Source organism: Silene latifolia, chromosome 8, assembly GCF_048544455.1.
Source record: "Silene latifolia isolate original U9 population chromosome 8, ASM4854445v1, whole genome shotgun sequence".
In the NCBI taxonomy this organism is placed as follows: Eukaryota; Viridiplantae; Streptophyta; class Magnoliopsida; order Caryophyllales; family Caryophyllaceae; genus Silene; species Silene latifolia.
Window position 1 is genome coordinate 3,361,593 of NC_133533.1, and position 70,123 is coordinate 3,431,715.

Here is a 70,123-nt window from a genome sequence, read left to right on the forward strand (position 1 = left end):
TTGATTTACGTCACGTATTAACTTAGTAATAGCAAACATTGCGATTTTTCTGCGTAAATCTGAAATTTGTACCCCCAAGGTTGAACCATGGACCAAACTTTGAGATCTAACGTTTAGCCATGGACCAAACGTTGGAAACCAACGTTTGCCATGACCTTTAATATATGATTGAAGCGAATTAAGAAGAAAATTGTTTAGGAACTCTCTTGGGTAAATCGTGGGGTTACTATTGCCCTAATATACTGGTACTCTGGTAGTCTAGGCAATTGGTTAAAACCATAATTCAACATCGGTTGTATGGTGTAGAATCCGAGTATTAAAGTTTTCGAGTTTTGTTTTAAAGAATCTGAACCATACTATAAAGTATCTGAATTCATCCACTTAAACGTTTTAAAAAAAAATTTAAAGAGCTGAGGAAAATTACACATAAGCTCGCTCGATAAATAATTCTTATTATACGATTGGAATTTGGAGGTATAATAGTATTTGTGGTCTAGGCAATGGGTCTGGACCTATGTATATGTTTTACCTTCAAGTACGGAGTAATGAGAAACACCGTGACAATCAATTCTTTTAAGTAAAGATTATGTAAAATAAAAAATAAATCACTTATAGAACAATCCCATTCGGTCATTGTAGAGTTAAGATCTCAAAAAACGTACAATGATTTGACAATTACGTGTATTGTTAAAACAATATATGGGTATGAGTCGCATACATAAAGAAACGAGATAGTCTTACACTCACATGCGATATTTATCATGGATTGAACTTTTCTCTGTTCTCTAGTCCGTAAATGTAGCATGTTGGTAGGTGACAAGCAGGGGTGTCTAAGGTCACGGGCAACCACGGGCGTGGGAACCGGGCCTTCGCTTTTGGTCACCGTATTATAAGCTTTTATTAATGAAATTCAATACAAATCTCGAAGTATAATATACTTGTGCATTCATTTTGGGGCCTCATTTTTCCGTGTCGCACTGGACCTCTACTTGTTTTAAGACGCCCCTGGTGACAAGCATTTGGATCGCGTAGTTAATCATTTTTGGAAGATGCAGATGGCGCAACTCCACGTCATCGAGCTAGCCACATCACTTGAACCCGCTTATTGCATTCAGGTTATTAAAGCCATGCTGGCTAGCTACCCCAAGGTTGCTGAGGTCCATGACGAGGAGTCTGGCCAGACCAACTTGCACCGCCCCACAAACCATCGGGTGGCAAGCTATGAGCAAGGCCTATAGTTGCTACACGTTCCCCAAGTATATGGTCTTAGAAATACTTTTGGAATGTGTAGCAACTCTAGGCCTTGCTGCTAGGAATCGCGACAGTAACATGGTTCAAGCGGTGTCTCAACATGCTTGTTGAACTCTATCTTACTATCACTTTACTTATGGATCCTTCAGATGATAGCCACTATTGATTCATTTGTGGAATGTTGTTGAGGATTAGAGAAGAGTATTCCACTATATAAGAGCATCCGCAATGGTGGGGAGGTGCCTCCCCATATGTCCTCTCTCTCCTCAAATGGGGAGCCTTATTATTGCACACACTTCCCCTTAATTAGAGGCTCTGCCATTTATAGAGGAGGTCCCCAAAAAAATAAGAAGGATAATTTGTGTTCTTTTGGGGAGGTTCCCATATATTTGGGTGTGTGTTGGGGAACCCATTGTTGCATAAATGTAGATATGAATTGGGGAGGGTAAATGGAAAAGTTAGTGAAAAATGAGGTGGACGAATAAGAAAATGAAAGAGAAAATATGGGGAGCCTCACCTTTGCGGATGCTCTAAGGCTACTCCCTTTATTACCAATTGGTTTTAAAGTGAAATCCTTTTGGGCTTATATTGTGAACTCTTTCTCCTCCGTTTGAGTGTGGCTTAGGCCCTTTGGATGTGGCTTAGGCCCGTTGTTGAATTTAATAGTTTTTGTCTTTGTGACCATTTAAGTAATTAATGTGAGTTTTGAAGCTGATAGTTGTTTATTCTCACAAATTTTCTGGTTCCCAAATTTTTATTTTTTGTCAGTGGTATACTAAATTAGTGTGACAGCCTTCACATTCGGTTATTGTAAGAGTATAACCATCTATGTCTACCATGTTTACATGGTCCGTCTCGCACTATTTTGTGTAAGACAGTCTTTGAGAAAACTTCAGATCAGCCGCAAATTATTTATAGACGTTACACTTAATAGCCAGTAAAACCGAAAATGCAACCCTTGGGCAAAAGATGGCTAAGGCCTAAGTACACAAAGAAGCATATTCTAAGAGCATTAGAATAAGAACACGAATTATTAGGAAAATGTGGTAATAATTATGGGGCAAAGATGATTTTATTCACCTTCAAAAAAAAAAAAAAAAAAAAAAACTCTTGCATGACGTGAACATCTTGGACAACTTATCCATAATCATCTACATCATTTAAAATGATTTCACAATTTAACAATTAGTATTGTGAGTGAAACAAAATCTGCAATTCTTGAAGAAATAACAAGACTAAGAAAAACAAGGGAACATGGCCTAAGCCGTTACTGCCTCTTTCCCAGTTGTTAGTTATTTATGTTCGAGATTTCCCTCATAAAATAAAACACAGATTAGCTAATAAATTAGCAATTGGGATAAAGGGAGTATTCCGAACATCATGTGTGAAATTCCAAGAGTAAAACTCTAGCATGACGCGAACATCTTGGACAACTTAGCAAATTCTGCATTACTTGAAACAAACTTGAATGTCGTAAATCTGACGACCGAGATTGTCGGTAAGTACCTTCACCTGCCTTTAACACCAATTTCTCCAAGACCTTAGCATGGTGGAGCACATAGTCTGCTAATTCCGTCATGTACTTCGTCTCCATTATGTCGAATAACCTTATGAACTCTACAACCTTGAGGCGCTGCCATGGATTCTTGAAAGCCTTCCTTTCCGATGACTTCCAATAGTTTTCACCATTAAAGTCTTTGAGCACGCTTGGGTTCTCGACCTGATCAAAACAACATGAGCATTGATTTAGTAAATTTGAGGCCGACTAACGTAAATTGCTCATGGTGCACATCAATTTAGTAAATTTGAGGTCGACTAACGTAAATTGCCCATTTTCTCTATTCTTTCCATTTGTTTTTACATGGTCTTCGAAACACTACTTTGACGATATTATTCAAAATGCATATATACTTTTTTTTTTATTATTGAAAATACTTTTTGATAACAAACATTGACCAAAAAATAGAAATGTGAAAACAAAAGGAATGAGTGGGAGTATAACAATTATGTAATACGATTATACGAGTAATAGATTACCTCATGATAATCGAGGTGAGGTTGGAATGGTTCCGTATCAATGGTTAATCTCTCTAAATAGTGTGCGCTCCGCAACAATCTGGCAATGCATGGTATGCTTCTTTCATTTAATGAAACAATTTCCAAAGTCTTGCATTGTAATGGTATTGTAGGCTCACCTTACAACTCACAAATAGATAGAACCTACAAACATTGTATTATTTAGAATACAGATGACAAAATATAAAAAAAGCAAACAAATGACTGTGACGAGGTGAGTATTCAACAACAAAAGGCCCAACACACAACTAAAGCTGGTTGGTATGAGTGGTAAGGGTTATCATCTCTTAAACAAGTGGTCAGAAATTCCATTCCTGACTCTTGCGAATGAAAAAACTAAACTAGGAAGGGTTAATTTGCTCGCGTAGTTAATCATTCTAAGGAGACTCTGCTACATCTTGCTATCCAATACCATGTTTTTTCATTTGGATCGCGTAGTTAATCATTTTTGGAAGATGCAGATGGCGCAACTCGCAACTCCACTTCATCGAGCTAGCCACATCACTTGAACCCACTTATTGCATTCAGGTTATTAAAGCCATGCTGGCTAGCTGCCTCGAGGCTGCTGAGGTCTATGACGAGGAGTCTGGGCAGACCATCTTGCACCGCCTCACAAACCATAAGGTGGCAAGCTACGAGCAAGGCCTATAGTTGCTACACGTTCCACAAGTATTATATGCTCTTAGAAAATACTTTTGGAATGTGTAGCAACTCAAGGCCTTGCTGCTAGGAATCGCGACAGTAACATGATTCAAGTCCTTTTAGGATCTTCCGCGAAACTTGGTATAAAGAATAAGAGCGGTGTCTTATTCATTTCAGACCAGTTCACTCGAGATCATTTCAGTCCAGTTCTATTAATTTCATTGCAGTTCAGTTCAATTCACGTTGTAGAATTCAACAATTTAATTTTGTATCATTGGTGAAAGTAGTCTCCTTTGGCACGAATTACTTGGTTTCGCACATCCAACAGATAAGATCATCTACGAGAATAAAATGGGATGATTTGAAATTTGAATCCGTTTCAAATGAGATCTATATGCGTTTTTAGTTGAGAATTTGTATACCGATTCTTGTTTAGTTGTTGCTGTTTCATGCTTCATTTGCCTTGAGCAATTTTGGGTTGCCAAAGGCCCAAAGTAATTGTTTACGTAATTCCATATCCATTTATCGCTCTATTTCCGTCTTATTGCTTTCAGTTGCGTAAGAATGTAATGGTAATGTACTATTAGCCTAGTAGACGGAGCAGTAGGGTACCAATAGTGAGTTCGAATATGTGTTTTTGATTAGTGGATCGTACGAGTTTTTAAAAACTTAGTTAAAGACGGACTTTTTACTTCGATAAGTTTGGTTTCAGCCTCAGTTATCATCCCTATTTCGAATAAAGACAAACTGATTTCAAATATAACTATAGATTTGAATCATTTAATCATATACTTGTACATATTCTAATGATAAAACGAATTCAATTTACTTCATCTGTCTCAACGAGCTTTACATTTTTTTTATAGAAGTACATATTATTCTCATTCATTTGTTTACCTTTTATATTTGTTGTAAGGGGTGTTTTAATTAAAGAAGAACAAATAATTAATACGAAAGAAGTAATAAAATACTCGAGATGAACTGGATAACAGGTTGGATACATGCATTTTCTTCTGTCATTAGAAAGTCAACTACTACATTTGATACGAAGACGGACGATATCCGTCACAAGTTTGTGACGGATACCGTTTCCTCTCACAAAATACCTATGGAGAGGTGAGTGGGAAGCACATGGGGGGTGCCCCACCTTGTCCCCTCTCCCTTTTTGTGAGAGGTCTTTAACTTGTGACGGGATTAGCCCGTCACAAGCAAGACGCGTTGTACTTATTTTTGGGTGATTTTCGAGACGGTATTTTAACCGTATTTATCTTTTGTACAAAAAATAAATTGTTTGAGAGATTTTTTCATACCGAATATCATAATTTTAAGATATTCTTGGTCAAAGTTTTTGATTTTTGACCACCAAAAAATGAAATTTACCTTTAGTGTGAATCGGAGAGGGTATATACGGATTATATTGGTATGTAAATGAATGATTTTGACAGGAAGAGTATAGTAATGAAAAACACCAAGGTAATCCAAGTAAGAAATATGTAAAATTGAACAATTACATTCGGTCATTGTAGAGTTAAGATCTCAAATAATGATTTGACAATTATGCATATTTTTAAAAACATATATGGATCTGGACAACACCCATAGAAGAAATAATCTAATGCCATATTTTATCATTGATTGAGCTTTTCGTTACGTTATCTTCACTTTGTCAACGAAGCATGTAGGTACATGACAAGCAGTTCACAATTATGTGATTATGTCACATCTCTATTACTCTATTTCAGGAATAAAGTATGAAGTCGTATTGACTCAATATTAAATCAAATTTCATATATACAAATACAATACCTAATGGAATTTCTTATTTGAGATGGTTATGAGTCGGAACAACCCGTATATCCAGTTAACAATGAGTTATCTTATGTTAAGTAATGATAAACACCATGGCAATCGATTATCTTCAAGTAAATAATATGTAAAATCGAAAATAAATCTAACAAAAGTAGAAGAAGCGCGTTCAGTTATAAGTTTATTGTAGAATTAAGATCTCAAATAATGATTTGACAATTACTCATATTGTTAATATATGAGTTTGAGTCACGCTAGTACATAAAAGAGATAGTCTTACACTAAAATAATACGAGTGCGGATTCTCTCCAGTTTAATTTCCTCTTACAAGATAATAGAATACTATGTGTTTTTACTTTATTTTTCGGTGTAAAACGTGGACCGTTAGATTTTCTTTAGAGGAAATCTTAAACGTTAATAGAAAACGGATCGAAATGTAAAGGATCCTAATTGGTCAAATGCGATATTTTATCATTGATTGAACTTTTCATTAAGTTATCTTCACTTTGTCAACGAAGCATGTAGGTAGGTGACAAGCAATTTTCATTGATCGCACATCTATTATTATTCTATAGCATGAATAAAGTATGAAGTCCTATTGACTTAATATTTAAATTCATAATATACAAATACAATAATGCAAACTCATATTTGAGATGGTCATCATAAATGTGAAACGGGTCTGAAACAACTCATATAATATCCGGTTAGTAATGAGTATATTAGTACTATAAATATGTTTTTAGATCCATCTTACGCCTACAACGAATGAAAATACTCCATATAAAGTAAGTAATCATAGACTTGGATTTCTCTACAAGCCTCCCGTAACCTCTAAAAACAAGAAGGCGAAGAAGACGGTCAATGTCGGAATTAATGGAAGACGAAGTCTACTACGCAGCAATGGTAGGCGACGTTAACGTTTTTAGCAACAAAAATGAAGTGCAATTACTAAGAAAAACTTCCCAAAACAACAATATAATTCACATAGCAGCCCAACACCACCAAATCCATTTTATACAAGAAGCCCTCAAAAGCCTCCGGAAGGCGTCAACCTGCGAGTCGCTAATATGTGACCAGAACTGCTACGGGAACACTCCGCTCCACATTGCGGCCGAGGTTGGGGACGAGGCTGTCGTCCAACAACTTTACGAGTATTTTACTACGCAATGTGGCAGTGAAAGGGTATTCCCGTGGAGGGTGGTGAATAAGGATGACAACACGCCGGCTCACGTTGCGCTTCTGAATGGCAACGTTTCGTTAGCCGTGTATTTGGTTGAGAAGGATGGTAGTCTTGCTCGCGTATTGAATCATTCTAAGGAAACTCTTCTTCATCTTGCTATCCAATACCATATTTTTGGTAATTTAATTTCTGCTTTTAACTTTCATTTATCTTGTTACTTTTGATTTCAATCCATCTTATAAATCAGTCACGTCTATTTTTCTATTCTCTTATTACTAGAAAGTTTTATATCGGTTAAAATAGGGGTGAGCAAAACCGAATATCAAATAAGGTTTTGAAAAACATATCAGATATTCAATTTTAATTTTAGTATTTGTATATCTCATATGATTTCTGGTATAAATTTTGTAATTTTTTTTCTTTGTTTTAATAACTTGAAAGAGAATTAAAAAGTAGAAAAGTAAATAACTTAAAAAGTATACAAACGATTGTGGTTTATGTTTTTTTTTTTTAAAACATTTTCTTAAAAAAAAATCATATATCCAGTTTCAATTTGTCGATACGTATCGAATGATAGAAATCATCTTAAAAAAGCTTCCACATTAGAACTGAGGGGAGGTGAGATTTGAACCCGTAACCATTTAGTTATATGACTCTGATATCATGTCAAGAAACCATCTCAACCTTGGTTTAAGCGGATTGTAGGAATGCCAAGCTCAATTTTATACTCTAATATCCAATACTGTGTTTATATAGAACTATGGAAATATGGAATATAAGGAAATTTGTATCGGGTATATGAAAATTTGTATCTGTATTATATATGCATAAGAAAAAAGTATCGTATATTTTTATCCACCCCTAAGTTAAACTCGAAACATCGCACCATTAATATATCAAATGTGGCGATAAAGCTAATACGGTGAACCAAATAACTTTGTCCTTAGTTTTTAGTCTAATCATGAGTTTCAGCCCTTTAAGTTTACAGAAAGCTGAAATGATTAAACCCCTTAACTTTTGTAAAAAGTGAAATTAAGCTTTATATCAATATCTCAATTCTCATGAGAAATTCATTTCTAATACCGTAAAAAAACGAAATTGGTTATGTTTTATTTTTAAAAATAGATCGGATTTTTTATATATAAACAAAAATAATGTTTTCAAATTCTGAAAGAATGAAAATTTATTTTATATTTTTTGAGAAAGTCGTTATTTATTAAAGTATTTTTAGAAGAAAAAACTTAAAAATTAAAATTTTTGATTTTTTATAAAATAATTTCAAATCTTCTCTGACTATGTTAATTCATTTTATTTTATTTTAGACTATGATTTAGTTATTTTATTTTATTTTGACTGTTATATTTTGTAAAAAGTATAGTCAATTTCAATTTTTATGTATGATATATTGAATTTCTCATGAGATTTGGGTAAAGATGTTTAATTTACTTTTTGTTTAACTTGTGGGGGCTAATCACTACCCCAATCTAAACTTAAGGTTTAATGTCACAATTATGCTAAGTAAGGGGTCAATTACCACTTTCGCGAAGTTATATGTGAATTGAAATTTTATATGGAGTATGAATTTTTGTTTAATGTATCAATCGAACAACTATTAATTATGAATCTTAAATACCAGAAACGTATGGACCTGGATCGGATATCTGGCCTATTATGGAACTGCTGTTACAAATAGATAGTTCAGTTACATGCTGGGAAGATGCAGATGGTGCAACTCCACTTCATCGAGCCACATCTCTCAAACCCGCTTATTGCATTCCAGTTATTAAAGCCATGTTGGCTAGCTGTCCCAAGGCTGCAGAGGTCCATGACAAGGGGTCTGGCCAAACCATCTTGCATCGCCTCACAAACCATCAGGTCGCAAGTTACGAGCAAAGCCTAGAGTTGCTACGTATTCCACAAGTATATGCTCTTAGAAATATTAAGAACCATCAAGGAGATACACCTTTACACCTCGCTGCTAGGAATCGCGACAGGAACATGGTTGAAGTCCTTTTAAGATATTCCGCAAAAATTGGAATAAAGAATCAAAGTGGTGTCTCAGCATGGACTTTGGTACGACAACTTGAAGAGGTAATTGAGTTGATTCATTGCAGTTCAGTTCAGTTCAGTTCAGTTTACTTTGTACATTTGAACAATTTATATTACGTATCATTGGTGAATATAGATGAGATTTATAGAGAGGCCGATAGAAGATAGGAGAAAATTGACGAAAACAGAACGTGAAGCTGCAAAAGAAGGAAATGTCGCATTCCTTAACGAAAAACTGGTCTCCTTAGGAACACATTTCTTGGTTTCGCGAACACCCAAGGGAGGCAACATCCTTCATATATTAATGCAATACAGGGAGCACATAATTGACGAAGCTGGAGACATCATCATACCAGCAATACAAAAAGCTGAATACTTCATCAGACAAGCAATACAAAAATTACCCTTACTCATCAGTCAAAAGGACTATAACGGTGATACCCCTATTCATATACTTGTGGAAAATAATTATAATTCAGAAAGATTACTGGAGTTTAGCTGTAATTATTTCGACAAGGTGCGAGAAGAGGCAGGGGTTGATGCCAGAGCCGGGGTCTACTACCCACCATGGAAACTGAAGAATCTCAAAGGCGATACACCACTTCATATTGCGGTCAGATTCAGAAATTTCGATGCTGCTATGAAGTTGCTAGAAATTGATGACGAGGTGGCTGGCTATGTCAACAATCGTCTTCAGACGCCTCTTCATATTCTGGCCTCTTGTGATGGTAATCTCTACTCTTTATTCTTTACAGTGAAACGAACGAGAATCAAATGGGTTGATTTGTCAGACAACCTTGCTAACTTCCCAAAATTATTACTTCCAGACGGGAATGGTCAATTTCGATATATTAACGAGTTGACAAGCTGCCTGATCAACGCAAATGCCGATCTGCCTTATATGCAAGACGGGGATGGTCTCACCCCCTTACTTATCGCGGCTCAAGATTTTCGTACTGACACATTTAAAGAACTCTATTTACAGTTCCCTCGGTGCTTGGGAATTGCTGATTATAAAGGGAGGACAATGTGGCATTTTTTAGTAAACCAACGTCTCGACAATGAAGTCTCTTTATCATTTATCATTAAGGACTTATTTGATTATATGGAGGCAATTAATGATAGTCATCGTATTACAAGAATAATTACAAGGAAGGACAATGATGGAAATACAGCTCTTCATCTTGCTATTGCGAATCAACACTTTAGTCTTGCACAAATTTTTATTCAATTCGGGGATGAGGATATGTGGAGCAATGTTTTGGAAGTGAAAAACAATGACGGTTTTTCGTGTTATGATTTGATTGGATCAGTTGAGCACCTTCCTTACGAGGTAACTACTCACTATATATAATTATGCTAATAAATTCAAAACTTTTGCTATTAAAATTCGTCTCTTAGCCTCAGTTACATAAAACAAAACAAAGGTAACACTTACTTTACTTTTTAGCACTATTCATGGTCGTAAAGGATCTTTAATGTTACTCTTAATTTATAAGACAAAATATAGTCATATGAGATCTTATTTGATTTATTGTCATGAATGCTACAAGAATATTAAATTTTTATAATTTTTAATAATGTGTAACTAAAGATATTTACGTTGTAAAACGTGACTCGACAAGTGTGATAAAATAACTGTTACCTTTGATTTAGATGAGATGGACTCGGAGCAAGTACTAATTATAGAGTACCATTTGTAATGTTTTGATGTAATTTGAGCTTGAATGTTAATTTTGGATTTTTGTTTTCAAATAGTTTGAGAAATACCTATCTGAGAAAAATCATCTATTTGGGCATCGAAGTTTGTACGGAGTCCCAACAACAAAGATAGGAGAGTATGCAAATACAATTGGTGTAATAGCAGCTTTATTAGCAACCATAACATTCACTGCAGCATTCACCGTACCGGGAGGGTTAGATGCGAAAAACGGAGCCCCACTCCTACTACAAAAGGCAATATTTAAGGTGTTCATGGTGGCCGACATGGTGGCACTGTACTCGTCCGTGATGGTTCTCTTTTGTCTCTTGTGGATCATGACAACTACTTGCAAAAAAGACACAATATTACTCCTAGACGTAAGTGTGTTTTTACTCCAAACATCGTTTCTTGCAACACTTGTGACATTTATGACAGGTCTCTATGTCACAACTATATCAACTTCACCTTCCATTGCTATCTCCAGTTGTGTTACCTGCACTTTGCTTATCATTCTTATGCGCAAGAAACTAGTCATGTTGACCGTCGTGCCCACCTGTACAACCTTGATCATCTGGGACAAGGTGCTTGGACGATCCTTGAGTAATCTGTGGTCCTCGATCAAAAAAAAATTACAAGATTGGCTATATAAATTGTTTAGTTGTATAGGGTATATTTGACAAATCGAACTTGGATAGCTTGAAGATCACGTAATGTATCGCTTTTTTTAGAAATTATTTCTACCCTATTACGCCTTTAGGTTACAAAAAATCTTCCGTAGGATAATACACCAAAGTTCCCTCTTGTTCTAAGGCAAGAAACAAGAGAAAACTTTATGAAATTTTTATTTGTTTGTAATCCAAAAATCTGAATAATAAAGTTTGTTTTATTATTTTTTCTAACCTTTTCTCATGCATATCTTATATATATATATATATATATATATATATATATATATATATATATATAGATTTAGGATCCGGTGAGAACGAACACTCGGTGAGAACGGTGAGAACGGTCTTAATATACCCTTATATTAACGCATATCATTGACTGATTAATTCCAAAAATAAATAAAAAACAATCTCGTTGACCCATTATCATCATTTCTCTCGTCTGGGTCCCTCGCACAAACTCACCCCACACAATTTACATCTCTCATCACCGTTTGACACAATAACTCAGTAACTCCCTGACACACCCATCACCAACCCCGTCATCGTCGCCACCGTGAGTCTCGCACTGTGTCGGCGCCACCCAAAGTTTCATTCCGGCCACCACCCATCACCAACCCCAAACGACAATGCCATCGCCGGCAACTGATGCCTACCAGCCACCATCCAAGCACGACCACCTTCCACCGACAACCACCGTGGCCACAGAAATTGTCGCATTTCCTGTCTACCTCTCTCGTTTTTTTCTTCCTCACTTGCTTCCATCGAACATTTCCAATTTTACGCACCGGCAAACCTTCTCATTGCCGTTCACCACCACTGGCGACACTCATCATCGGCTCTTAAAAACATGTATCTACACCATTTTGTTATGTATCTACAAACTTTTTTGATGTACCTACCATTAATACACCAAAATTGTTCCTAGATACATTGAAAATGCTTTGAGATACATCGTTTGTAGGAGTAGATACACTATATTACTACTGTTTATTCAAAGTGCTTGCATCAGATGTTGGACACTTTGATTGTAACCACCATTGTCATAAACACAATATACCAACAGTTGTCGCACGACTACCCTGAAACCACCGCGCCGAGCACCTTCCTCTCTGCACCACAACCCAAAAATCGGTCAAATATCAAATCGTACTATGCCAACGATCCTCCATTACCACAATAGATCTCATTTATAAAAAAAATTGTGATTTAAATCACATATTTGTACAAAAACGAAGAAGAAATTGAAACAAATTACCACACGAAAGACATTGTTGCAAAATTTCGAGTCAAATAGGTCGAAGATGACTCTAATTGTGATGGTGCTGGTACGATTAGCACGCCGGCGATGAGATTAATTAAGGTGCGAAAAAGGAGAAGGTAAGAAAAAGGAGCGAAGGTGAACCTGGCAATCGAACGCCGATGAGATTCATGGCGGAGCTCCGGCGTCAGTATGTTGGTGGTTGCCGGAGTTGTTGTGTCGGCGTCAGGTAGGTCGGGGTAAGAGTGAAGTTATGAATTATGAGTGAGTTCGGTTGATTGTTGTTTTATGATGCTAAGTCCCTGATCTATAATTATATACAGTATGAGTGTAATTGAGTGGTTGTTAGTGTCCGTTCTCACCGTTCTCACTGAATGATCGTTCTCACCGGATCTTGCCTCTCTCTCTCTCTATATATATATATATATATATATATATATATAGAAATGAGATCTAATGAGTCCATGTTAATTCATTGAGTCCAAAAGTCCCATTTAGAGCTCTTAGATTATGAGAGTGGATGGTTAAGATTACACCAAAAAGCAACTTATAAGATTATAATAATGTGTAGAGTATTTACCTCTCTCCTTAGGGGGTTAGACTTACTGTACATTTCTGCATGTATGTTCCTCCATCAGTCAATGCACGTTATTCAACTTCCCTCCACTCTCTCATACAACTCTTCCTCTAATAATTTCAAAAAAACCGTCCCAATTCTACACATTTCCACATTTCTTCATCTTTCTTTTCCACATTTCACTACCAAACACAACAATTCCATTTCTGCTCTATTTTTATTCCCATTCAAACCGTCCTATATCTGTAACTTTTTTCTTTACCTCATTCATTCCCATTTCCAGTTTGAAGGTAATTTTTTGATCAGCCTTTATTCCTTTCTTTGTTGTAATTTTTTAATATGTAGATTTTCCTTAAGTCTTAATGATATACGGGTTTCATTCCTTTTTTATCATTTCATTGTTCTATTTTGGTATTTCTGAGATTATGATTGTATTAACATGCATAAATTTAATTGATTTTTATTCTATTTGATTATCCATAAACATCTTAATTCATTAGCATGCTAGAATTTAATTCTAAGTGGGTTAGATGTATTTTAAAAAGTATCAATTACTAATTAAATTGATAGTGTAAATCTGAACTGATGTGTTGTGTGAATGTAATTGTTAGGGTTTTAATCGAGCTGTTTACGAGGAGTCTAAATGTGATCGATCACAAAGTGTAAATGTGATGGATCACAAAGTGTAAATGTGGCAATATGGAAAGTGTAAATGTAATAAATTGACAAGTGTAAATGTGAACAAATGGGGAGTGTAAACGTGATGTAATTGAGAGTGTAAATGTAAATGTAATGGAAAACAAAGTGTAAATGTGACGATAGGGGAAGTGTAAATGTAAACAAATGTGATGCAATTGAGATTGTAAATGTAAATGTGATGGACAACAAAGTGTAAATGTGACAATAGGGGAAGTGTAAATGTAAACAAATGTGATGCAATTGAGACTGTAAATGTATATGTGATGGAAAACAAAGTGTAAATGTGACGATAGGGGAAGTGCAATGTAAATAAATGTGATGCAATTGAGACTGTAAATGTATATGTGATGGAAAACAAAGTGTAAATGTGACGATAGGGGAAGTGTAAATATAAACAAGTGTGTTGACGGAAATGAAGAGTAGTTGTGTAAATTGGAAGTGTAAATCTTAAATGTAAACAAATAAATTAGAAGTGTAAATGTGAAGCATCTGAAAGTGTAAATGTGAATATAGGGGAAGTGTAAATCTGAATAAACTGGAAGTGTAATTTTTGAGGAAGCTGTAAGTGTAAATGTGAAGAAGCTGTAAGTGTAAATGTGAAGCATCTGAAAGTGTAAATGTAAATGTGTAGAAACTGAAAGTGTAAACCTGAATATAGTTGGAGTGTTAGTGTGTTAAGTCTATAACTGTTATAGGGGGACCGATATTGTGCATAAATTTTGTAATTTTTTACCTGATTCAGATGGCATCCGATGAAGAACAACCCGTAAACGAAGAACAACCACAAACTACCCCTACTGTTTCCGTTAAGTGTGGCCCCAACAGGCTTCTCAAGCTTATTAGTAAGCTTAACAATGCTCAACGAGCCGCTGTACAGAGGATTGGATTTTGGGGGCTGCTTCATCTTAAACTTAGAACTTTCCCGCTTTCACATGTTCCTGAATTTCTCGACGCTTTCAGTGATGGTTCTTAAGTTTTCAGGGCGTCGGAGTTGAAGGAGTTTATGGTTACGAAGTACGATGTCTATGACTGTTTCATGTTACTTATTGGTGAGAGGGAGATGGAAATAGTACCTACTGGACATATGCCTGGTGCCAAAGACGAAAAATATAAGCGCATAAAAAATCTGTGGCGGCAAAAGTTCAACGTGAAATCAAATTCTGGTTCTATTCCTTTAGGAGACGTCTTCAACCATATTGAGGTGAATAACTTCCACTTGATATTACAAAAATGGTATGGATACAAGCCGCTAAGATTCTTATCGGCTTCACATAAAAATTCGAAAATAAAATAAAAGTGATGACGTGGACACCATGGGGGCAAAATAGTTTAAAACGGACGCTAATTCCCCAATTATTTTGCTAATTTACGCTAATTAACCAAAAAATTCATTTAATACTAGGACCCGAAATCTTTAACAATTCATTGTGTTTATCCTTTCCATTATTGTCTTGGTTTTCGCCACCATATTTGATCACAAGATCTCTTAACTTACTACCAGAAGAAACGATAATCCGACTAAACCCCTCACAATGTGACAAAATAAACGAATCCAATTCCGGACTACCCTCAATAATCTTATGAATCTTTTCATTAAACAAGTTCTTTACAAATGTTAAGCTCAATTTCTTCAATAATTTCTGTTAGGAAATATTTGTTGATGATGACATGCCCAATTTAATCGTGTTTCTAAGTTTACCATTTCAGGAATAATACAACCTCCTCAAGCAAGAATTAATCAATGTCAAAGTCAAGAATGGTTGATAATTTGTTACCCAAGATTTAGAGTCCTTTTGTCAACCTATGTAAAGATGAAAGGGTAGAATACATGTAATGGTAACAGTCAAGCATACCGTTACTCTTCACGAGTAACAGTGTGCCTGACTGTCACGTTTGACCCGTTACACTTGAAACAAATCTTTCATCGTGAATATTTCACTCTTATTAAAATGAGCTTTTATTCATCAGATTTAAAATAGAGTTTTAAGTTTGAAATATATGAAGGGTGGTCTTTGAAAAGAATATGCCATTTGAATATCCTAAAAGGCTTTCTCCGAAATAGTAAAAAGACTTTCCCTTACTTTATGAAAGCAAAACTTATTTCTTTCCAAAATGGTCTTTTAAGGGTTGTCCTCTTTTGCTTGGTTCACATGTTAATATTCTGAAAACAAACCTTCTTTGGGTGCCTTACAAACCTTCTTTTCTTATTTCACCTTTTAAAGGATTACCCATTTGGTGCAAACATGGGAAAGTTAAAGTCTTTGTTTCTTTTCAAATGCTTTGACTCACAAACCCTAGCTTGCCTCCTCTTATGTGCTTCCTCTACAAAAGGAACCCTTCTCTTCACTTTGAAAGCAAGACTTTTCCAGAGAAATCAAAGTGTTTTTGCAAAATCAGTTTTTAAGAACTCGAAATTTTCTTTGCAAAAAATCTTCTAAGTCTTCAAGTGTGTCAGTCGAAATCACTGTTACTTCAAAGTATTGTACTCTCTCATCTAGAAATCGTTTGTACCAATAAGTTGTCCTTCTCAATTCTTTTTAAAGAATCAGTCTAAGGAAACTTGGTTTGTAAACATTCTAGTTAGAGTGTAGAGTTCATAGACGGAGTAGTCTTAGAACTCGTGTCACAACCGGAGTAGGTTGTTGGTCCTTTTGTTGTTAGTGTTTTAAAGTGGTCGGAGTAGATTACTTCACTTATCAATAAAAGAAGATTGGACGTAGGCCTTTAGAGTGTCGGCCGAACCAATTCAAAATCGTTGTGTTGTGTTTCTTTTCGCTTTTAATTCCGCAGCAATTTATTTTATTTGTTCTTCATTCACGTTTTAGCTAGCGACAGTCCTGAATACTGTTACTTCTGGTCTGTAGCTTTTACTTCACTTGCTAAGACAAACAAGTAACAGTCAGAACAAATGTCGCTTCCTGATTTTAACAACTTACTTTGGCAATCGTGATACACTCTTAATCATTCAATTTATTTGATGTAACCATTTAACATTCATATTGTCAATCAACTTACTTTAAAACAATAAAGATTAAGTTTAAATTTTCAGTTAAACTCATTTATTGTTCTTGAGCAGAACAGTCTGCGATACTGGCGGTTTGGTCTGTTGCTTACAACATTTGCAAAGCCAACTAGTAACAGTCTGTCAATGTTGCTCTAGTCAGTTCAACAATACGCCTTTTAACTTTCATTTAAAAGGGGTGTTTGTTAGATACTTGAGATATCATTTCATTTGACTAACTTAAATCAATTAAGTTTAGTTAAAATTTTTAAAACAGTACCTAATTCACCCCCTTTCCCTCTTAGGTACTAAGAATCCATAAACTCTTCAATTTCCAAAAAAAGCGAAGAACTCAAATCGAATTTCCAAGCACTAAGGCTAAATTCCCTCAAACTATCACAAGCAAAAAAACAATGAGGCAAAGAATACGATTTTCCATGAACTTCGAGAACAAGCACTTCAATTCGCTTATTAAGCGCACATTGTACCCAGAAATCGGTCGGCGGTTCAAGCCCGTTGTAACCTTCAATTCTGAGCAATGAAAGACTCTTAAGTTGCCCTTGATACCGCGTTAGAACTTTGGTAATGAATTCATTATTACTCGTATTATAATTAGCATGAAACAAAGTTCGGGGATTGAAGTCCAAGCATAACGCCATTGTTTCGACAAGAGTTGAGTTTTAAGGGCGTCGTCGGTGGACAATCGAGGTAATATTTGTGTGATCAATGCATCAGGTAAGGTGCCAGGTTCGATTCGTTATGGGATTCGAGCCTTAGACCTCAAGGTAGTAGATTAACTTATTAACCATTGAGCCACTTGTGTTTATTGTTTATATTTGTATTAGAAAGTAATATAACTTATAATACAAGATCTTATTTATCATTAACTATAACTACATTTATTTTAAATTCAAAATAATATATTATTTATCAGATTACAAAATAACCCCGATCAATTATTTTTCACTTTTACTTTATACAACATTAGTTTAAGGGGAAAAAATCGAAAATATTTATTTATCAGATTAATTTTTTTTTGGGTGCCCCCTACTAAAATCTCCTGCGTCCGCCCCATATCAGAATTACGAGAATCATCGGAACTATAGTCCATGATCGATGTGAATCAAGAAGAAAATTGTTTTCGATCTCGATCACTTTGGTATATTGTAGGGTTGCTAGTGCCCTAATATAAGGTAATTAAAACCCTAGTTTATTTTTGGGAGGAGGGGATTATAAAGGAGGCCAAAGTCAGTTACATAGCTATGGATCGAGGAACATGAAGTATTCCGTGCATCATATTTGTGATTAAAAATCAGAATGTTATTATTTTTAGTCGGTTTGTCCACTCTAAAATTAAATTGGAAAATGAGTGTTACGGTAACAGTTAATAGATCCTACAACCAGGTGTAACCAATTATATGGTGTTGAATTCGAGCACTATAATAATAAAGATTTCGAGTTTTGTTTTAAAGAATCCTAACTATACCATAAGATTTCTAAACTCACCGCTAAAACATAAAAATTTAACTTTAAAGCTCAGCAAAATAATTTCACTTTAAGAAAGATCAGCAAATAATTTCACTTTAAGAAAGCTCAGAAAAATTACACGTAAACTCAGTTAGATATAAGTTGGTTGTACGATGATATTGTACCACTTGAGGTATAATGTTATTTGTGCGATAAATATGTCAAATTGAAGCATGTATTGCTTACGCTCTGTTTGGTAAAACTAACTGAAAATGTAGCTGAAATCTGAAAAGGTAGCTGAAGACTGAAAATGTACTTGGACCTGAAAAGGTAACTAATAAGGTAGCTAAAATTTAGGAACCGATAAGATAGCTGATTATAGAAAAAAATGTTTGACAAACTAACTGAAAAGCTAATTGATTTTGATGAAATGACGTAAAATGATATGATAATTATTTAATAGTATAAATTTAATGTTCAAAAAAGTAAAAGAAAAGCAAATCAATACCTGAAATTTCAAATGCTACTCTAGGTAGCATTTCATGTCAGATAGCTTATTTTGTTAAATAAGCTACTTGTCAAACGTTTGTCTTGCCAAACAAAGCCTTACCCTCGTACTCCTGATGGTAGGAAAGTATACTATAGCTAGAATTAGGAAATTAGTTATTCGGTAATAATACAATTACTCCTAATTTAGGTAAAAGTATGATCATGAGTCTCTATAAATATACATCTCTTATATTCTTATTATTATTAACAACAATGTCGGCACTACCACAAAAACACGTAGTAGCAGGACCATACGAATACTTAGCCATAACAGGATGGAAAATCCCCGGCATTAAATTCGCTAAAAAAGCCGTAATCCTCCCTGGCCAACGCTACACAAGCTACATCGTCTGCCCCGTAAACTACAGATTGGAAGTACACGCAATGACCGCGGATAAACACCCCTTCCTAATTCCTGTAGTCTTCAGTGTTGGACTGAATGTCAACGACGAGGATTCGCTTGTGCGGTACACAAATCTCGTTAACTCGTACCGCATGAATTGTTTCGTAGAAGGGATTATTAAGATGGAAATCCGTGAACTCGCGGGTTGGATGACGATGGAGGAGATAGTATTTAAAGGGAGTAAGGATTTTGAGAAGAAGGTTTTTGATAAGGTGGAGTTAGCGTTGAATAAGTTTGGTTTGATTATTTATAATGCTGATTTTAAGCAGCTTGTTGATGTTTCGGGTCAAGGATATTTTTCGACAAAGATGGCGGCCGCTAATCAGGCTAAGATGGACGTGCCGGAGGCAACAATAAAAGGAGAGACTGAGACGACTAAGATTATGCGCGACAACAACTTGTCGATGTTGATGGAATCGTCGTTGGATTTTGTTGATTAACTTTGTCACTAAGCACATATCAATTGTACTTGGTTCCTTTCTCTATTTTAATTGCTCGCGTTTATCTATTTTAATTGCTTATGGAGCGAGTTCAGATCACCTGTCCCAGTTTTATGTTAGTGAAATCGTTGAATAGTAGAATTGAGGGAAATTGATCACCTGTGCCATCCAAATTTATTTTCAACATCATTTAAAATCGTTTCGCAATCAACAATTTAAAATGTAATGAAATCGTTCCGTCACAGGAAAAAAAAAATAAACACGACAGATAATTAGCTATTGGGACATAGGGAGTATTCTGTATTCCGTACATGAGTGAGATTACAAGAGTAAAACTCTGGCATGACGCGAACATCTTGGATAACTTAACAATTTCTGCATTACTTGAAACAAACTTGAGTGTCGTAAATCTGGCGATCGTTCGTAAACACTTTCTCCGGGATTTAACACCAATTTCTCCAAGACCTTAGCATGGTCGAGCACATACTCAGCTAACTCCACAATTGTTTCGTATAACCCTATGAATTGTACAACCTTGAGGTGCTGCCATGGATTCTTGAAGGCTGCCCTTTCCGGTGACTTCCAATAGTTTTTAGCCTTAAAGTCGTCTAAGAACTCTCTTGGGTTCTCGACCTGATCAAAACAACATGTATGAGCGTTGAACCGGTTTCCTTTATTTTTCCAACTCAAAATAATTGGCCATTTGCTAATCTTATATATTTAAGGTCGACTAACGTAAATAAAACATCAGTTACTAAGAAAAATAAAGGAAGTATAATAATTATGAAATACGATTATACGAGTAATAGAATACCTCATGATCAAATTGGTAAGGCTTGTAAGGTTCCGCGTCTATGGTTAATCTCTCTAAGTAGTGTGAGCTCCGCAACAATCTGGCAATGCCCGGTATACTTCTTTCATGTAATGAAACAATTTCCAAAGTCTTGCATTTTAATGGGATTATAGGCTCACCTCCCAACTCACACATAGACAAAACCTACAAACATTGTATTTAGAATACAGATGACAAAATATAAAAAGTAAACAAATGACTGTGACGAGGTGAGTACTAAGTACATACTAAGTACTAACCTGTGTGCACCAAGTCCCCAATGATAGTTTCTCAACATGACTAATTTTCCGAACAAGCTCATGAATCATCTCTGTTACGGCGTAGCTTGATTTTTGATTGTCCTTGTCCATTGAAGGAATATAAAATTTGAACTTCACTTGTACCAACGAAGATACATCTCTTAACCGGAAATCCTGCCAACACATAAAACCCGAAATCTTCAAGGTTCTGATACTAGGACCGGAAATCACCAACAATTCATCGCTTTTATCATCGTCTTGGTTTTGGCTGCCACCATATTTGATCACAAGATTTCTTAACTTACTACCAGAAGAAACGATAATCTGACTAAACCCCGCACAATACGACAAATTAAACGACTCCAATTCCGGACTGCCTTCAATAATCTTATGAATCTTATTGTTATATAAGTTCTCGACATATGTTAAGTTCAATTTCTTCAATGATTTCCATAAAAGCGACGAACCCAAATCGAATGTCCAAGCACTAAGGCTAAATTCCTTCAAACTATCACAAAATAAAAAACAATGAGGCAAAGAATACGATTTTACGTATCTATCAATTTCAAGAACAAGCACCTCAATTTGCTTATTAACTGCACATTGTAACCACAAATTAGTTGGCGGTTCAACCCCGATTTTCCGACCCTGGACTCTGAGCAATGAAAGACTCTTCAGTTGCCCTTTATGTAGCATTAGAGCATTGGTAATGAATTCATTAATTTTCGTATAAGTTTTATCAGGAAACCGAGTTCGAGAAAATGTTAGCGCAGAGCTTGAGGCCCAAGCGTAACGCCATCGCTTCGACAATAGTTGGGTTCTAACCGCCTCGTCGACAGGCATTAGAGATAATATGTGTGTGATCATTGTATCAGGTAAGTTGGTTATACGGTCGACGTTACTGTGTTTCATCCGTTTTCGTGGCGATTCTTGTTCATCGCTTGAATAAACAGGATCAAATACTGGTGATTTGCGCTCGTCTTCTTGTTCATCGCTTGAATTAACGTAATCGGATTGTTCTTCAGAGATATATTCATGATTTGGGGAAGAACTACGAGAATCGGTTGAATCCGAGTCCATGATCGATGTGAATCAAGAAGAAAATTGTTTTGGAGCTCTCTTTTGTAAATCGGGGGGTTATTATTGCCCTGATATACTGGTAGTCGATGAAATTGGTAAAACCCTAATTTGGTCTTTTTCCCGAGTATACCTCATCCGTCTCTGTCAATAGTTTACGCTTTACCGTCAATAGTTGCTCGTTCATGTACAATTTTACTCTTTTATAAACTTTTTTTAATTAAGTCTCTCTAATTCTCTCCCTCACAAAATTAATCAACCTGCAAAATTAATCAAATCCGTCAATCTACACAATTAATCAAATCCGTCAAGTTACACAAATATGGATGCTAATTCTCGTATCGATCAAGTAATAATTCTAATTTTTTTAATTTTATTAATTATATTATGTCAAATTAAGAAATTATTTAGACAATTAAATTAGGGTTTGTTTAAACCATCATCGGCGTTCGGATGTGTACACAGTCTCATATGATTCTTTTGTGGATGATTGTAGGTAACTTATCTCACTTGGTAGAAAGTTGAAATATGAAGATGGTCTTGCAAAAAATACAATAGCAATTTAAACCATTTTTACGATTTATTAAAAATGTAAGCAAAAAAAAAGTTGGACACTATTTTTTGACCCGTATTCTGGCCGTAATTCGGTCCATATTCTGACCCGACTCATATGACCAGATTTTGACCTTTAAAATCTTTTTACAATTCAACAATTTAAATACGGAGTATTACGTATAGAAAAGATATGAAAATAATTAATGGAATTAGTAGTGTGAGGGAACGAACAATAAGCAAAAGAATACAAGGGAACATGGCCTAAACAATTACTTTTTATCTCCCCGTCTCAGTTAATAGTTATCCAAATTTGAAATCTCCCGGGACAAAAATCATAAGTAATAGATAATTAGCTATTGGGACAGAGGGAGTATTCCGTACACTATGTGTGAGATTACAAGAGTAAAACTCTAGCATGACGCGAAGATCTTGGATAACCTAACAATTTCTGCATAACTTGAAACAAACTTGAGTGCCGGAAATCTGACGATTGAAAAAGACGGTGTTGTCCGTAAGCACCTTCACCCGGCTTTAACACCAATTTCTCCAAGACGTTAGCATGGTCGAGTATATACTCAGCTAGTTCCACCATGTACTCCCTCTCCATTTCGTTGAATAACCCTATGAACTGCACAACCTTGAGGTGCTGCCATAGATTCTTGATTTCCGTTGATTTCCAATAGTTTTCACCATTAAAATCAACGAGCACGCTTGAGTCGATGGCCTGATCAAAACAACAGGAGATTTTATTTCAACATAATCATCTGTCCAGTTTAATGTCTCAACAACTTCTGCTGCTGCTGCTACTACTACTACTATTATGCCCTCGTCCCGTTTTCATAATTATAGCGTACTAGTTTCTTAAGGTCAACTAAGCTTAAGACGGATCAAATATACGCATGTGAGATGAATAGGACAGAAGCAAAATGCATTGGAAAAGGTAAAATGTTGGATGATATTTGACCCGTCTTAAGCTTAAGGCGGATAGTGCTGTCTTAAGCTACTATCTGTCTTAAGCAAAGCTAGTCGTTTATCAATAAACAACCTACATAAACATAGCGACCAGCCTATTTAGTCGCTAATGAGGATAATTGGTCGCTAATGGCATTTAGCAACTAATTTTCAAAGGTCGCTATAGGCTCAGTCGTTAATCAAATATTGGTTGCTAATTAGCGACCAACTAAATTAGATGCTGATTAGCGACCAACTAAATTAATTAAGTTTATGATATTAGTTTGAATGGAGGGAATAATAGATTACCTGATGGTTACGGTAAGGTGTCATGTAAAAGGTTAATCTCTCTAAGCAGAATGAGCTTCGCAACAATCTAGCAATGCCGGGTAAACTTTTTTCGTATATAGAATCAATCTCCAGAACCTTGCATTGTAATGGTATTGTAGGCTCACTTCCCAATTCACACAGGGATAGAACCTGATAGCATTATATGTAGAGAGCGTGACAATGTGACAATCTCATATCCTCGATCCATTGGTCTCAGTCATTTGTTTAACTTCGATTAAAATACACATACATAGCAAAGAGTCATAAAAATAAACGAATAATTGAGACGTGGTGACTATTTAACGACAAAGGACCAACCTAATTTGAAAACAAGGTGCAATAGTTTTTCGATTGACCGATGACCCATGATGCAAATTGTATCGTAAACTACATTTATTATACATCGACAGACCTACTGTTTTTTCCATTTCAATAAAATACTCCTCACATATATTAGAAAAATGAGATGAACTATTTTGTACGGAGGGAGTAGTTCATAATACTCCGTATAACACAAGCAAATAACACGTGCTTCTCACGTGGTCGCAATTGCAGGGTCAAATGTTCATTTTTCTTTTCTAGTAAATAAACTAATTCATGTGGGTGGTGAGTATTACATTTCATTCTCATCTCAAGTTGCTTTCGATTTTAATAATTGTATGTGTACTCATTCATCTCTCCTTACCTTAATAATCGTGTGTAAAACAACGGTAAACACTAACCTGTGTGCACCAAGTTCCCAATGATAGTTTCGCAACATGACTAATTTTGCGAATAAGCAAATGCATCATCTCGACAGCACGGCTAGAGTAGCTTGATCTTAGATTGTTATCTTCATTGTGCTCATTCATCGTACAAAATCTGAAATTCACTTGTACCAACGAAGATACGTCTCTTAACCGAAAATCTTGCCATCCCATAAAACCCGAAATTTCTAAGCTTCTAATACTTGAACCGGAAATCTCTAACAATTCATAGCGTTTATCCTTTGCATTCTCACGTTCATCGTAGTCGTAGTTTTGGCTGCCACCATCTTCGATCACAAGATTTCTTAACTTACGACCAGAAGAAATGATAATCTGATTAAAACCCGCACATTGTGACAAAATAAACGACTCCAATTCCGGACTACCTTCGATAATCTTATGAATCTTGTCATTAAACAAGTTCGTGACGCATTTTAAGCTCAATTTCTTCAATGATTTCCAAAAAACCGAAAAACCCAAATCAAATTTCGTAGCTCTAAGGCTAAATTCTCTCAAGCTATCACACAAGAACAAACTATAAGGCAAAGAATACGATTTATTTTCATATCGACAAAATTCGAGCACAAGCACTTCAATTTGCTTATTAATTGCACATTGTAACCACAAATTAGTTAGCGGTTTAACCCCGGTTCTCCAATCCTGGAGTCCGAGCAATGAAAGACTCTTCAGTTGCCCTTTATGTAGCATTAGAGCATTGGTAATAAATTCATTAGTATTTGTATGATTATTACCAGGAAACCAAGTTTGAGAAAATCTTAGTACCGAGCTTGAGGCCCAAGCGTGACGCCATCGCTTCGACAATAGTTGTGTTCTAACCGCCTCGTCGACAGGCATTAGAGATAATATGTGTGTGATCATTGTATCAGGTAAGTTGGTTATACGGTCGACGTTACTGTGTTTCATCCGTTTTCGTGGCGATTCTTGTTCATCGCTTGAATAAAAAGGATCAAATACTGGCGATTCGTGCTCGTCTTCTAGTTCATCGCTTGAATTAACGTAATCGGATTGTTCTTCGGAGATATATTCATGATTTGGGGAAGAATTACGAGATTCGCTCGAACCCGAGTCCATGATCGATGTGAATCAAGAAGAGAATTGTTTTGGAGCTCTTCTTTGTAAATCGTGGGGTTACTATTGACCTGATAGGCTGATATACGGTAGTCGATGAAATTGGTAAAACCCTAATTGGTCTTTTTTTTTTTGGAATACACCTCCTCCGTCCCGTCAATAGGGGGATGTTTTAAGCTTTCAATAGTAACCCGTTTTTCCTAGGGTCAAGACTCAAGACCCGAAAAATCCCGCCTACTACTGAAATCGAAATGACCCGTTAATTTAGGGTTGAAACCCGATTCAAATAGGTCAACCCGTTAGATCAAAGATAAATCAAGAATTTTATAAAGTATTAATATATTTTAATATATATTATATTTGAATTAAAAAATAAAAAATAATTAGTTTTTGTACTTTTAATTAAAAATATTATTAAAAAATCAATATTATACTCCATATTTAGTAATATTTTATAACAAAATTATTAAAATAAATTAATTTTTATAACTGTGTCAATATAATTAATGTAATCATGAAATATGATTAAACTATTAATACTCCCTCCTATTTCCTTATATATTCCCCTTTCTTTTGAGCACAAAAATTAAGAAAGGGAAGAAAGAATGAATAAAGTAGAATAAAGTATTGTGAGTTGTGAAATTTATAGGTGAGAGAAAATAATAAAGAATGAATGATGAATAAAGAATAGATAAAGTAATGAGAGTTGTTGATTTTTAGAAGAGAAATTAATAAAAAATGAATGAAACTTACCAAAAAAGGAAAGAGAGAAGATAATCAAACTTGTGTAAAAAAGGAAAGAGGGAAGATAATAGGAAATTGGAGGAAGTATTAAATATGTTTTAATGTTGAAAAAATATTTTTTCAATTTATTTAAAAATGTCAGAAAATAAGGCGTTGGACGCAATTTATTTTTTCAATTTATGACCCGATGCGTGTCCCGACCCATTTAACATGTCTTAATGTCTAATGAAAATTATTAACTTTAGAACTTGCAAAATATCATTCATTTCCACAGAATTCTGCTATATGCTAGTAAAATTATTGACCGGTGGAACTCATCCTTTTCATTGTCAACAATCTTTAAAATCGTTTCACAATTCAACAATTTAAATACGGAGTATTACATATAGAAAATTAATGTCATTGGAATTAGTAGTGTGAGATAACGAACAATGCAACCCTAAAGCAAAACAAGACCAGGGAACATGGCCTAAGCAATTTCTTTTTATTTCCTCGGTCCGAGTTAATAGTTATCCAAATTTGACATCTGGGACAGAGGGAGTATTCCGTACAGTATGTGTGAGATTACACGAGTAAAACTCTAGCATGAAGCGAAGATCTTGGACAACCTAACAATTTTTGCATAACTTGAAACAAACTTGAGTGCCGGAAATCTGATGATCGAGATCGAGATCGACGTTGTTGTCCGTAAGCACTTTCACTTGGCTTTAACACCAATTTCTCCAAGACGTTAGCATGGTCAAGTATATACTCAGCTAGTTCCACCATGTACTCACTCTCCATTTGATCGAATAACCCTATGAACTGCACAACCTTGAGGTGGTGCTGCCATGGATTCATGAAAGCCGTCCTTTCCGGTGACTTCCAATAGTTTTTACCATTAAAGCCGTCCTCGGCCTGATAAAAATGATCAGTCATTTGTTAATCTCATTAATTTGAGGTCGACTAACGTAAATTGCTCATGGAGCACACAAAGTATAGCAATTCTGTAATACGAGTAATAGATTACCTGATGACAAGCGCGATAAGGTTCCGTGTCTATGGTTAATCTCTCTAAGTAGTATGAGCTCCGCAACAATCTGGCAATGCCTCGTATACTTCTTTCATTTAGTGAAACAATTTCCAATGTCTTGCATTGTAATGGTATTGTAGGCTCGCCTCCCAACTCACACAAAGATAGAACCTAGAAACATTATAATTTGTTTCAGTCATTTGTTTATCTTCAATTAAAATACATATGATAAAAAATAAACAAGGAAACAAAGCACAAATAGGATTATACATCTAGTTGTACCATAAGCATTGTACAACCAAGGTATAAGAAATCCGAGCTTATATTTATTCTTTTTGAGCTAATTCAAAGTTCATGTTTTTAATGTGTAAATGGATGAGTTCAATACTTTCTAATAAAACTCATATTCTTTACCATAAAGCTCAGATACTTTATCACAAAACTCAGATTCTACATCGTACAACATATACAACTTGTTGTATAGTCCATGAATTGAAAACAAAGGACTGTGATGAGATTAGTATTCATACGAGAGGGTGATGCTCATACTCGATAATTTATGCACTATTGAAATACACGTGACAAAAAATAAAGAAGGAAACAAATTACTGTGACGAGATGAGTATTCAATTCATACAAGAGGGTGATGCTCATACTCGATAATTTATACTCTGGTTAATCAATCACGTACTAATACATATGTGTTAGTAGTTTAGTACGTGATTGATTAACCAGAGTAAAAAGTAAACAAATGACTGTGACGAGGTGAGTATAAAGTGGGTCATACAGAGACTCGATAATTTATACTCTTGTTAATCAAACACATATTAAGTACTAACCTGTGTGCACCAAGTCCCCAATGATAGTTTCTCAACATGACTAACATCGCGGATAAGCAGATGCTTTATCGTCTTTAAAACACGGCTATCATAGCTATCGAAATCTTCATTATAGCCTTTAGATATATAAAATCGGAAGTTCACATGTACCAACGACGATACGTCTTCTAACCGACAATCCTTCCATCCCAGATAGCCTGAAATCTCTAAGCTTTTAATATTAGGACCTGAAATCTCTAACGATTTATCACTTGTATCCCCTCCATAATCGTCTTGACCTTTGCCACCATATTTAATCACGAGATTTCTTAACTTACTGCCAGAAGAAACGATAATCTGACTAAAACCCCCCACAATACGACAAAATAAACGACTCTAATTCCGGACTACCCTCAATAATCTTATGAATCTTATCATTACACAAGTTCTTTACGAATGTTAAGCTCAATTTCTTCAATGATTTCCAAAAAACCCAAGAACCCAAATCAAATTTCCAAGCACTAAGGCTAAATTCCGTCAAACTATCACAAACAAAAAAACTATGAGGCAAAGAATACGATTTTCCACAAACTTCAAGAACAAGCGTTTCAATTCGCTTATTAACTGCACATTGTACCCACAAATTAGTCAGCGGTTCGAACCCGTTGTAACCCTCAATTCTGAACAATGAAAGACTCTTAAGTTGCCCTTTATGGAACATCAGAGTATTGGTAATGAATTCATTATTACTCGTATTATTAACATAATACCCAGTTCGGGAAAACGTTAGTACGGGGATTGAAGCCCAAGCGTAACGCCATTGTTTCGACAAGAGTTGAGTTCTAAGGATGTCGTCGACAGGCAATAGAGATAATATGTGTGTGATCAATGCATCCGGTAATTTGGTTATGCGGTCTTCGTAACTAAATTTTATTCGTTTTCGTGGCGAGTCATGTTCATCTTCATGAACTTGTTCATAGTTTGAATAAAAATAATAAGGATCATATAATGGCCATTCGTGTTCATGTTCTTCGGAGATATAATTTGGGGAAGAATTACGAGAATCACCGGAACTGTAGTCCATGATCGATGTGAATCAAGAAGAAAATTGTTTTGGATCTCGATCTCGATCTCTTTGGTATATCGTAGGGTTACTATTTCCCTAATATAATGGTAAACGAGGCTATTGGTAATTAAAACCCTAGTTGTTGTTTCTCAGGAGTATAAAGGAGGACGAAGTCGGTTACATAGCTATGGATTTTGTGTGGATGGACGCGAAGCTTGTGTATTGTGATCACCCGAAAGGGAATGAGAACGTTATTTTAGCGGGTTTTTCCGATCCGCTCTCAAATTAGTTATTAACACAATAAAAATCTTATCTTTATTAATTCAGAAGACAATACTCAATCCAGTGCGTGCCACGTCATTAATTCAACCTTTTTTTTTTGGAAATACATGTTATGGTGGGACCCGTTAGTGTGCAATGTATTTATTTCTTCAGAATTCCGGCTATACAAACATGCGACAAATTCCGTCTTAGAACAAATACTATGAAATAATTTTATACATTTCGAATAAATGAAATTAATGACATATAAGTGAAATGAATTATAAATCGGAATAAATGAAACTAATTACAAATAAATGAATTACATAATTTAAAAAAAAAATTAATAATAATAAAATTACATAATTACGAGAAGGAATTACATTTAATAACGGGATTGAATTACATATAATGCGAATAAATTACATGCATAATTTTTAAAAACTAGATAGTACGATATATTTTTTTAAAAAAATATCCTTTGTTATTTTCTCTTAAACCATTGCATGTGAACACGTATTTGTAACAAGTTTAAACATTAATTATGTCGATCGCTGATTTAGACCAACTAGATAAGTACAATAGAAAGGAAAAAAAATACATCCAAAAACATTAATACCGGCCCAAATACATACCCGTGCAATTTTGCACGGGTTTAAAACTAGTATAACTTTAATTTGAATAATCTCAGAAAAAGTACATTTAAAATCGATTTGTTTTACATCGGTTGAACCATATTCATATATAACTGGATGTATAATCCTATTTGTGGTAAGTGTTTTATAAGTAGTTCAATAAAAATACTCCCGCCGTCCCGGTCAATTGTTGATTGATTGAGGTTTACAACTTTTGTGGTTCTTATAGACTAAATCCCGTAAGGTGGGGTCTTTTGTGACTAATTCCATTTAACTACAACTAGTTTTTGAACCCGTGCACTGCACGGGTGGTAACGTAAAGTATTATTAAAAGTAACTTAATGTGCTTTTTGAATTTAGTAAATTACTAATTAAACTTTAGAAAATGGGTTTAGTAAATTACCCATACACTTTTTAGTAAATTATTAATTTAGTAAATTACTAATTAAACTTTAGTAAATTACCCATACACTTTTTATAAGTTTGTGTTGCTTAATTGTGAAGTACTATGCTTTTTTTTGCTTGACTTTTTAACTTATGAAACGCAAAATCTGAAAATTAAATATAACATTATTGTAGATTTCATAACCTGTTTATTTACGCAATATACATTTAATTTTACTCATTGTTGTACGTTTTATATCATATTACCCCGCTTGTTTGTTCTTCTCTCAATTATTTACCTTTTCTCTCATCACTGACTTGACAACCTCGAAACCCACCAATAGACCTGTCATCATAGTGATGACTGCATTGCACTAAAGACCTCGAACCACAACGTCCCTCTCATCCCATATCTCAGCAGCCCCCACAACTAACCATCACCCTGCAATCCATATCATACGTCCTCCAGCTACTCATCCTCTCCTTGCCTCCACCATCCCCTACGTCCGCGCGGCCCCACCCCATGCGTGACTCCCAACCCTTCTCGTAACCTTATGCAACTCCCCACCCCATTATTACCTACCCATCGTGACCCCTCCCCTATCACGACCTCCCACCATTAACACCACCCATTCATTCTCTATTTACTAACACGTCATTTACTCATTATCTTTCAGTGTCGTAATATTATGCATTAATTGTTAGATAATTTTTTGAAGTCACTTCAACTTATATAAATTGAAAATAATATGAAGTATTTAAATTGATTTTTTAATAAATTTTTTAATGACTCTATATTACTCCCTCCTATTCCGAATAACTGTCTCATTTGCCATTTCCGTCTATTCACATAACTGTCCCATTTGCCATATTTGGACTTGTTTTTTTTTACTTTTATACCCTTGGCTCTTTTCTTTATTTACCACCCCAACCACCCATAAACCATTATATTCAATACTTTTCATTATTTAACTCCTATATTCTTACCCCTATACAATACTTTTCATTATTTTAACTTCATTTCTTAATTTTCATGTCATTGTCCAAATGAGACAGTTATTCGGAATAGAAGGAAGTATCTATTAATTACTCGTGATATGATATATTTTATGGAATTGGTTGAGAAGAATCACAATAATCATTTATGCATTAATGGTCATTCATTAATAAAATACAATAATTTGTCTAATATATATATATATATATATATATATATATATATATATATATTTCGTTCTATCGTTCTATTCCTAAGGCACATGTTAGAAAAACCCTTATTCCTATACGTGTGGACGTATAAAAATTAAAATTAATATGTCAAATACAAATATATGCTAAAAATGAAAATAGATAATTATTGACCGATACACGGTACACCCAAAAAAGAAAATAGATAACTATTGACCAGAACGATGAGAATATTTTGAAAGGATTTAAAAAATTGAATAAATTAAAATCTTATCCCTTAGTATTATAAAGAATGAGACCAATGTCACTTTGAGAGAAGAAGTGGTGGTCACTTAAAGCAATATCCGTAGTTTAATTATTTACCATAATATATTTATAAAGAGGACAGTTAATTTGGAATAAATTTTAGAGAAAATAGGACAATAAAAGTAAAATAGGGGGAGTATCACTCTTATCTTACATATTATATTTACTACCATGTTGTATATTTATGAGCGTGAATAATCTACACGTTTATAATTGGGTCTTATATCATGCTTACACATGTCTCGTATATCATGTTAATAACTTCGTAAAGAAACGAATTATACCATGTGCGAAGTTTTAAAAATGTTTTTAATAAAATAATTGTTGCAAATAGAGATAGAAAAAGGAGGATAAACTTATTAAGATTATGAAATGGTAGTTGGTACTCGATCTGTTTCGGGCTTTTTTTTATTCCATTTTGGAGGGTCTCGGTCAATTGTTTGTCTTTATATTTTAGATTAATCTTTAAAACAAAAAAAATTGAATCCTCCCCACTTAATTTAGTCTACTTGTCATCTAATAATTGACTCCTTTTTTTCCTTGTCTTTCTGCCAAAACAAAAGGCAAATAAATCAATTGTATCTTTTTATTTTAGATTTGCCTTTAATAGGCAATTGAATCCTCCCCATTTTGTACTTGTCATCTAATAATGACCCTTCTTCTTTCCTTGTCTTTCTCCAAAACAAAAGGCAAATAAATTGACCAAAATAGAGGGATTATACTCCATTTTATTACCCTACTTCTATTTTGAAATGATTTTAGGAAAAAAAATTCATAATAATTTTATTAATATAATCGAATTACCAACACTACAGCATTACATGCACATTCAAAAGTTATAATCTAATACGTTGGATATCCAAATACTTACTCTAATCGAAATATGAGACATGAATATAGTTAACGATAAACATTTTCATTTATTTAGAGAGATTTTATGGAGAATGATATGCAATATCCATTTTTGTTATATACGGAGTACCATCTTTTCCTGCAATATATTATGCGATGGAACTTGGAAGATACAACTTTAAAATACACAAAACATAGAGTAATATGTACATAGCTATATCATATATACAACTAATATACTCCATATAAGGATTAAAGATGGGAAAATATGAAGAATGCGAAAATAGTAGGAAGCATAATGAGTATATGTTTGAAATTGATGAGAGACAAAAATAAAATAAAATTATAAGGATCTGAGAGACTAAAAATTACGTCCAATTAGTGACAAAATAGTAAAAAGCTTCCTTTTTTAATTGCCCTAAAAATTACGTCCAATTAGTCACAAAATAAAATTATAATACCGTGAATTTAACTTGTTGATTATATTTCTGTTATGGAATTTTTGGTATTTAGGGCAATTAATTATTAGGCCAATATTTTTGTCAATAATGACACCTGAGATTCAGAGCTGATCGTTTGCGGGCTTGGGCCGTACACGGGCCGGGCCAACCTGAATTAAAAGTGTTTGGCGGACCTATTTTTCCTGTCCGTGTCCACTTTAACATGCTTATTGAAGTTGTCCATACCCGTCCGATATAAGTTAGCGGGCCTGCCCATGGGCCGTCGCGCTTTAAAATATAGAAGACACGGACTAAAAATGATGTTTAGCGTAGCAAAATCGAACAATATACTACGTCTTTGTGCTATATATTACGTCCTCATACCGACATTAATTGTTTTAAGGCATAATAAATTGCCCAAATTGATGATACAACAATTTTAGTTTTATTTTTCTTTCTTAATTTAATCGGGTGTTGGATTGTTACATGGACCTTGGTTAATTATTTAGTTTGGTAAATCATTTTATGGAAGTAAAAATACATTATAAGCTATTAGCGGGCCTAACGGGCTGTCCACGAACATTTTTATTTAGTCCATACCCGCCCATTAATTTAGCGGGCCGAGTTTTCCATGTCCATTAACCATTAATTTTAAAAATTTTTGTAACCAAGCCCGTTTAAGTAGCGGGCCGGACGGGCCGAGTTGGACGGGCCAGTCCGGAGATGATCAGCTCTACTGAGATTCTTGCCATTAATGATTAAATTTATTACTTTAGACATAATTTATGTAGTATTTTAAAGGCAATCAAATTAATTGTTATATAGTGCATAATTTTTGCACGGGTTTAAAACTAGTATAACTTTAATTTGAATAATCTCAGAAAAAGTACATTTAAAATCGATTTGTTTTACATCGGTTGAACCATATTCATATATAACTGGATGTATAATCCTATTTGTGGTAAGTGTTTTATAAGTAGTTCAATAAAAATACTCCCGCCGTCCCGGTCAATTGTTGATTGATTGAGGTTTACAACTTTTGTGGTTCTTATAGACTAAATCCCGTAAGGTGGGGTCTTTTGTGACTAATTCCATTTAACTACAATATGGTAGTATGATGATATGGTCGTTTCAGACTTAGTTCTTTTGCTATCTTCTTAAACCCTAAACACAAGCTGTATTTAACTGTATTTATAATTCTAGTTAGCTTATAGGGCAAGGCAAAAAATATCCTCTAGTATCGTAAGATATTATCACAAATTTTTTTTGATAATTTTCTCTAAATACTAAGGCTCCGTTTGGCAAGTCATTTCAGATACATGTTTTGGTCAAAGTAGCTTATTTGACCAAAATTTCAGGTACCTTATTTTTTTTGTAAGCGTTTGGCAAGTAGCTTATTTAACCAAATAAGCTATCTGAAATGAAATGCTACCTAGAGTAGCATTTGAGATTTCAGGTATCTGAATTGGTTTGATTTTCCGTGTTTTAACCTTTAAATCTTTACTATTAAATGCTCCGTAATTATCATATTCTTTTACGTCATTTCATCAAAATCAGTTACATTTTCAGTTAATTTGCCAAACATTTTTTTTATATAATCAGCTTTCTTATCAGTTCCAAATTTTCAGCTACCTTATCAGTTACCTTTTCAGGTTTTATTTAGCGTTTCAGTTTCCAACTACCTTTTAAAGTTTCAGCTACCTTTTCAATTAGTTTTACCAAACATAGCTTAAATGTACCAAATAAAAACTAGATACTAAAATATAAATTTTTGGTGTCTACAAAACCCCCCCTCGATACGGGTTGTAGAAAATTTGATATCGGATGCAACTTCGTCTCGAAACTTGAAATATAATTATGCGAGGTACATTTGACTTGCTCCCATATCTTCTACTTGAACTTAGAGAAGGGAGATGAAAAGCGAAAATTGTTCCACCGAGCGTGCCAATTTGTGAACAATAAAAGTTTCATACCAACGATAATAAATAAAGAGGAACGAAAAAATATGGAGCAAAAGTTTTATTTTATAACTGGAAGATTGAGGGTTACAACTTTCGTAGATCTCTTAATTTCATCCTAAAGGTTAGGGTTTTGATAGTGACTACTGACTACGAGGTTCTTGTTGACTTAATCTCGTACGAGGATGATGAATTTTTTTGTGAATTATTCGATTCACCTGCAATTTGGTAGTAGGATGATATTGTGTTTAAGACTTAATCAATTTGCTCTATTCTTCAACCCTAAACAGAAGCTGTATTTTATAGTTCTAGCTAGTTTATCATCAATCAATACTATATATTAAATCCAGAAACCAAGGGACTTCAATGTAATTAAAGAAAGTTATACAAATTAATTATACTATATAGTTTTAAATCATTAGCACCGTGTGATGGACCTGATTAAGGGATCTCAATGCAAATACTATATAGTTTGGGTTAAAAGTATAATATAAAGATGCCTTGATGAAGAATACTTATGGAAACTACATTAAATTAAAGTAATTAATTTTAGAAAACACAATAATATAGTAATTTTCCTTAAAATTAACATGCCCCGCTTATGGAATTAATTAGTATCATCATAAAATTATAAATTAAATTAAATGTAGTCAAAGTAATAGTAGCAGCAACGAGATTAATAAAAATTTAACAGTATTAATGTGCGAGTAGTGACAGTTATAATAATGACAGTGGGAGTAGTGAATGTAATAACGAATGTAGTGAAAGTAACAGTGATAGCAATGAGAAAAAGTATGAACAATTAAATAACCAATCGACTCAAGAAAATATTTTATTTATTTAAATATAGGCCGGATAAAATTAACGGGAATAATGAATTTAATAGAAAAAAATAGAGGAATTAGTAAAAGAAACAATAGTAACCACGTGAGTAGTGAACGTAATGATATTAACAAAGAATGTCGTGAAAGTAATAATATTAATAGCGGGGCAGTGAATGTGTCTCATAATTTGAAAATAAATTTTACTTTCATCATAATTACAAGATATGTTATAGAAAAATATATTACTAATAGTAAACGTGTGAGTTAGACACCTCCAACATAGTTTATTTTATTGAAAATAAAATTTGACGGTAAAAAAAGGTAGCCCGGGCGAAGCCGGGCACCAAACCTAGTTTAATGTATTATACAACTGGTTGTATATACAACTTATTTAATATAGTTGAGTTTTGTTATAAAATTATCGAGATCTACTAACAAAATTATCGAATTATGATACAAAGTTATTGAGCTCAATAGAATAATTATTAATAACTTCATCAAATAGCTCAATAACTTGTAAAATAGCTCAACAACTTTGTGTAAGTAATTGGGTTTTCATTATATCGTATCTGTAATTGGACTTTTATTACTATATCATATCAGTAATTGAGCTTTCATTATATTATTTTTACAACTGGAATATACTAAACTTTTCCTTTTCCACCGATTAATACAAAACATTAATAATGATAAATTTAACAATTAAAATTTAAAATTGAGTTAAATAATAGTTGTATAATTGTTATTTTCTTTAATATTGCTATCTAAATGAGCTACAAAACATTAATAATGATAAATTTAACAATTAAAATTTAAAATTGAGTTAAATAATAGTTGTATAATTGTTATTTTCTTTAATATTGCTATCTAAATGAGCGGGATTGACACTAAAGGGAATCGGCTAAACCGAAGGGTTATTTACATAAATCACAACATGTAGATCGGTATCATTTCATCGCTAATTTTGCAAGTAGATGATCAAACTATATATAGTCATATTAGTCAATCCCGTCTTTAATTTAACCAAGTTTTTGAAAACACGTAAATGATCCATTAATCAAACATCAAACATTCATATTCAAGCTCCCTGTCGCTCTATCGGTACCCTACTAGGCCAAAAATTATTAAAAACAAAAGCAAGTAAAAAAAAAAACGCCGTTGCCGGGGATCGAACCCGGGTCACCCGCGTGACAGGCGGGAATACTTACCACTATACTACAACGACTTAGTTGCTGTCTGGTTTCCTGGTAAGATAATTATATACGTCTGAAGAAATAAGCAGAAACAAAAAAACCGTGGTGAGGATCGGGAAATTGAACCCGACGTGAATCGAACACGCAACCTTCTGATCTGGAGTCAGACGCGCTACCATTGCGCCACGGATCCTCTTGTTGCTTATATACGCTGTTAGTTAGCCATACTTTGTTCAAATGGCACTGTTGAGAAACATCGATTTTTATTTAACGTCATCTTAACTTCAATAAAAGAAGATTATGAGAGGTATGTTCATCAAAGAATGTTGTACACCAAAATTTTATATTTTGGAATCTATTTGTCATTTGTTATATTTAGTATTTAGAGATAATTATCATAAAAAATTGTGATAATATCATATGGTAGTAGAAAATATTTTGTACCTTACCCTATAAACCAGAAGGTCTCACACAAATTTCACAGTTCACAAAATTTTATTGTAGTCGATAGGCTCGGTCTTATACTAAATTGGTGTGGTAGCCTTAACATTCTGTACGAGGTCGTCTCTAAGAAAACTTGAATTGTAATTTCTTAATAGTACGAGTGAAACACAAAACGCACCTCTTGAACGAATAATGGCTAACAAGTACACAAGGAAGTACGAGTATGTTTTAAGAACATGAGACTAAGTACGCGAAATTACATAAGTAAGACACTGGCCTGACGCGAACATCTTGGATAACTTAACAATTTCTGAATTACGTAGAACAAATTTGAATGCCGTAAATTTGACCGTTGACATTCTCGGTAACAAGCTTCACCGGGATTTAGTACCAATTTCTCCAAGACCTTAGCATGGTCGAGCACGTATTCTGCAAATTCCGCCATGAATGTCCTCTCTGTTTCGTCGAATAAACCTATGAACTCTACAACCTTGAGATTCTGCCATAGATGCTTGAAATCCGCTCTTTCCAGTGACTTCCAATAGTTTTTGCCGTTAAAGTCCGAGAACTTACTTACGTTGTCGACCTGAAAGTAAATTGTCGACTTACATAAATTGCTTGTAGCTAATAATAGCGAATCCAGAAAAATTTCTTTCTGGGTCCTGATTAATATTTAAAATCTATATATACACATAAAAAAAAAGTTATAAATTTATTTTTTTAGCCTGAAAAAAAAAAGTATTTTCGGTGTCCTTGCACCCCTGAATGTTATTATTAGTAGATCTGCCGCTGGTAGCTAATCAACTTATATTGAGGGACTAAGCATCAATAAGCAAACTAAAGCGAACATAACAATTGGGAAATACGGAGTAATAGATGATTACCTGGTCGTAATTGAAAGGATCCATGTAAAAGGTTAATCTTTCCAAGTAAATTGACCTCCGTAACAATCTGGCTATGCCTGGTATGCTTCTTTCGTTTAATAAGTCGATTTCCAAAGTCTTGCATTTTAATAATATTGTAGGCATAATTTCCAACTCACAGAGAGATAGAACCTGTATATTAAAGATTGTGACATACAAATTCATATAATACATGGCAAACGAAACCGACACATAAAGAAAAGCGTATTTATAAGTCCAACTTCAATGGACGTATATCAAAGGCCATGTTTAAAAATAGAATAATAATAAGGCGTCATTGGGTGCGCCGAGATTGGGTACCACCCTCTCACATGCATCCTTTATTGAAGAGTCTCTACTTATTGCATGTCAGAGGGTGGCGCCGAGATTGGGTGTCATCCGGTGGCGCCAACTCATTTTCCTAAAAAATTCAGGGCGTGTGATTGTTTATGATGAAAAATTACCTGTAATGAAAATTGTGTTGTGAATGCATCGACATTGGCTAGTTCGTATAACAAGTAATAGAAGAAAATAACACCGGGTTATCAATTATCATACCGGTCTTTGAAGTCTAGCTTATGTGATCAAACGCATTTGTATGTGAGAGGTCGGTATTTATACTTTAGTCTAGTTTATAGTTGAAACAAACAGTTATTATACTGCTGATGTCAACTAACTTAGCAGGTAAAGTGTGGTTAGGTAAAATGGTGGAACCCATGATTAGGGTTTAAATCCCGTCAGCATCAAAATCGTCCTCATGGGTCTCTTTACAACAACAACAAAACAACAACAACAACAAATTAGCTTAGTTCGGTAAAGTGTAGTTAGGTAAAGTGGTGGTACCCATGACCAGGGTTTCAATCCTGTCAGCATCAAAATCATCCTCGTGGGTCTCTCAACAACAACAACAACAACAACAACAACAACAAAAACTACTAACCTGTGTGCACCAACTCCCCAATGATAGTTTCTCAACATGACTAGTTTTGCGAAGAAGCCGAAGCACCATAGATTGACATGCTTGAGGGTACTCTTCATGATCCACAACCATTGAAGAAGTCATACAAAATCTAAAACTCACTTGTACCAACGAAGACACGTCTTCTAGCTCGCAATACTGTCTTCCCATTTCACCCGAAATATCTAAACTCGTAATACTAGGACCCGTAATCTCTAATTTATCTCCGTCATCCACATCATTTCCATCTTCTTCTTGGTGACTAATCACTAAATTTCTCAGCTTTCTAGTAGAAGAAACAATAATCCGGCTAAAACCCGCACAATCCGACAAAATTAACGACTCTAATTCCGGACTACCCGAAATAATCTTATGAATCTTATCATTATACAAGTTCCTCACGGATTTTAACGTCAATTTCTTCAATGATTTCCACGAAACATAATAACCCAAATCGAAATTCGAAGCATTAAGACTAAATTCCCTTAAACTATCACACACAAAAAAACTTTGAGGCAAAAAATATGATTCTTCGTAACATTCAAGTTCAAGAACAAGAACCTCAATTTGCTTATGAACTGCACATTGTACCCACACATTAATCGGCGGGTCAATCCCGTCTCTTAGACAACCAATACCGAGCAATGAAAGATTGATAATTGGCCCTTTATGTAGCATCAAAGCATTGTTTATTACTTTAAGTTCTTCATCTTGTAAATCTCCGCTTCCGGAGAATTTTAGGGCAGGGCTTGAAGCCCATGCGTAACGCCATCGTTTCGACAAGAGTTGGGTTCTAATGGCGGCTTTAAATGACATTTGAGATAATATGTGATTGATCAATTCATCAGGTAAGTTGGTTATGCGATCTACGTAACTATGTTTCATCCGTTTTCGTGGCGATTCACGTTCATCGTCGGAATGATGAGAATTGTATTCGTCTTCCGAAGAACTAATATAATTATCGCTGTAATCCATGATCGATGTGATTACAAGTAAAAATTTGCTCAGGAAATCTCTTGGTAAATTGTAGGGTTATTACTTATTACTGCCCGAGGTATTTGGTGAAACCCTAATTAAGCCGTGGTTAATGGACTTATATTGGTGCAAATAAGGTGCTCAAGACCAGGGGTGTTAATGAGACGAGACAGCTTGCGAGTAACTTGAGATCGGCTCGGTCAAAGCTCGGCTCGTGCCAGCTCGACTCGGGCTCGCGCTCGACTTGAGAGCTTAACGAGTCAAGCCGAGCAAACACTGGCTCGACTCGAAAAGCTCGTAAGCGGCTCGAAATTGCTCATATGTTTATAAAAATATTCTATGTAGTGGTGCCAAAGGCTACGCGACTCAGCTAATGTTATTGTAGATATAACCTAATAATTTCGGAGATATTCTGTGTAGTGGTGGAGTCGGGATTTATAGTTGGGGACCTAAAAATCTGAAGAGGGATAAATGAGAAATGCCATTTAAGGAAAGTTGAAAAAACGTCCAAAAATTTAACCAAAACTTTTGAAAACTTCAATTTTCAGTGGTGAAAAGCGTCTTTACTAGCCCCCTCGCTTCACCATTAATTGAGTTTCTTTTTATCGCAAAGTCCTGGTTATTCAATTCATTTCACAATGCAATTTTTACTGTGGATCATTTTTTATTTACTTTATTGATTAAAAAATTGTTTTCAATGTATTATAATATTAAAAAATATTATTTAAATATTTTATTTTACACATTTTAAATTTAGTTGAGTTGAAACCCGTATCACTCAAAATTGAAGAATTCAAAATCTAACCTCATAATACCCAAGTATGATTCTTGATTACAAACTCATACCCATGCACGAAACAAACGCCTGGTATAACGTATCACTCAACGACAACATCTTTTTAATGCAATCCTTGAAGCAAAATAATCTTAACCGAGTACACAGAGGGCATGTCCTTACGGAAATCCTCTCTCTATTCCGGTCATTTATTTACCTTTGATTTTGACACAAAAATTAACGAGGAGTGAACCAATTAATTGACAGAAGTGGACAAAAGAGTGTAGAGATCCAATTATCCATCAAAGCTAAAGAACTGACTAAGACACATCAAAATAAAATAGAGTAACAATTGACCGAGACAGAACAGAGGGAGTAATTTGTATGAGATTACAACTTACAAGAGTAAAACTCTAGCATTTTGCGAACATTTTGGATAACTTAACAATCCCTGCATTGCATTGAACAAATCTGAATCTTTTATCTCTGACAGTCGATGACATCGTCGGTAAGCACCTTTATCTGGCTTTAACACCAACTTCTCCAAAACCTTAGCATTGTCGAGCACGTACTCGGCTAGTTCCAGCATGAACGTCCCCTCGATTGTTTCGAACCCTACGAACTTTACAACCTTAAGGTGATGCCAAGCATTCTCGATAGCCGCCTTTTCCGGTGACCTCCAGTAGTTTTCACCATCAATAATTGGGAATTCGCTGAGGTCGATCTCCTAATTAAAATAACAGGAGGTAGTGGCAGAGGCAGAATTTAAATTTGATGGCGACAATTAATGATATAAAGGTACGCTAGGAAGAAAAATTAAAAAAAAAAATTAACTAAAAATTTCGAAAAACTCATCCGTCAAGGGGACACGAGGACCCCTACTAGCCCCCACGAGGTTTGAACATAAACATATGTCAAGTTTACTACTCCCTCCGATCCACTAACACTTGATTTATCATACTTGTCGAGACTCGTTAACGTTACACATTATTAAAAATTATAAAAATTTGATATTTTTATAGCATTCATAACGATAAATCAAACAAGATCTCAAATGACTATATTTTGTCTTATAAATTAAGAATAATAGCGAAGATTCCCTACAACAATGAAAAGTGCTAAAAAACAAGTGTTACTTTCGGTTGAACCAGAGAGAGTATTTTGACATAATCATAATAATAAATAAAAATAATAATTATCTCATACGAGAGAGGTTTCTCAGTGGTATTAATGAGAGACCGACTTTCTTAAGAATCAGTGATAACAAATTACCTTATCGTAGTAATTATAAGGTTCCATGTATATGGTTAACTTCTCTAAGAAGGGTGAGCTCCGTAACAATCTGTCAATGCCTGGTACACTTTCTTCATATATTGAATCGATTTCCAGAATCTTGCATTTCATATACGTTGTACACAAATTCTCCAGCTCGCACATTGACAGAACCTAACAATAGTACATTTCGAAGGGGTGACGATAATTTCAGTAGGTCTTATGAGAGATCGTCTCCCACTAATTTAGTGAGAGACATAATAATGAAAAAAAATTCAGTGAGTCCCTCACCACATCATGTGAGAGGTCTCTCAATAATAACGTTATTGAGAGACCGTCTCTCTAGAGTTTTTGTGAATTTAATATGAGTAGTTAATAATGGTAAAGCGAAATCAAGACACATCAATTGAGAAGCGTTGGCAGAAGTAGAAAACTACAAATCACCCAGAGCCTCAATGGCTCCCGTCTTAGGCGAGTAAGTTGATTCTTGTAAGATACTTCTATAAGTGATGTCCTAGGATGAAAACTGTGTCGTAGAATACATTACTAATACTCAAAATTATTGAACTTCCTCTAAAATAAGATATCAGACACGCGTCTATATTAATAGGACTAAATATAATAGTTGAGACTAGACCTGCCAAATAGGTCGTGTCGTATCGTATCGTGGTCGTGTCAATATTAAAAGGGTCACGACTACCCCAACCCTAACCTGACCCAATTATATAAACGAGTCATTTGCCTCAACCCTAACCCGACCCATTTAATTTTTTTATAACTCAACCCGACTTGTTTGACCCATTTATACCCGTTTAATCCAATAAACTACGTTTTATAACCCTATTATCCCAAAAATGATAAATAAAAATGCTAATTTTAAGTTGTTTTGTTGAATTATTGTCTCAAGCCATATATATTATGACAATTTTAAATAAATTGGTTATTCGTGTCGGGTTCGTGTCAAAAGACATCAACCCTAACCCGTCCCTTTTAAGTTTTGTGTCGTGTAAACCCAATTACTTAAATGGGTCACAACGTCAAAACCCTAACCCGCTAACTTCATGTCGGATTCGTGTCGTGTTTTCGGGTCGTATCAGTGATTGCCGCGTCTAGTTGAGACTTAACCATCACCTTAAGGTTGTGGTTGGGTTGGTGACTTGGTTCATCTATCATGCTATCAGAGCCAGTCTGACTAAGAGGTCACGAGTTCAAATCTTGGTAGCCTCCACTAACCACTCTTCGAGCTCAATGGACACTTGAGTAAAGGGACGTAATAGAAATAAATATAATAATTGAACCTCAACCAGCAGCCTCATATACGAGAGGTTGATACTCGATATACTTTTCTAGATGCGGTATTCAATCGATAACTAACCTGTGTGCACCAAGACCCCAATGATAGTTTCTCAACATGACTAATTTCGCGGAGAAGATGCATCATCATCGATCCAGGCTTACGATCTTCGCGGAAAAGATGCCTCATCATCGATCCAAGATTAAGACCTTCATAAAAACTCTTCAAATTTGAAGTAGTCTTGCTAAATTTTAGGCTAACTTCTACCAACGATGACATATCTTGTAACTTGCATTCATTGCTGCCCATATCACCCGAAATCTCTAAGCTTGTAATACTCGGACCCGAAATCTCTAACAATTCATCATAACCTTCATCCCTTTCATTATCCGATCTTTGATAACCATAGTCTTGGTGTCCATTACAACTATCAATCACTAGATTTCTTAAGTTACTATCTGAAGGAACGATAATCCGACTAAAACCCGAACAATACTTCAATTTTAGCGATTTTAATACCGGACTACCATTAATAATCTTATGAATCTTATCACTACACAAGTTCGTAACACACTTTAAGATCAATTTCTTCAATGATTTCCAAAAAACGGACGAACCCAAAGAAAATCTCGAAGCACTAAGACGGAATTCCTTCAAAGTATCACACAAAAACAAACTACGAGGCAAAGAATAGTAATGTGTATCATGAACTTCAAGAACAAGCACTTCAATTTTCAATGAAACCGCACGGTCCACCCATAGACGAATATCTGGTGAAGGGTTATATTTTCCGTATTTCAGACGTAAACGAAAGTCGCTTCCCCGGTAATTAATGAGTCCTCCTTTACGGCCTGGCTCGATTTTCTTACAACCGATACCGAGTAATGAAAGCTTTTTTAATGGTCCAGGGTGTAGCTTCAAAGCAACGTTAATTAAATGGACTTCGTCATAATGACGTGAATTATTTTCCCGTTGCGAAAATATTAGGTTAGGGATTGAAGTCCAAGCGTAACGCCATCGTTTCGACAAGAGTTGGGTGCTAAGAAGGGTCTTTACAGGTAATAGAGATAGTATGTTTGTGATCAATTCATCAGGTAAGTTGGTTATGCGGTCTACGTTAGTGGGTTTCATCCGCTTTAACGGTGGTGATTCGTGATCAAGTTCGTGTTCGTGTTCATTGTTAGAATTAGGAGAATCACTGGAGGCCATGATCGATGTGAATCAAAAAGAAAATTGCTTTGGAAATCTCTTAGGTCAATCGGTAATAATAACTAGGTTATTTGATGAAACCCTAAGTTTAGAATCCCTATATAGTAAAAGAATAGTAAAAACTTTAAATTTTCCCGGCTAAAGCACATTTCCTATTTTAATAAAAAAATTAAAATATAAAAACTCTATAAATAACGCGCATCCATTCCGCGGGATCTAAACTAATTGAGTTTAATTTTGTAAGAAGAGACGGAAATAGTGTGGCCCGTGGCAAATTGCACTTTAAACTCGATCGATTGTCTACTCGATAAGGTTTTAGACTCGATTGTCTAATTGATTGTGTACTCGTTAAGGCAAATCGTAATTAGGTTATTAAGCAAAACCCTAGGTTAGATTTTGTAAGAAGAGACGCAAATAGAATGGCCCAAATCTCATTTAATTCCGGTTGTCTACTCGAAAAGATTATGGATGGATACTATGCCCTAGACCATCTGAGTATATGTAATTTCCGTCTCACAAATTCTTAAAAGAGACGGTTTCTCATTAATGTTAGCTTTAAAGATTGATAAATGATTAGCATATTCACCTTGAAGTAGTTTTTGTTATTATTGCGACATAAATACTCTACCTTAGGGGGGAGTCAAACGGTTGGACGGGCTCAGGCCATATGGGTCAAAGGGCGGGGCAGGCCGGACATGATGGAGATGTGGGGCCCGTACAGAACCCAGGTAGGGGCCAGATCAAGCCAGGTAGAGGTGGACCTAGAACCGGCCCGGAGTAGGTTATAGGGACCGGCTGCGAGCGGGTCAGGGTTTCCCGGCACGGCCTGTGGTGGAGGACGGGTCAGGCCGGGTAACAAAAGGCCCGATTAGCGGGTTGGACACGCGTAGGCCCAGTTAAGCCCAAGCTTTGACACCCCTACTCTACCTACACATTATAGGATATAGCAAATTGCCTCATTAAATTAGTAACGCGTTTTCTTATATTGTGTAGTGGCGTCATTTAACCCAATTCTCAACACAACTTATAGTCAATGGTTTCGATAACATCTTTGTGTTGCTAACAACACGGGTAAGGTTGCATACATTCAACATCCCTTATCCCACAATTTGGGCGTGTGAGAACCGTACCCTAGGCCTTGAGGCGTAATGTTAGTTAATTTTCCATTTCTTAGCCAAACACATAAAGAAGGTGAAATGTCACTCCCATCGACTTCTGTTATAATACAGCACGGTTTATAATCGGAAAGGCGAAATAATTGTGTATACTCCATGGAGTACTATTTTTGCTAAAAAAAACGTCTAGTTCATGGCCTGGTTGGCTTGTGCGTACTTCGTCTTTGTATGCAAGTAAAATCGTTGATCAATAGGACTTATCACTCATCGTCTTAACTCCCAAATCCAGTTCGCAATTCAACAACTCAAATGCTAAATAACAAATGATTAGGACAGAGCGAGTATACGTATGAAATCACTAGAGTAAGACTTTGGCCTGATCCGAACATCTTGGATAACTTGACAATTTCTTCATTAAATTGATCAAACATTCTTGGTAAACATGTTTAGTTGGCTTAAACACCAACTTCTCCAACACTTTAGCATGGCCGAGCACATACTCTGCTAATTCCAGAGTTAACGTCTTCTCCCCTATCGCGTCGAATGACCCTATGAACTGTACAACCTTGAGGTTCTGCCATATATTCTTTATATTCGCTCTTTCGGGTGACTTCCAATACTTTTCACCATTAAACTCTGAGAGCTCACTTTCATTGAAGACCTGATCAAGACAAGCATAATCATTTATCCACTTTTATATCTCATCAATAACTGATAGTCTGTGACCAGTGGCGGAGCCAGAATTTGAACCCAACGAAGGCGAAAAATTTCAGCAGAAACGAACCACAAATAAGATTTATACATCTAGTTGTAACATAAGTATTTTACAACAAAGGTATAAGAATCCGAGCTTATATGTATTTTTTCTGAGTTATTTCAAAGTTCATGTTCTCAATGTGCAAATGTATAAATTCAATACTTTCTAATAAAGCTCATACTCCCTTTTATTCACCATTTTCTTCCCTATTTCCTTAAACAGATTATTCAAGATTTCTTTCCCTTTCCTTTTTTGGAAACTTTTACTCTTATTTTATTCATTAGTCTCTCCTATCACCAAAACCCTACCCAACTCACAATTCCTTATTTAATTCATAATTATTCATTTCTCTCTTCTATCACCAAACCCCACCCAACTCAAAATTCCTTATTTAATTCCTATTTTTTTCATTATCACCAAACCCCACCCAATTACTCATAATTCATACTTTATTCCCCTCCTAAAACCTTGTGTCCACAACAAAGGGGAACAAAATGGTGAATAGGAGGGAGTATTATTTAACATAAAGCACGGATACTTTATCACAAAACTCAGATTCTACACCGTAAAACATATACAACTGGTTGTATAATCCATGAACTGTGAGCGAACGGGTTATGGTACAAGGGGGAACTCGAATTTTTTTCGAAAATTTCAACTAAAAGTTTTTCGAAAATTTTTACACTGCCAGCGGGGGCGGGCGCCCCTGCTAGCCCCACTACTGTCTCTGTCTAATTCATTTGTTTAACTTTGATTAATTAAAATACACCTCACAAAGTATAAAAAAGTAAACAAATTACTGGGACGGGATGAGTATAGTAAATGGGATATAAGCATATAACAGATTATTACCTGATCGAAATGAGAAGTGTCCATATAAATGGTTAGTTTCTCTAAGTACGATGTGCTCCGCAACAATCTGGCTATGCCCGGTATACTTCTCTGTTTCAATGAACCGATTTCCAAAGTCTTGCATTTTAATGATGTTGTAGGCCTATCTCTTAACTCGCAGACAGACAAAACCTGTATATTTGGAGTGTTCGACAAGCAATGTCATATAAACGGATTGAAACCAACACACAAAGAGAAGCATATTTACAATTTTAACTTTTAACCTACACAAACTAATTAAGGCCTCGAAGCCTCCCGTTATTTTTTCTGGCGTCAAAGGAACCTGTAAAGGCAATATGTTACTAACAAGATTTGAACTCAGGTCATGAGTACCACCCTTTTACCAGCAACAGTACCGTCTTCCACTAATTTAGTGATCAGAGACATAATAGGGAAAAAAAGAATTCAGTGGGTCCTTTACCCCATCATGTGAGAGGTCTCTCAATAACGCTATTGAAATATCGTTTCTCCGGAATTTTTGTGTACTAGCAAAGCTAACCGACATCACGCGGTCTTTAAAGTCTATTTTACGTTATCAAACGCATTTATGAGAGGAGGTATACATACTCGAGTAGTCAAGTCTAGTTTATACTTGTACCAATGATTCACATATATACTTACATATACTCCCCCTCTTCCAGTAATATGTTTACACAATTACACTTCCTTTATTTTGTAAGGAGTAAATAAAGGAAGTATAAACATATCACTGGAACAAAAGGAGTACTAAGTTACTAACCTGCGTGCACCAAGTCCCCAAAGATAGTTTCGCAACATGATATATTTATAATAAAGGAAGTGTAAACATATCACTGGAACAGAAGGAGTACTAAGTTACTAACCTGCGTGCACCAAGTCCCCAAAGATAGTTTCGCAACATGACTAGTATTGCGAAGAAGCCAATACATCATTCGTCGACACACTGTCTTGCGAACTTCATGATTCTCAGCAATTGCGGACATACAAAATCTAAAGCTCGCTTGTTCCAACGAAGACACGTCTTCTAGCTTGCAATACCGGCGTCCCATATAACCCGAAATTTCTAAACTTGTAATACTAGGAACCGAAATCACTAACAATTTAGCACCTTTCCCAACTTCATTCACATTGTCTTCTTGGTAACTAATCACTAAATTTCTTAACTTACTACTATTAGAAGAAACGATAATCTGACTAAAACCGGAACAAACCAACAAGTTCAACGACTCTAGTACCGGACTACTCGTAATAATCTTATGAATCTTATCATTACTCAAGTTCTTAACAAATTGTAGTGTCAATTTCTTCAATGATTTCCAAAAAACAGAAGAAGTCGGATTAAATTCTGAAGCAATAAGACGAAATTCCTTTAAAGTATCACACAAAAACAAACTATGAGGCAACATATAGGAATTTGGACACTCATTAACGTCAAGATCAAGTACTTCGATTCGCTTATCGACTGCACATTGTACCCACACATTAACTGGCGTGTCAGACCCGTCGCGTAGACATCCGATATTAAACAACGAAAGACTGATGATTGGCCCTTTATGTAGCATCAAAGCATTGTTAATTACTTTAACGTCCTCGTCTTCTAAATAATTTCCTTTGCCGGAAAATATTAGGCCAGGGCTTGAAGTCCAAGCGTAACGCCATTGTTTCGACAAGAGTTGGGTTCTAACAGCGTCGGTAACTTGCATTAGAGATAATATGTGTGTGATCATTGCATCAGGTAAGTTGCTTATGCGGTCGACGTTACTTGGTCTCATCCGCTTTAAAGGCGGTTCGTGTCGAGAATTGCTGTGCTCCATGATTGATTTGAATTTGAATCGAGAAGAAAATTGTTTAGATCGCTCTTTAGTAAATTGCCCTAACAAATTCGTAAATAAAAAAAAAAAACTAATTATTTGGGTATTTTTTTTTGGGTGCAAGTTTGTTTTCCTTTTTTTTTCAAGAGTAATGGAAGTCGAAGACGATTATATAGCTATGGATCAAGCCTAGAGGGACACACAAGTTTATTTCTTAGGGCAAAGGGCACAATAGCCAATAGCAATGGTTATAGTTTCATCACTTCATGCCCTATTTTTCAAGAGTTATGCTCTTTTATGGATATAATTTACTTAGAGACGAAGCACAGGCTTGGCCAGGCGGGCCATGGCCCGGGCGGGTTTTTGGAAAATTTTCTACACATAAAAAAATTACTAAAAATACAAAAAAAATCGCCCTACCTTTTCTGAATCTTTTCCATATTCATTGCTGCCGTAACGAATAGAAACATAGTTAAATTTGTACAGAAATTAATTGCAGAATAATTACCATAATTTTAAAAAAAAAAAAAAAAAAAAAAAAAAAAAAAAAAAAAACACTAGTTATATATGGTAAAAAAATTGTAAGTACTACCGGAAAACAAAGTAAATAAAAAAAAGAGTCATTAAACAAAAAGTCAAGGAGTCTCCATTGCCGATTTGCGTTGATAGGAAGTAGATACTTCGGGATTTGGAGATCAATCACAAGTAATTTTTTATCTAATTTATTTTTTTTCTTTCGATTAGCAAACTTGATGTATTAATTTTGAATTAGAATTGATTGAAACTTTCAATTAAATTGTTGAATCTTTATTTTCATCGCAAAATTCATAAACATAGATAGATTACCTACCTTATCGTAAATAATGAAAGAAGAAATCAAAAATAATTGATTTTGTATTTTTCAGATGATTGAAAATTGAAGATGGAGTTTGCTCCGTACAGGCTTACTACATAGAAACGGGAGCAATAGTTTGTCTAATTGGATTTAGAAGTATGGTCGGTGTGTAATTTTTAGGGACTTGGGTGATTTTAGTTTTGCCCTTTTAATTATTTTTATTTCTTCTTTCATTAATTAAAATGTTACTCCGTACATCATAACTTTAATGTATATAAGGAATATATTTTTTAAAAGTTATAATGGATAAAAACTCCAACTAAACTCCAACAATAACTGAGTTTCTCGAGAGGAAAAATGGTGAAATTTCGACAAATGAATCATCAACCAATACATATACGGAGACTCGGAGAGTAATATATTTTATTACATAAAACTTTCATGTGAAAGCGATTTTATAGTTAACGTAACAAAAATTTTCGGCCCGGGGTGGAATTTGGTCCGAGCTTCGTCCTTGGATTAACTTAATTATGAACATGCATGATGCATGACCATTATACTCTTATCTTTTCTACACTTGCATTTTCTTCATTTTGATTCATAATTAATAAATCCTCTCAAATTAATCAATCCAACCCCCCACCACCAAACCATCGATCGGCCTCCACCGACGCCTCCCCTGCATGGCCAGATCACCGGATACCCCTACTCCCATACCGCTGGACCAGCCTACAAGCAGATGACGGGACCACAAATTGTTTTGGTGCGCTAAAACAATTCATAGATTATACAACCAGTTGTACGGTGTAGAATCTAAGTTTTGTGATAAAGTATCCGAGTTTTATGTTAAATAATATGAACTTTATTAGAAAGTATTGAACTCATCCATTTACACATTTAAAACATGAACTTTGAATTAGCTCAGAAAAAATACATATAAGCTCGAATTCTTATACCTTGATTGTACAATGCTTATGGTAAAACTGGATGTATAATCCTAATTGTGTGCGCTAAAATATTTGACAGTGCACACATGTTGTAAAATTGAGCTTTTTTTTAGTTGTCCAGAATGAAATCTTCATATCACTTGAGCTAACTCTTGTTTTTAGGTTGATCGCACAAGTACATGTGGGTAATTAAACCAAATTATGCTTATGTAAATGAGTATGACCGACACATAATACACCAAGATTAATATTTTCCAAAATGAACTATAACATTCAATTCAGTGACTTATTCACGATAATATATTATCATGTTCACTAAAAAACTAAAATGGTCATCTTATTTATTTCCCTTCATTTCACTCTACGTTTAAACTCAAATTATTATCAATAAATTCAGTTTTAAACTTAAACTAAATTGGTCACAAACAGAAAGTAAATACACAAGCAACTAGCTAAATAAATTAATTCAACAAATATTTAAAAGGACAAATAAACAAAACAGTATAAATAAACAACAAGAGGATCCGTGGCGCAATGGTAGCGCGTCTGACTCCAGATCAGAAGGTTGCGTGTTCGATTCACGTCGGGTTCAAATTCCCGATCCTCATCACGGTTTTTTTATTTTCTGCTTTTTAACTTACAGAACTGTATAAATTGCTTTACCAGAAGCCTTATGACATCCAAGGTCGTTGTAGTATAGTGGTAAGTATTCCCGCCTGTCACGCGGGTGACCCAGGTTCGATCCCCGGCAACGGTATTCATTTTTACTTCTTGCTCGGCTCGAGTTCGAATCGAGCTCGTTTTGTCTTTATATTATTTTCACTTTTTCGCTTTTTGAATCTAACTAAATATAAATAACAAATAAGATTATAAATGCTAAAAACAATTGTGTTATAATATACTTATAAATAGCCAAATAACATATAATTTAAAATAAATTCTAAAACGACCCCTTTACAAGAGAATCTCGGAATGTTTTTTTACCAAACCGCCTCCTTATTAAAACTAACAATTATAATTATACTCAATAATACTTGTTAGAATTGAATTCGGTTTCCTCCACACTAATTAATCATACGGAGTATACTACTAGTATTATTGAGTATATTAGAGCACGTACTAAATTCCTCTCTTATTAGGACTTGTCAATATTAGAGTGTATATATATATATGATTAACAATTTAACATAACAGCCCTCGCTCGATCCCTTCTACTCTCGTTCAAGATAACAATGATGACGATGATGCACAATAATAACGTTGGTATGATCAACAACAATTTTCGCAACACTCACAGCCACGATGGAAGGCACAGGCGTTTCAAAATTTGGAACGCCTTTTTTAAGGCCGAAGCTAAGTACAAGCCAGAAGACGCGATAGGCAGGGGTGCCTATGGCGTTGTATGTTCTTCTATTAATACCGAGACTAAGGAGAAAGTTGCTATTAAAAAGATTAACGTCCTTGCGAATTCCAAGGAAGCGTTGAAGGCCTTGAGAGAGCTGAGAATCTTACGTCATGTTCACCATGAGAATGTTATTGCATTGAAAGATGTTATGATTCCTTCAGCTAAATGCAATAATGTCTACTTGGTTTTCGAGCTTATGGATGGCGATCTTGGGAGCTTTATTCGCTCTTCTCCACCATTGCCAAATTACCTCGTCAAGTATTTCATGTTCCAAGTACGTCATATAACTTTCTTTTATCTTTTGTTCTTTGTAATTCTTTGATTATGGTTTCGGACATTCTTTAAAATTTTATTTGCCTAGAACGGTACATAGTTTCTATGATTATAGAATGAGTCGAGTTAGTAGGACGAGCAAATTCAGGTCCAGACCGGACCAGACCGGATCATTTGGTCTGGACCAAACCCGGATCGAATTATTTTGGTCCGGTCTTCGGTCCTCATTTTTTCAAGGTTTGGTCTTCGATCAAGTCCGGTCCGGTCCAAGACCGGTTAAATTAGGTCCGGACTGAATGGACCAAATTTCATGTTTTTAATGACGCAACATTAAAATATTATGAATCAAATTAATATTTTATTTTCAAAAGACATTATAAATTAATATTGTCAATGATTTTTATAAAAATAGTCATCTAATTATTTAAATGCATTTTATTTAGTGGAATTAAAATGTTATTATTATCGTATACAAAATAGTGGAAAAACTAATTTTAGGGCCATTTCGTTTCAAGACCATACTGGACCAAATATTTTGCATTTGATCCGGTCTTCGATCCACTAAATTTTTATTTTCGGTCTTCGGTCCGGTTCGATCCGGTCTTGGACCGATTCTTAGCCCTAAGTGATAGATAGCCTTCCAAATCGAAGTGCATCATCTTTAATAGATTACTGTCTGAAATTATTATATGAAAAATTCATGATGCAGTTGCTTAATGGCCTCAACTATTTACACACTGCAAACATCATTCACCGGGATTTGAAGCCGGGAAATCTTCTAGTGAATGCAAAGCATGACCTGAAGATATGCGATTTTGGGCTAGCAACAACCACCACCAAAGCTGGCTCGAGTCAAATCCAGCTTGCAACAGAGAGGTTCGGAACACGTGGGTATAAAGCACCAGAACTCCTCCTAAATTGTTTCATCTACGGACCCTCCATCGATGTTTGGTCCGTAGGGTGCATATTCGCTGAATTACTTGGGCGAAACCGCCTTTTCGAAGCAAAAGACAAGCTAGGTCAATTGAATGAAATTATCAACATACTTGGAACACAAAGTGACTCAAATCTGAGGTTCGTAACTAATTGGGAGGCATTTCGGCTATTAAAATCATTTCCTTACACACCAAGGATCGATTTTAAGTTATTGTTCCGAAATGCAGATCCATTGGGATTGGACTTGCTAGACAAAATGCTTCGGTTTGATCCGACTAAGCGGATCACGGTGGCCGAGGCACTGCAACACCCGTACATGTGGAGCATGTATAATCCCTGTACAAGCCAGTCGGCTCCGTATCCATGTGCAGTTGACGTGGACGCCAGTGTTGGAGTTGATATGATCAAGAGAATGATAATGGATGAGATGTTGCTATACCATCCCGAGGCGGCTTCTCTCTGATTGAATACGAAGTCATGTAGTTGAAACATTAGTACAACAATGTAATCAAAGATGTTTTAGGTACTCCATATATAAATTCATTTTAAGCATACATTAGTCTAACATGAGTTATTCGTTTTTTCATTTTAAGCATACATCCCCTATAGAGTAAAAGAATAACACAACCCACTCAAGTTTTCCGCTCATCTTTCCCCCCATACGGAATATTTCCTTCTAATATATTGTAGTCAAAATATTTTAGTCAACCCATGTATGGAATATTTCTATTACAATATTCTACACAATCAATAATAATATTGTTGTCAATCACCATGCCCCATATATAGAATATTTCTTATGGTTACCTTTTATATACTGATGGGGCATATTCTGCACCCGCTGACCGAGTCAACATATTGAGTAAGGTCAAAGCCAAAAGACAGCAAGTCAACATATTAGACAAATTAACCCCTAGCGCAGACTGTCGGCTGTCACTGGTCTCGGCTAGGCAACCACCAAATGTAGGAGACATATCCGCGTACTCATATCCAAGACCCCTCGGCATGGAGTCAACCAGGCCGGTCGGCTGCCATGGGTCCCTCGGCCGAGGGTAGAATGATCTTTTCCACCGCTTCCGCCACTTGGCCACTTGGCCACTACGTGACAAAAGGTGAAAGTCTATAAATACTCCACTTCTCTCATTGAGAAAATGATCCGAAAATAATCGAATAATCCATAAACTCACTATTAATCTGTTATAAACTCCCTTATCTCTCTACAATATACTTTGCCAAGTAACACACAACTTAATCCCTTTAAGTTTACTGACTTGAGCGTCGGAGTGAGTACGCTCGGTACCAAGCCGAGCCCTCAGTTTGTTCATTGTTTCAGGAGAGGCCGAAAGGAAGAGTCAAGCAAAGTCATCATTCAACAAAGCTTACGTGGTCATAATACTGCTCCGAAATTACACCCGGAACAATTGGCGCCGTCTGTAAAAAGCAAAGTGTGACAGCGAGCACTTGGCCGACTTGAGCGAAACATTTTGTTCACTAAAGAAATACAAGATGAAACTTAACCCAATGAAATGCAACTTCGGTGTCCGGGCAGGTAAGTTCCTCGGCGTGCTTGTCGGCGCCGGGGGAATTGATGCCAATCCGAGAAAAGTCCAAGCAATCTTTGGACCTCACCGGAGCCGAGGAATCGAAAAGAAGTTATGATGTTGACCGGGAGGATGGCGGCTCTCGCCCGTTTCATCTCTCGGTCAGACGACAAGAGCACCCCATTCTTCAAAGTGTTGAAGTGGAATAAAGACTTCAGCTGGGGGGAGGAACAGAGCACAGCTTTCAGGCAACTGAAAGCTCATCTTCTAACTCTCCCGACCTTGTCCAGGCCGATGCTGGGGGAGACGCTATATCTATACATAGCGATTACCTCGGCCACGGTCGGTCTTAGTAATCATCGAGAGAAGAAGACAAGCAAGCAACACCCAATCTACTTTATCGACCATACACTGCTGGCCGCCGAAAGAAATTACCCACGATCGAAAAAAAAGCGACCTTTCTTTGTCGTCGTTGTTGCCGCAAGGAAACTGAAACCTTACTTCGACGCACATCCCGTGACGGTCCTAACCGACCAACCATTGGATAAAGCATTGGAAAAATTCGAAAAATCCGGCAGGCTCATCAAATGGGCAGTAGAGCTATCCCGCTTCGGCATTCAATACAAGCCGAGGCCCTCGATAAAGGGGCAGGCACTTGCAGACTTCCTGGCCGAGTGCACATATCAAGAAGAACCAAATCCCGGAGTGTGGGAAGTATACACCGACGGGTCCTCCACGACGAACAGCGCAGGAGCCGGCATCCTTATCGTCAGCCCAAACGGGGACGAGTTTGAGTACGCCTTGAAGTTTACCTTCTCGGCCTCAAACAATGAATCCGAATACGAGGCAGTGATAACTGGAGTCGAGCTAGCTAGAGCTGCCGGGGCGGAGCACGTAGTGGTGAAAACAGATTCACTCTTAGTCACTAATCAAATCAGAGGAGAGTATGAAGCTCGAGACGACGGGATGGTAAGATACCTGGAAAGGGTAAAAGCTGACACCGCAAAATTGAAATCTTTCCAAATCCAATGCATCCCCAGGTCTGAGAACAACCGAGACGACGCTCTCTCAAAACTTGCCAGTTCAACCATCAAGAATGTCAGCCGAACCGTGCTGGTGGATATCAGGAATACTAAAAGCATCACTGAGACCGTCGGCATGATGGGCAAGATAGAAGCCGAGACGACGTGGATGACTCCGATAATGAAATACAAACTAACAAAAGAGTTACCGGAGGACCGCAGTCTCTCCCAGAAGATAAGAAGGATCGTCGCAAGGTACTTGGTGTTCGAAGGAGAACTATACAGAAGGTCAGTGATAAGACCACTTTTGAAATGTGTCGGCCAAAGCGGACGCGAGCTATCTTGTGAGATTCACGAAGGCATCTGTGGACATCACATGGGGGCAAGAACGCTAGCCCACAAAGCTCTCCGAGCCGGCTACTTCTGGCCTACCATGCTTGAGGATTCCAGAGCTAAGACCAAGAAGTGCAAGAATTGTCAGATGCATGCTCCGGTGATACACGCACCTTCCCGAGACTTGCAACCAGTACTTAGCCCCCTACCATTTGCACAGTGGGGGATGGATTTATTAGGGCCATTTCCGACGGCCTCCGGAGGAAGGAAGTACCTGATCGTCGCCGTTAACTACTTCACCAAATGGGTCGAGGCTGTCGCGGTACCTGCCAAGACCACGGCGGCCGTAAGAAAGGTAATCTGGGAGAATATCATAACTCGTTTTGGGTTACCCCAAGTCATGGTATTTGACAAAGGCCGAGAGTTTTGGAGTGACATGGTGATGAACTGGCTAGAAGAGCTCGGTATCAAGTTTGCATACTCTTCCGTCTGCCACCCTCGCAGCAACGGGCAGGCGGAAGCAGCTAACAAAACAATCCTAAACGGGCTGAAAAAGAAGGTTGAAGATCTAAAGGGAAGGTGGGCTGATGAACTACCCGGCGTCCTGTGGTCCCTTAGAACCACGGAGAAAGAAGCAACGGGGTACAGTCCATTCCACCTAGTCTATGGGTCCGAAGCCGTCACCGATTGAAGCGGCGGTGCGGCACATACGAACGCAAACCTTTAACCCAGTCGAAAACGAGGAAGGCCTGAAAGCCTCCCTAGACCTGGTCGAAGAAAGCCGAGACACGGCACGGCTTAACTTGGCAGTATATCAAAACCGAATGAGAAGAGCATACAACCGTAGGGTCCACAAAAGAGATTTAAGAGTAGGAGATCTAGTCCTAAGAAAGTCAGCCGCAACCAACAAAGGAAACATCCATGGTAAAATGACGGCCAACTGGGAAGGACCCTACAAAGTGGTTGAAGAAATGAGGCCGGGGACATACCGGCTGACAGACATGGAGGGAGTGCCTCTAATGAGCCACTAGAACACAGACAACCTAAGGAAACATTTCATATAGCGGCGGAGGTGTCCGAGACCGTTGTGGACACCCCAACGTATGATTATACCTTATGAAAAGTGATCCAAGTTTTCCATCAAAATACTTGTCCCCCCCATAGTCATGCCAGAATAGACGCCGCGGCCAAAGCCGGGCAGTCACTACCGAAGTACAAAAGTGTATAAGCACTTTGTTGAGACGCAAATCACTTGCCCCGCCAATCCGGAGTGGCAGAGGAAGCGATCAATATGTCTATAGATACGGAAAGCAGTCGAAACGTAAACTCGGTTGCCTCGGCCAAAGCCGGGAGTGACGAGGGAAACGCGATTTGCCAACAGCAGTTGATACTCGCCACAACGACCAACATGCTTAGGAACGTATAAGTACGGTTGAGAAACGCAAATCGGACGCCTCGGCCAGACCGAGAGTGAAAGAGGAAGCGATCAACACGTCTACGATCTGACGAACGCTATTTGTCGAGTCAGAACCCCGATTGCCTCGGCCAGACCTAGAGTGACGGGGACACAACGACCGATACGCTAACATGTTCACAACGGCGGTTGGGAAGCGCAAATCTAACGCCTCGGCCAGACCGAGAGTGAAGGAGGAAGCGACCGATATGCCAACATGTTTAAAAAACGTTAAGTACAGTTGAGATACGCATTCTAACTGCCTCGGCCAAGCCGAAGGTAAAAACGAAAAGAAAAAAAAACGCTCAACTAATAACGAAAGAAGACAACTGAATGAAGGATTGTGATCAAAGCCCCGGCCAAGCCGAGGGCCAATAAACAAACTTTACTAAACATGTTTACATGTGATACAAAACGAAGTCGACGGCCGTCCCAATAAGGATAGCCTAAACTCAACCTACCAAAGTTTTACAAGAAAAGAAGAAGGAACAACAAAAAGTATCACATTAAGACAATGAAGCGCCAAAAAGATGGCAGGGAGAGAAGGCTCAAAAGTTGGCCCTCGAACAGCTGAAGCTATCCGAAGGGCCGGGTGAGTCTGGTGACGACCGCTCGTCCCCCTATGCTTGTTGCTGCTCGCCACCAGCAGCAGCAGCATCATCTTTGGTGGCCGGCCCAGAAGAAGGCTTGGCAGCTTCACGTGCCCTTTCCCTTTCAGCCTCCTCTCTGGCCTCCTTCACCTTTGCAGCATGGGCCGCCTCGGCCTCAGCTTCCTGAGCAGCCTCCGCCTTCTCCGTAGCATCGGCCTTCTCATCCAGAAGCCGGTCAAATTCTTGCCACGGGAAGGAGCCTTCAGGAACGAGCTCCTTAATTGCCTCCCTGGTAGCCTCTTCAGCTTGGTCCCGGTACTTGGCACACATGTTAGGGATGACAACGGTTTGCAGCGTCTCAATGTCCTCCTCCCTCTGGGCAAGGACAGCCTTTGTGCTCTTGTGCGCCTTTACCTCAGTCGAATGCAGGGACTTCCACTTTTCCCTCTGATCAACCATGGCATTATAGCCGCCCTCAAATTTGGCTTTCTCCTCCAGCAGCTTAGCAGCGTCAGCCACCGCAGCCTCAGCCTTGGCTCTCTCGGCAAGGACCGCCTTTTTAGCGTCCTCCCTAAGCTTTTGCTCAGCCACCGCAGCCTCAGCCTTGGCTCTCTCGGCCTCCTTATTAGCAGCGGCAAGCTCAAGCCTAAGCCGTTCAACCGCAGGGGCAGCTCGAGCCATGACCGTTTCTTGCTCCATAATATGAGCGCCGGCTAGTTCATTCCACTTCGCCAGCTTCTTGCACAACCTTGTGCCTTCCGCCACAAGCTGAGCGGCGGAAGGCTTCAGCGAGGGGGAGTCAACGATGACATTCTGATTGCCCGTCTGCACACGCCGCTTCTCCGATTGCCGTTCAGTGAGAGGGACAGCCGGCGGCGGTTGATCTACAAAAAATTCAGACAGAGCATCCATGTCAATATTCATTGACATGTCAGAAAGTCTGTCATCAGGAATGCCTAATGAACCAGCTAAATCTGAGCCATAGGTTAAATCCATACCAGCCTTGGCCTTCTTGGTTGGAGGACCCTTTTCTTTACCGGCCTCGTTAACAGCAGCGGCGGCAGACTCGGTCTCTTTTCTCTTATTTAAAGAAGGAGGAGCCTCCGCAACAGTGACCTCATCCTCAACATCGATGACCACCTGCTGCTTTTGGACCACATGGATTGAAGACTGAGCCGGAGTTGACGCCGTCGCAGCCGTAGACGTTGTCTTTGATTTGCGGCGCGGCACGTTACCAGCAATCCGCGCTTGAGCCGTCGTCACATCCAGTACCTTCAGCTGCTGCTCCATAAGTTCGTTTGGGGCCGGTCTGCGATCTCGCGGCAAGGCCTTAGGATGCAAATCAACAACTTTCCCGTCCTCGCCAAGTCCCAACCTCTTGAGGATATCCGCAGACAGATCCGGGCCAAAACGGTCTGTAAAAGAAACAAAGCAAGAGTTAAACAAAAGAAGATAAGCCAAGGCCAAGATACAGAAACATAAAAAGCAAAGATGGGCCTCACACCGACCCCACTCACCCTGGCTGAGGGCCGGTATGAGGCCGACGTGGCAGAGCAGCTCATCCTGAAGAATGATCTGCGTCGGGGGCATCCATCCCTTCGGCGTGCCATCCTTCTCAGCCTCAAACAGCTGCATTCCCCGCTTCTCATCCTCCTTAAGATAGACCCTGCTGGCGTCCATCTTAAGCTTACTCCGGGAGACATATTTGTCGTGCTCCCCCTTACTCTCGCACCGCAAATTGACGCGGCTTTGGAAGGACCGGGGCAGCGGATAGTCCTCCGGCACCTCGACGTATACCCACCGCCCCTTCCAGTCCTTACAAGATGTAATTTTGGACACGGTAACGTAACCCGGCTCTGTCTGCACGCTGTACCACCCCGTGCCACCGGGGGTTGACGGCCGAAGATGATGAAGCCGGCGGATAAAGTTAACCGTTGGGGCCTCCCCCTTAAAAAGACAGAGCCACACAAAGCCAACTATAGTCCTAATGGCCAACGGATGCAGTTGAGCCACGGCGACATTCATGGCTTCAATGATGGCCGCAACGTATGCATTCAGAGGAAACCGGAGCCCATACTCCAGGTGTCTGATGTACACGCCGATACAGCCCGTGGGAGGGCAACAGACCGCCTGACCCTCCTTAGGGATAAAAATTTTATATCCCCTGCTGAAGGAGTAATGGTCCTCGAAAAGATCAGGGCCGGAACAACTAGCGAACTTATTCGTCCAGGCACGATCAGGATTGATCGAACAGGCGTCGCCGTGATCCAAGAGATGCGGCCTCCCCTCATCAGAATGAGTCATTTCCTCATCATCATCATCATCATCATCATCATCAATACCCTCCAAAAATTGCTCATCAATTTCAGGAGAAGGAAACTTGGGACCCCCAAACCCTATCGGGGTGACAACCAGTGCCTCCTCTTCATCAGGACGCGACGGTTCGCCCCCCGGCGTAGAGGTATTGGTTCCAGCATCAGCAGAAGATATAATGACAACAAAAACTTGACAAATAAAAGTTGAAAAATTTGTTTGTTTACCTTGTAAAAGTGTTACGCCGAGTAACGCTTTGAAAACTAGAGAGAAGTTCCTTCGAAAAACTAAGAGAGGGAAATTTTTTTGAGAAAATGAATTTTTGGTGGCCAAAATCAGGGGCTAACTGCTCTATTTATAGAGCAAAGCCCACGAAACGGACCAATCAGGGCAAAGCCCATGAAGCGTCAACCAATCAACGCCGAGCCACGTGTCAAGCATGCAGCACAGAATGCCAATCGACGTATCTTCTTCAACACGCTCCTTGACAGAATGCCAATCGACGTATCTTCTTCAACACACTCCTTGACAGAATGCCAATCGACGTATCTTCTTCAACACGCTCCTTGGTATCTACTTGCCAAAATGGCCCGCTGTTCAACCAAGCTTGGGAGCACCGGCCGGGGGCAATCAAAAGCACACGGCACTCTCAACCTCGGTCTCAACCAGCGCCATTTTCTTTTCCACATCTGATGTCCATTACACATCCATGTGGAGGGGGGATATGATACGGCCTGAGCAGAACCAAGCCGAGGAAGAAGAAGCCGGGGAAGAAATTCAACTTGCGCAGAATACGCTCAACACTCATCGAAGATCCATACCACGGCATAAACTACGCTGGGGGCAAATTGATGGGGCATATTCTGCACCCGCTGACCGAGTCAACATATTGAGTAAGGTCAAAGCCAAAAGACAGCAAGTCAACATATTAGACAGCCTAACCGCCACGCGACTGTCGGCTGTCACTGGGTCTCGGCTAGGCAACCACCAAATAGGAGACATATCCGCGTACTCATATCCAAGACCCCTCGGCATGGAGTCAACCAGGCCAGTCGGCCTGCCATGGGTCCCTCGGCCGAGGGTAGAACAGTCTTTTCCACCTGCTCTGCCACTTGGCCACTTGGCCACTACGTGACAAAAGGTGAAAGTCTATAAATACTCCACTTCTCTCATTGAGAAAATGATCCGAAAATAATCGAATAATCCATAAACTCACTATTAATCTGGTATAAACTCCCTTATCTCTCTACAATATACTTTGCCAAGTAACACACAACTTAATCCCTTTAAGTTTACTGACTTGAGCGTCGGAGTGAGTACGCTCGGTACCAAGCCGAGCCCTCAGTTTGTTCATTGTTTCAGGAGAGGCCGAAAGGAAGAGTCAAGCAAAGTCATCATTCAACAAAGCTTACGTGGTCATAACACTGCTCCGAAATTACACCCGGAACATATATAAAAGTACATTTACATTAAATTAAATTCATATTCAATTTATTAAAATAGTATTAATACACTAGATCTCTAGAATTAACCTTTATAAAATTACCGTGCTGTAACATGAGGTTATTTAGGAGGATTGGAGGGAGTATGATCTATTATCTAATACCATACGGAATTAGAGATATTTATTAATTCGTTTTTTTTTAAGTTTTGCCCACTAGACATAGGATAAGAAACCAAAATGGGAAAGAATTAGATGCTATTTTATGGAAAATTGAAATATCCCATCACTTTTACTTCTCTTTACAAAAAACACAATTAATTCTTTCATAGGTTAGAAAAATCTTTATTAAATTATTATGAGTTTTTCTAACATGCTTTAAGTAGGGAAACTTTTCAATATTATATCACTAATTATGGTAAATATGAATTTTAACTCTAATTTGTCATCATATATTTTTAACAAACTTTCCTACTTAACTTATTATCATGTGCCCTAAGGACACAGGTTAGAAAATCCGAATTATTATACGGAATAAGATTAGGTAACTAGGATTTTATTTCCTTATCTTGTCAAGGTACCACCTATATATAAGGATCATATAGCAAAAATAGCAATTAATCAATTAACAAAAATACGATTTATGAGAAACTCCTCCGTTGGAAATCTTATCATCCTCATATTGAATTGAATTTTCGCGAGCATAAATATAAATACGGCATGGAAAAGCGTGTTGTTGACGAAGGGCCTCCAAATAGTGATGCCTATACTACTTTGAAATGCCCAGATAAAGTATTCTCCACCTCAGTTGAAGATTTAGGGGTTGTTTGGTTGCCTTCCAAATTCATAGGAATTGGAAAATGATGGGAAGTAGCTAAATGAAGGTTTGTTTGGTTGCCCAAATCATGGGAAGTAGAACTTCCTATGGAACTCCAATGTAGGAAGTCACTTACCTAGCCCCCCTAGGTAAGTGGGAGTTCTCACATGAATTCAAGTTCCCACATCCAACCAAATAAGATTTCTACAATTCACATGATTTTCAACTTCACATGAATTTAATCTTCCCGGGAATTCTATCTTCCCATGGTGAACCAAACGACTCCTTAGGGTGTGGATTTATAGTTGGTACGACAATAGGATGTTTTTACAATTTCATCAAAGGAAACAGTTGCGGGTTTAAGTCTAGATTGGGCAGCGCTCTTGTCAAATCTCCCTGTATAGGCGCGAATATTGCCTTGTTATCTTTAGGTTACAGTCTTTCACGGGCTGCTTATTTTAAATACAGTGGAGAGACTCCGCACGGGGATATTATTCCGTATGAAATCCATTGTGCAGCTATAGGTGGAGCCGTTGGGTTTGCACGGTATGGCCTTCGTCCTGCCTTACTCGGTTCCCTTATGGCTATTGGAATGTCGACTCTTACTACCATGGGCAACGCTCGTCAGACTCGCTACCGCTCTTCCATCTGCAAAACCAATGCATATACTTATCCCTATTATCGTCTTACTCAGGATGATATCCCATGGCCGGAAGCTTTATGGAGCCAGGACAATTCCGAAACGAGTATTCCTCAGAATGATGATGATATCTCATGGCCGGAAGCTTCATGGATCCACGACGATTCCTTCCTTGGGATGCTGGAACATTAGAAATACAAGCTATTTCTTTCTAGGATTACTCGCTTTGTTTGTGTTTATGCTAGGATTTTTGAGTTGCAGATAATTATGAATGTTTTGGTTCTTATTGTAAAGAATTGATTACCATAAAATACGCGGTATTTATAGAGTTTTTATTTTTAGAAAAAAAAAATTAACTATAAAATTAATCAAAAAAATTGAGTAATGTCATGAAATGGATATATTTTTAAACAAAATTAATGAAATTGTTTATAAATTTTTTTATTAGCATATCTTTTAGGTACCATTTAGCATACAAAGAACGAATATTTTGCCATATTTTATCACAAAGATCTTAGAGATAAAATTTAAATAAGGGATTATATCAAAATAAGAAAGTAAATAAGAGATTTTATCAAAATAGGAGATGTGCTTTTGACGGAAAAACTTGAAACTTTTCTTATTATTTTAGTATATAAGGGATTTAGAAAGATTTACAAAGGTTACATTTATACTAAGCTATCATCCTAAACTAATGCTAACTAACAGCTAGAAACTTAGCTAATAGAAGGAGAGTTTGGAGTCAAATCTTGACCCATTTAACTCGTGTAGAACGGTTGAGGGAGAGGAGGACTTGACTCGGTTTGTGTTGCTTGAGACGATATCATATCTATAAACTGCTCCCGCAAGATGGACGGTCGGAAACTAAGTCCAATCTTGAAAGTTTTAAGTCATTTGAACAATTAAATTAAGTTTTAGGGAAAAAAAAACTGATTTAAGAGTTCATTTGGTTTTATTTTAGGTAAGAAGATACAAAATAGAACGTTTATGAAAAAGTATATGTGAAAGAGTAAAGTTCGTATATGAAAAAACAATTAGTGTTAATAATAGTAATATTAAAACTAACAATGTTATTAATAATATTATTATTAATTAATATTCATATTCATATTATTAATAATATTAGTAATAGTATTAAGTATATTAATATGAATATCTATCTATTCAATTTAGTTAAAAGGCTACTTAACATATTTAATTTTATTCTACATGTCATTTTTCTGTTGGTTAATATTAACTAATCTACACAAATATAATTAAAGCCTACATATAACAAATTAATTAACCACATCACATACTCTAAATCCCTCTCATAACTTATTGAACAAATTATTGTGAAAAAAATAATAATTCAAAGTTTAAGCAAATTAATAATTGTCCATTGTTAATGGCATAAATGCCAAAGAATTCCAAAGAGGAAAGATGGAAATAAATTGCTATAAAATTTTGAATTATCGTCTTTTGACATGGATTCTTGAATGTTAGAGTAACCACTATTATTTCTCCATTTCTATAAATTTTTGATTTTTACTCCATGATTTGTACTTCACATATGCATATTTCAATTTTTTGAGTGGTCATTTCATGAAACCGCTTGAGACACTTTATTTTTTTTGGTAAATATCACATCCTTCACAACCAATTAGTTTGTTTTATTGATTATTGCATTTACATATATATTATACTTTGTAGTTAATTTAATAGACTCTACACTATATATATAATGGATGATTGTTTTTTTTTTTTTTTTTTTTGCAGATTGTTAGGGGTACTTTAACTCAAGATTAAGTTATTCAACCAATTTTATAAATTTGATAAACCATTTACGCGTTTGGTATATCATATATATGTAAGAAATTGAGCGTTTTGCTTTATAGGAGTATACAAGTATATTATAGATCATTGGCTTACGTCTTAGTTTATTTAAAGTATATTTTAGTTTTTTGAATTTCTTATTAATTTAATACTTCGTATGTAATTTTTCATACTTCTAAATATTATTTAAGATACTTTTCAATTGTTGCACATTCCATTTGCAAACAAATGTAAGAATGTACAATTTATGTATAAACATCCTTTTCATTTCCTTCCATTTTGTCTAACCAATCAAGGTCATTGTCTTATGTGTATTTTTCCGTTTTATAAAGAGGTCAAAAGTGTATGCAATCCTATAATGTGTAGTTTACGTACATTTTGCTTTGTTAACTCGAGACACATAAATTGACAACAACAGATAGAGTACAGACTTTATCCTTTATTAATATACAAAAAGGAAAGTCAGTTTCATTTATATTTCTCATTACATATAAATAGTGAATGTTTTTTCTTTATAAAAACGAAGTGGCATGTGATACGTGCATTTTATATAGTCTTTCTAGGTTTCTTATGCACGTATTTCTATGCGGTTCTCGTAGTTTTATGCTACGAAATGCCCTGAATATTCTACTTTGGTTTGTTTGGCTTTAATTGCAGGAATGGACCTAAAAGTAGCGGAATTGAGCCTAGAACTGTCCTTTTAGCTTGCATTTAGAGGATGAGTGGATTTGGAGCGGAAACGCTGCTGCCTTGGGACGCGTGAAGTCATTTCGGAAGCTAAATCAACGAGTCATGGCTGACTTCAGTGGCATATCCTTCGATCGAGATGTTTTGCTGACCATAGTCTTCGATCAGACGCTTTTGAAGGATGAAAAGGCTCGATCGAATAGATTCTTTGTTCGATCGAGAGGAAATATTTAGGAGTTCCTTGATCGAGTTGTCTGTTCACTCGATCAAGTTGTTTTTTCTGGATTTTGTTCGATCGAGTATTTGCAAATCGCTCGATCGAATAGCTTGCTGATAGGTGCGAGATTTTATTTCGTGTTTTAATATTTTAGGTCGAATAAATATCTCCCCTATATAACGAGAGAAATGATTAGGTTTTACCTATCTTTTATTCAGCATTAGTCAGACGTTACTTCCTCTTTTCCGGATCAAATTCTTTGTAACCTTTCTTCTCTCTTTTATTAATTCTCTTTTGCTTATTTCTTCCTCATGCTTGTTCTTGCCTTATTTCTCGTACTTGTTTTATTTACTATTATTCTTAGCTAATTATTGAATGCTAGGATTAGGGGAGCCATGGTAGTATAGCGATGATGCGATAGTTGGTTTAGGAGATTTAATGTGAGAATTGTTTCATTAACAATATAAATATAATCGTTTGGTTGAATGCATGCAACTGAATGAGTTAATCTAGGTAAGTTCGGACCTAGATCGAAATATTAGAATGAATAGACTTGTTATGAGCAATAGACTACACTAGTGAGGGTGAAAGGTAAGCTAGTTGTATTTTAGAGCGGATAGCGGACCGAAAGGACATTTCCTTTACCCTTCTCACATCAGACCGACTGACCTCATCTTTAGCTGATTTGTGTAATATCATGGTGAATTGACATCCTGGCATATTTCTCTTTATCTGATCAATTTTCTATTTCATCTCTTACTTTTATTAGTTTAGTTCAAATACTCAAACCCCTGTCTTGTGACCATAGATAGACTAGACAACAAGTAGATAGGCCTCCATGTGGATACGATACCCGACTTACCTCTACTGCATTAGTAGAGCCAGTTGGTTTTATTTTTGATAGGGTTACGACAGCCGTGTCAAATTTTGGCGCCGTTGCCGGGGAGGCAACTATTTTATTTACTTGTTTGTTTTTGTCTGTCTATAGTCTCAAGGAATTTATTCCTTGGGGCATTCTTATCTCTTTCCTTAAGTGTTGTTTTGATAAGTCCAACAAGTCCTACCTAGACATTCGAGGTAAAAGATCATCAAAGGGAAGGCTTGAGTACCTTTGATCTTCTACCTATTTGAATCTCAAATGGCTCAATTAGCTACCGAGATAGACTATAGGCATTCAGGGATGGTACTTGCTTTTTGTACCAAGAGCAGTTCTTCCTATGAAGGACCTGACCTGTCTATTGATGATGAAGACTTGTACGACTCGAAAATTGAAGAGGCTATTGAAAACGAAGCATTTCTCAAGCTCCTCACTACGGTTCAGCATCAAACACTAGATCGAACAGCCCACCTGGTTCGATCGAGTGAATTCTATGAGGCGGAATTCGATCGCGTAGAACTAACCACTCGATCGAACGTTTTGTATGAGGAAGACCTCGATCGAACACCCCACACTGTTCGATCGAGTACTGCTGAAGATAAGGACCTCGATCGAACACTCTGCCTTGTTCGATCCAGTGGATTGTATGAAGAAACTCCTCGATGGGGCACTATTCTTGCTCGATCGAATGCTCTGACCATGAACAGTGATGATTCGTTATTCTCGCCTATTTCGGATGACGATACGAATGAAGACAATGGTTATGGTGAATCCCCCATTTGGAAAGCTGAGCTGGATGCTCTTGAAGCTGCAATATATGAGACAGAACCCAAAACGGAGGGGAGCAAGGAAGTAGTTGAGTCACTGACTGTCATAGCGCGGTAGAGGTAATATACTCTTTTGCCAATGATTCCGACGTTAGGAGCGACCAACCCGGGGTAGTTACTGACAACTTCATTATTTTTGGCATTGCTGATAGTAAACTACCTCACGCGACTTCTGCTTTCTTTTGTGATGCACTCTCTCCTGTTTGGATAAATAAGCTAATAATGTTTCACCATATTTGTCACCGGAAATTTGTTAGGCTGAGACGGCACTTTTGTTTGCTTTCATATGCTCCTTTTCTATTTTGGTGCTACTTATGCTTTTGTGTAGCACATGCACAGATATACGATCGGCTCCTAAGAGCTTTGAGTTGCTTTAATTGCGCCTAACTGGAGCAACTGGATGAAGACAAAAAAAGGTCAAGCTGGGACCTGTCTAAAACTAGCTCTGTCCGGGAGGCAACTCGGAGTTTCAGCTTTTTAGCTGTTCTTCGAACATTTTTGTTCTGTTGTGTGTAATAATTGGTTGTCGAACCATAGACTCTGAAAGATCTAGGCTTGGTTTTTGGTCGTATTTGTGGTTTTTATTCGCATCTTTTGCAGGTGTTTTACTGACGCCTAAGAGTTGCGCATTAGGGAGCTCTCGATCGAGCAGTATTCTACTCGATCGAGTGCTTGACTCCCTCAATCGAACGCTTAATTTCTTCGATCGAGCACCCACAGAAACTGTCATCTCGATCGAGTATTTGTTTTCCTCGATCGACCACTTTTGCAGCCTAATGTACTCGATCGAGTATTATCTCTTCTCGATCGAGTACCATCAAGTTCATGGTTTGATTTCGCTTCCAATGGCGTTGCTGTTAGCGACCTCCCATGTTGCTGGCTGGTTTGGGGACACTAGTAGAAAAACCCCCTACGGTGGCGGTTATAAATGACCTTTTGTGGCGGTTTTTAGAGATTTAGGGTCCGTCGTTTATCACGGCGTCGTATAAACTTTACGGCGGTTGTAGGCAGTTGTTGAACCGCCGCAATAGCTCTCCTGTAGTGGCGGTTGTTATACAAAACCGTCATTATAAACTTATATAATACGACGGTTGTTAGACAAGAACCGCCACTGTAACTCATCTATAGTGGCGGTCATCTATTGAAAACCGCCACCATAGGTATTCAATAATTAACATTCCACCACAACCCGCCACTAGATATTCTCTATAACGTCGGTTGTTAAAGAACCGCCACTAAAGATAATTATGACGTCGGTTGTTAGTAATGAACCGCCACTAAAGATGAATTAATAGTGGCTTTTCTTACCTAAGAACTGCCACCATAGATATTTTTTTTAAAAAAAAATAAAATAAAATTATTTGCTACCAAAATTTCGGCAAAAATGTAGACATTGATTTGATAAGCCAAATAGCGAAATAAACAAACAATACATACAAAAGAATGTCAACCAACGAACTTGCATATCATCCGG

The 70,123-nt window shown here is 36.8% G+C and overlaps 9 protein-coding genes, 1 long non-coding RNA gene and 4 other non-coding genes across 22 annotated transcripts in view; 5 read left to right on the forward strand and 9 right to left on the reverse strand.

Annotated features, from left to right (window-relative positions):
- The first annotated feature begins 6,651 nt into the window (after positions 1-6,651).
- LOC141597544 (uncharacterized) lies at positions 6,652-9,790 on the forward strand. The gene is made up of 4 exons (XM_074418012.1): positions 6,652-7,135; positions 8,595-9,049; positions 9,144-9,652; positions 9,763-9,790. Exons 1-4 carry the CDS (start codon positions 6,652-6,654, stop codon positions 9,788-9,790), a joined length of 1,476 nt encoding a protein of 491 aa, XP_074274113.1.
- A 9,357-nt stretch (positions 9,791-19,147) lies between these two features.
- On the forward strand, positions 19,148-19,777 carry LOC141597545 (flotillin-like protein 3). Its single transcript, XM_074418013.1, has one exon. The coding sequence runs from the start codon at positions 19,148-19,150 to the stop codon at positions 19,775-19,777; it is 630 nt and encodes a 209-aa protein (XP_074274114.1).
- A 244-nt stretch (positions 19,778-20,021) lies between these two features.
- Positions 20,022-22,123, reverse strand: LOC141593994 (F-box/LRR-repeat protein At3g26922-like). Its single transcript, XM_074414211.1, has 3 exons — positions 20,870-22,123; positions 20,592-20,774; positions 20,022-20,410 (listed from the first exon to the last, which is right to left on the reverse strand). Exons 1-3 carry the CDS (start codon positions 21,947-21,949, stop codon positions 20,099-20,101), a joined length of 1,575 nt encoding a protein of 524 aa, XP_074270312.1. The 5' UTR covers positions 21,950-22,123; the 3' UTR covers positions 20,022-20,098.
- Positions 22,124-22,765: 642 nt separating this feature from the next.
- Positions 22,766-25,688, reverse strand: LOC141593995 (F-box protein At5g03100-like). The gene is made up of 3 exons (XM_074414212.1): positions 24,505-25,688; positions 23,762-23,932; positions 22,766-23,225 (listed from the first exon to the last, which is right to left on the reverse strand). The coding sequence occupies exons 1-3, from the start codon at positions 25,618-25,620 to the stop codon at positions 22,896-22,898; spliced, it is 1,617 nt and encodes a 538-aa protein (XP_074270313.1). The 5' UTR covers positions 25,621-25,688; the 3' UTR covers positions 22,766-22,895.
- A 1,237-nt stretch (positions 25,689-26,925) lies between these two features.
- On the reverse strand, positions 26,926-29,275 carry LOC141597546 (putative F-box/LRR-repeat protein At3g18150). Its single transcript, XM_074418015.1, has 4 exons — positions 28,770-29,275; positions 28,213-28,552; positions 27,371-27,544; positions 26,926-27,258 (listed from the first exon to the last, which is right to left on the reverse strand). Exons 1-4 carry the CDS (start codon positions 29,273-29,275, stop codon positions 26,926-26,928), a joined length of 1,353 nt encoding a protein of 450 aa, XP_074274116.1.
- Positions 29,276-37,258: 7,983 nt separating this feature from the next.
- Positions 37,259-37,330, reverse strand: TRNAD-GUC (transfer RNA aspartic acid (anticodon GUC)). Its single transcript has one exon. It is a non-coding gene; the product is annotated as a tRNA-Asp (tRNA).
- Positions 37,331-37,419: 89 nt separating this feature from the next.
- TRNAW-CCA (transfer RNA tryptophan (anticodon CCA)) lies at positions 37,420-37,491 on the reverse strand. The gene has a single exon. It is a non-coding gene; the product is annotated as a tRNA-Trp (tRNA).
- A 419-nt stretch (positions 37,492-37,910) lies between these two features.
- LOC141593996 (F-box protein At5g03100-like) lies at positions 37,911-40,665 on the reverse strand. The gene is made up of 3 exons (XM_074414213.1): positions 39,585-40,665; positions 38,627-38,797; positions 37,911-38,328 (listed from the first exon to the last, which is right to left on the reverse strand). Exons 1-3 carry the CDS (start codon positions 40,575-40,577, stop codon positions 37,999-38,001), a joined length of 1,494 nt encoding a protein of 497 aa, XP_074270314.1. The 5' UTR covers positions 40,578-40,665; the 3' UTR covers positions 37,911-37,998.
- A 1,084-nt stretch (positions 40,666-41,749) lies between these two features.
- On the reverse strand, positions 41,750-45,127 carry LOC141597547 (putative F-box/LRR-repeat protein At3g18150). Its single transcript, XM_074418016.1, has 3 exons — positions 44,000-45,127; positions 42,625-42,798; positions 41,750-42,079 (listed from the first exon to the last, which is right to left on the reverse strand). Exons 1-3 carry the CDS (start codon positions 45,125-45,127, stop codon positions 41,750-41,752), a joined length of 1,632 nt encoding a protein of 543 aa, XP_074274117.1.
- Positions 45,128-48,699: 3,572 nt separating this feature from the next.
- Positions 48,700-49,784, reverse strand: LOC141597548 (F-box/LRR-repeat protein At3g26922-like). Its single transcript, XM_074418017.1, has one exon. The coding sequence runs from the start codon at positions 49,681-49,683 to the stop codon at positions 48,700-48,702; it is 984 nt and encodes a 327-aa protein (XP_074274118.1). The 5' UTR covers positions 49,684-49,784.
- A 2,198-nt stretch (positions 49,785-51,982) lies between these two features.
- Positions 51,983-52,054, forward strand: TRNAW-CCA (transfer RNA tryptophan (anticodon CCA)). Its single transcript has one exon. It is a non-coding gene; the product is annotated as a tRNA-Trp (tRNA).
- A 93-nt stretch (positions 52,055-52,147) lies between these two features.
- On the forward strand, positions 52,148-52,219 carry TRNAD-GUC (transfer RNA aspartic acid (anticodon GUC)). The gene has a single exon. It is a non-coding gene; the product is annotated as a tRNA-Asp (tRNA).
- Positions 52,220-52,697: 478 nt separating this feature from the next.
- Positions 52,698-54,539, forward strand: LOC141597549 (mitogen-activated protein kinase 3-like). Its single transcript, XM_074418018.1, has 2 exons — positions 52,698-53,141; positions 53,850-54,539. Exons 1-2 carry the CDS (start codon positions 52,698-52,700, stop codon positions 54,537-54,539), a joined length of 1,134 nt encoding a protein of 377 aa, XP_074274119.1.
- Positions 54,540-70,090: 15,551 nt separating this feature from the next.
- Positions 70,091-70,123, reverse strand: part of LOC141596042 (uncharacterized) — a 3,645-nt gene continuing 3,612 nt past the window's right edge. For all 9 annotated transcript variants that reach the window (XR_012522376.1, XR_012522380.1, XR_012522378.1 and 6 more), the window contains one exon: positions 70,091-70,123. This exon is cut by the window's right edge and continues 161 nt beyond it. This is a non-coding gene — a long non-coding RNA (uncharacterized LOC141596042).

Excerpts from the sequence above, each read along its gene's own strand:
- LOC141597544 (XM_074418012.1), top strand. The coding sequence starts at position 6,652 with ATGGAAGACGAAGTCTACTACGCAGCAATGGTAGGCGACGTTAACGTT. Across the intron at positions 7,136-8,594 it reads TATCCAATACCATATTTTTG|AAACGTATGGACCTGGATCG; the intron begins GTAATTTAATTT and ends CTTAAATACCAG. Across the intron at positions 9,653-9,762 it reads AATTTCGATGCTGCTATGAA|TGAAACGAACGAGAATCAAA; the intron begins GTTGCTAGAAAT and ends TATTCTTTACAG.
- LOC141593995 (XM_074414212.1), bottom strand. The coding sequence starts at position 25,620 with ATGGACTCGGGTTCGAGCGAATCTCGTAATTCTTCCCCAAATCATGAA. Across the intron at positions 23,933-24,504 it reads TGGGAACTTGGTGCACACAG|GTTCTATCCCTGTGTGAATT; the intron begins GTTAGTGTTTAC and ends TAATGCTATCAG. Across the intron at positions 23,226-23,761 it reads CACCTTACCGTAACCATCAG|GCCATCGACTCAAGCGTGCT; the intron begins GTAATCTATTAT and ends TGTTTTGATCAG.
- LOC141597549 (XM_074418018.1), top strand. The coding sequence starts at position 52,698 with ATGACGATGATGCACAATAATAACGTTGGTATGATCAACAACAATTTT. Across the intron at positions 53,142-53,849 it reads TCAAGTATTTCATGTTCCAA|TTGCTTAATGGCCTCAACTA; the intron begins GTACGTCATATA and ends TTCATGATGCAG.
- LOC141597545 (XM_074418013.1), top strand. The coding sequence starts at position 19,148 with ATGTCGGCACTACCACAAAAACACGTAGTAGCAGGACCATACGAATAC.
- LOC141597546 (XM_074418015.1), bottom strand. The coding sequence starts at position 29,275 with ATGGACTACAGTTCCGGTGATTCTCGTAATTCTTCCCCAAATTATATC. Across the intron at positions 28,553-28,769 it reads CTTGAAGTTTGTGGAAAATC|TCAGATTATCGTTTCTTCTG; the intron begins GTATTCTTTGCC and ends GGGGGGTTTTAG. Across the intron at positions 27,545-28,212 it reads TGGGGACTTGGTGCACACAG|GTTCTATCTTTGTGTGAGTT; the intron begins GTTAGTACTTAA and ends TAATGTTTCTAG.
- LOC141593996 (XM_074414213.1), bottom strand. The coding sequence starts at position 40,577 with ATGGATTACAGCGATAATTATATTAGTTCTTCGGAAGACGAATACAAT. Across the intron at positions 38,798-39,584 it reads TGGGGAGTTGGTGCACACAG|GTTCTATCTCTCTGTGAGTT; the intron begins GTTAGTAGTTTT and ends TTTAATATACAG. Across the intron at positions 38,329-38,626 it reads ATCCTTTCAATTACGACCAG|GTCGACAACGTAAGTAAGTT; the intron begins GTAATCATCTAT and ends ATTTACTTTCAG.
- LOC141597548 (XM_074418017.1), bottom strand. The coding sequence starts at position 49,683 with ATGGAGCACAGCAATTCTCGACACGAACCGCCTTTAAAGCGGATGAGA.
- LOC141593994 (XM_074414211.1), bottom strand. The coding sequence starts at position 21,949 with ATGGACTCGGATTCAACCGATTCTCGTAGTTCTTCCCCAAATCATGAA. Across the intron at positions 20,775-20,869 it reads TGGGGACTTGGTGCACACAG|GTTTTGTCTATGTGTGAGTT; the intron begins GTTAGTACTTAG and ends CAATGTTTGTAG. Across the intron at positions 20,411-20,591 it reads CTTACCAATTTGATCATGAG|GTCGAGAACCCAAGAGAGTT; the intron begins GTATTCTATTAC and ends TGTTTTGATCAG.
- LOC141597547 (XM_074418016.1), bottom strand. The coding sequence starts at position 45,127 with ATGGCCTCCAGTGATTCTCCTAATTCTAACAATGAACACGAACACGAA. Across the intron at positions 42,799-43,999 it reads TGGGGTCTTGGTGCACACAG|GTTCTGTCAATGTGCGAGCT; the intron begins GTTAGTTATCGA and ends TACTATTGTTAG. Across the intron at positions 42,080-42,624 it reads CTTATAATTACTACGATAAG|GAGATCGACCTCAGCGAATT; the intron begins GTAATTTGTTAT and ends TATTTTAATTAG.